At 49.8% G+C, this 69210-nt stretch overlaps 3 protein-coding genes and 1 non-coding gene across 10 annotated transcripts in view; 1 reads left to right on the top strand and 3 right to left on the bottom strand.

Moving 5' to 3' along the window:
• The window catches only part of OPRD1 (opioid receptor delta 1), a 7431-nt gene extending 779 nt beyond the window's left edge, over positions 1-6652 (top strand). For 2 of the 3 annotated variants that reach the window (XM_058819922.1, XM_058819924.1), the window contains exons 2-3: positions 5045-5394; positions 6120-6652. In XM_058819922.1, the coding sequence (XP_058675905.1) occupies positions 5045-5394; positions 6120-6652 (883 nt within the window). Of the gene's footprint in view, positions 1-5044; positions 5401-6119 lie in introns of all 3 variants that reach the window. The other variant, XM_058819923.1, reaches the window with a different exon arrangement.
• A 3463-nt stretch (positions 6653-10115) lies between these two features.
• Positions 10116-18848, bottom strand: RCC1 (regulator of chromosome condensation 1). Of its 2 annotated transcripts, XM_058819920.1 has the most exons (13): positions 18595-18848; positions 18143-18184; positions 17771-17819; positions 15723-15800; positions 15462-15539; positions 15172-15359; positions 14185-14364; positions 14007-14103; positions 13014-13136; positions 12665-12820; positions 12246-12365; positions 11681-11833; positions 10116-11307 (listed from the first exon to the last, which is right to left on the bottom strand). In XM_058819920.1, exons 4-13 carry the CDS (start codon positions 15790-15792, stop codon positions 11132-11134), a joined length of 1341 nt encoding a protein of 446 aa, XP_058675903.1. In that variant the 5' UTR covers positions 15793-15800; positions 17771-17819; positions 18143-18184; positions 18595-18848; the 3' UTR covers positions 10116-11131. The 2 variants fall into 2 exon arrangements, with proteins under 2 accessions (XP_058675903.1, XP_058675904.1); XM_058819921.1 differs by lacking the exons at positions 17771-17819; positions 18143-18184; positions 18595-18848 and adding an exon at positions 16109-16244.
• LOC131568119 (small nucleolar RNA SNORA73 family) lies at positions 18291-18495 on the bottom strand. The gene has a single exon (XR_009275699.1). It is a non-coding gene; the product is annotated as a small nucleolar RNA SNORA73 family (small nucleolar RNA).
• A 517-nt stretch (positions 18849-19365) lies between the features above and the next one.
• On the bottom strand, positions 19366-68926 carry PHACTR4 (phosphatase and actin regulator 4). Of its 4 annotated transcripts, XM_058819906.1 has the most exons (14): positions 68884-68926; positions 51431-51477; positions 32388-32564; positions 31891-31971; positions 29789-29953; positions 29293-29652; positions 25864-26446; positions 25052-25275; positions 24459-24609; positions 23847-23902; positions 22874-22935; positions 21980-22117; positions 21039-21115; positions 19366-20467 (listed from the first exon to the last, which is right to left on the bottom strand). In XM_058819906.1, exons 2-14 carry the CDS (start codon positions 51444-51446, stop codon positions 20452-20454), a joined length of 2106 nt encoding a protein of 701 aa, XP_058675889.1. In that variant the 5' UTR covers positions 51447-51477; positions 68884-68926; the 3' UTR covers positions 19366-20451. The 4 variants fall into 4 exon arrangements, with proteins under 4 accessions (XP_058675889.1, XP_058675890.1, XP_058675891.1 ...); XM_058819907.1 differs by lacking the exons at positions 51431-51477; positions 68884-68926 and adding an exon at positions 51144-51301; XM_058819908.1 differs by lacking the exons at positions 51431-51477; positions 68884-68926 and adding an exon at positions 42718-42736.
• Between the last annotated feature and the right edge of the window lie 284 nt (positions 68927-69210).

Raw genomic sequence — 69210 nt, 5'->3', positions numbered from 1 at the left:
ATGGGGGGGCGGGGGGCATGGGCGACACAGCCCGACCCCAATGGGTGCCTCTTGTCCTTTGTGAGGAAGCGAAGCCGCCGGGCTGGTGCCGCTGCGGGCTGGGAGCTGCCCTGTTTGCAGGGTGGGTCCAGACCCCCCCCCGCCCCAGCCAGGGGCTGGCGGGTTCCCGCTGCTGCCACCTCACTCCATCAGTGGGAATTACCCACCCAACCCATCCCCAGCTCCTTCTTGTGCCAGCTCCTCCTGCAGCTGCCTGACTTCTGTTTTTCCCTAACAAAGAGCAGACACTGCACGGCCCAGCCCCATCTCCCACAGCGGCTGAGCTGTCCTCTGCTCCCCCCGGTGTGGGGTACCAGCTCCAGTAGCCGAGAGACCTACTTCAGCTGCATCCAAGACCTCGGCACCTGTGGTGAGGCTTTCCCTGGGCAGAGGCAGGGTCTGCAGGGTCTCTGCACCCCAGAGCAGGCAACATGACCCAAATGCCCCCCACTTTAAAGATGGGGCATGGCAAGATACTGCTGTATCCCGCCAGACACTTGTGCTAAGGTACAAAACCTCATCAGTCCCTTTGTCCGAGACGCTGGGTGGTCCTGCCTGGTTAAGACGGGTTGACATAGAAATTGGGACCACAAAGCCAAGTCTTACCAGACCACAGGACCAGTGCCAGCAGCAAGGGCTGACAGAGCTCCTCCACAGCTCTGCCAGCAGCAAAGGATGGGGCTGTGCTCGCAGTCACACTCTGTGAGGGCACAGACCTCAACACCTCCAGCCTGGCAGGAGGGAGCAGAAGAGTCTCACTAGGTGCCTGGGCTTCACAGCCACCCCCTTTGCACTGAAGGGGGCTTGGTCCTGTCGGTCCAGAATCTGTGGGGTGATTCCAATTTCCACTGCCTCAGGTGATGCTGTAACCCCAGCTTGGCCAAAACACTAAAGCCAAACCAGAGCTGGTGGCTGGATTTAAACAAACCCTCCAAAATCACATTTTTTACCATTTCCCCATCCCTTTCAGTCCATAGCTATTGTTACCAGAGGTCAGCACAGCCTGGCACTGCATGCGCGCAAATAAATGTGGTGACTCACCGGAGGGAAGGAAACCATCCTGAAACGTGTCCATGAGCCACCCTGGAGTGCCCATTGCCCTGGTATCAGGCTCTGCTGCCCCTGCTCCCCACTCTTTGTGGAGCTCTGCTGTGTGTTTTTATCCATCCAAGAGTGCCGACAATGGGGAGTGGCATGGGGGAATAACTCGCTGACCTGACCTGACCCTTAATGGGATTTTTCATCCACTCAAAAGGGGCATCAAAAATGAGCCATGGTCTGAAAAAGCAAATTGAGGTAATTGCAGCAGAGACAGATGCCATGAATAATGTCAGGGTGAGGGATGAGTGTTATTAGACCCCCTCCAGCTGGTTCTGCTCAGAGAGGAGAGGGAAAGCATTTTAAAAAGAGTGATTTCATGTGCAAACATCCTCCCTATTTTACTGAGTAGCTCCATGTAACCCAGGCTTTAGCAAGCCTGATGGCCACAGATCCCTTCACCACACCTTCTAGCCCCACATTTTCCAACTGATGCTGGAATTAAACACAGAACCACGGAGTGACTTGGGTTGGAAATGACCTTATAGGCCACCTTGTTTCACTACCCAGCCATAGGCAGGGTTGCCTTCCACTAGACCAGGTGGCTCCAAGCCCTGTCCAAGCTGGCCTTGAACACGTCCGGGGAAGGAGAATATCTCCCATGAAATGAGCAAGTTCATCCTCCAAGCCCCTGGGACAGGAGGGGCTGCAGGGACATGTGCCTTCGCCCGTCCATGGCCAAAGCCATCTGGAGTTTCCCAGGGCCCTTGTCAGAGTTGCTCCATGTTGACACGGTTTAGGCCAGGACGAGGGGAGACCTGTGTCCATGGAAGAAAGGGCTATGAGGTGGGATCAGCTTGGATTTGGACCTCACTGCCAGGGAGATTTTGGGTGTTTGCTTTGTGCTCTTCTCCTAATGCCACCTCTAAGTGCCCTTGGGGGTCCAGGCAATCTGGAAGCAGGGCTGGAGCACATCCTGGGGGTCAGGGACCTCTGGGACTACACTGAGTTTGCCACAAAGTCCACGAGTGCTAGGAGCTGGCAGATGCAGACACAGGACCCTGGTGTATAGCTCTGTGAATGGACACACCATGAGCCAAGCACAGCCAAATTCCAAATAAATCCCTCTCCAGAGCAGCCAAGCCCATCACACACCTGGAGGGAGCCCAGCACACCCAGCACCCTCCCCACCACAGCTCTGACCAGCACTGCCATGCCCACTGTATTGTCAGATGCTTTTAAAAATACTCCTGGAAGCAATTGGCAGCTGTGAGCTCAGGGCTGCAAGTGCCTCATCCCCACTAAGCGCATCAGCCCCCCACCAGCTCCCACACAGGCTGCAGGGACAGCTGGGTGCACGCTTTGTCAAGCCAGGCTCTTTCAGGCAGCGGCTTTTAGCAGCTCCAGGAGTTTTTCTTTCACTTATTTATTTTCCAAGAGGTTTAGAGAGGGCATCCCCACTTGGGAGTCGAGACTGGAATGTGGAGCTGCCCTGTGCTTGCCCCATCCCCTCCCATCTCTTCTCTCCATCAACACTACCCAGATTGTTCCGTTCAAGTGCATAACTTCCCAATCAAGGCACTCACTTAATTGTAATGGGTTTGGCAGCCTGGGGAGGTCCATCAGCAGCAGTGGATGATTTGCTCTAATGTGGGCAATAAACCTCTTTCCTGGAGCAGCAGTTTCATTTGCAGCTCAGGATGGTCATCAGGATGGACGCCTCACCCTGTGCAGGAGGTTGAAACCTCAGCCCAAACCTGGAAGGGGCTGAATCTTCCCTCAAAACCCCAGTACTGGAAGCTAAATTGCCATTCTTATTATCCCAGTCATCCCTATCATCATCGCAAGTTATTCCCGTCAACCCCATCATCCCAGTTATGTCCTTCATCATCCCAGTTATCCCCAGCCTCATCCCAGTTATCCCTGTTATTCCAGTCAAATGCATTGGCAGAGTCAATCCATCATCTTAGACATTCCCATTATCATCCCAGTCATCCCTGTCACTGCTTTGCCCTCACCAGCCCCATCCTGCCTGGGGATGGGTGACAGCTCTGGCCCTCCAGTCCCCCACCTCGGCACATCTGGCAGGGGGTTGGGAAGTGCTCACCCAGCACAGCTAAGCACATCTGGCAGATCATGGAATGAATAACAGATTTTTTTACCACTTTACTCAAAAAACAGAGACCAAAGATGTGTGAATCTACCTGAACTGACTGTTCACATAGGAGAGGCAAAACCTGACAATACCACAAATTCTCAGCTTTTTGTTTAACCTGGAAGGAAACTTTTCTGCAAAAGCACTTGGAAAATAACACTAAAGAGAACAGAAAAGGACTTTTCAAGGACAAGACATTTTTAATGCCATATTTAAATTTAAAAAAAAAAAAAGCTCAGCTTGAATATTTCCGCCCTTGGGCAACAGGCTGCCATTTGCAGCCATGGTGAAGGAGACAGGAATGCTCTTGGCGCTGGGAGTTGGGTTAAGCTGCTGTTTTCTTTTTTCTCACAGAGAGAAATTAGTTTTTCAGCTCCAGTTCCCAGTTCTATTGACAATGCAACTTGGTGGGTCTCTGTCCCCACAAATACACTCTCCTGATCCTTCTGAGATGGGGAAAGGATAAGGGGAAGGGATTGGATACCACCATCAATCCCAAGAGCCTCTTTCCCACATCAACCTGCTGTCCTGGGCTCCAGCCATGGCAGGACCACCTGAGATGGGAACCACTCAATCCCCCTACCTTAACTCATTTCATGTACCCCCAACATGCAATGAGCTGTACTAATTATCACAGAATCCTAGAATGCTTTAGATTGGAAGTGACCTTAAAGCCCATCTCATTCCACTCCCTGCCATGGGCAGGGCACCTTCCACTATCCCAGGCTGCTCCAAGCCCTGTCCAACCTGGCCTGGAACACTTCCAGGGATGGGGCAGCCACAGATTCTCTGGGTGCCCTGTGCCAGGTTATTACCACCCTCATATCTGCTTCAAACCTGCCCTCTGTCAGTTTAAAACTGTCTTACCCCTGTCACACATGTGAAAAGTCACTTTCTGTCTATTTTATAAGTACACCAAGGAAAGCAACCTTTTCATCTCAGCAACAACGGGGTCATTTCCCCCCTCTATGCCTTTCCCTACTGCTGCTACAGGCAGGTTTAGGCATGCAGAGATGGTTTTGGGCAAACTGACCCTGATGTTAATTAATGAGGGTACATCTAAAAAAGCTTGAGGCTGGGGAGGATGCTCTCTGAGCAATGGGGATTTGCTGGAAGGGAGCACAGGAAGAGCTGGAGCTGCTGGTGCAGCCCTGCAAAGAGCAGGGTCTTCACAGAGCCACTCCTGCCCCACATGTGTTGCTCTTTGGGGGTGCCCAGCAGATCCCTCAGTATCTATTTCCAAGCCACCACACCATTCAAAGCATCCCTTTGATCAACACTTGCAGGATTGGATGCTCCTGGGAGACACACACACATCCCTGCTTCTCTGGCATCTGCCATAACTTTGCCTCATCCCTTCAGGAAAGGTTTGGACATGAGGGACCACACATTTCTCTTGCCATGGTGTGACAAGAACCAGAAGCGGAGCCAGCCCTTCCCAAATGCTCTGGGGGATACAGCCAGGCTCCCCCAAAGGCTCTGGAGCTCCAGGCTGGCTAATTGGGCTGCTTCCAGATGGCCTGTTTCCGGGGGTAATCGATCCAATTTCTGCAAGCAACCTTGACAGGGAAGCAGGCTGGATAATCACAATTTACTAGGTGGAAAATCAGATGAAGGAGGGTTGAGGGGATAAAGGACATTGTGCAACTGGTTCAGGGAAATGCTGAGCACATTGGTGCTGCAGAAAGGCACATCACAACACTTTTGCTCACCAAGGCCGGTGTCACCTTGTGAGCAGACAAACTGTGCCCCCTCCTCATCACATCAAGTGCCCTGACCATCTGTAACATGCCCTTTCTCTGCCACCCCCAGGTACACCAAGATGAAGACAGCCACCAACATCTACATCTTCAACCTGGCACTGGCTGATGCACTGGCCACCAGCACACTGCCCTTCCAGAGCGCCAAGTACCTCATGGAGACCTGGCCCTTTGGGGAGCTGCTCTGCAAGGTCGTGCTCTCTATTGACTACTACAACATGTTCACCAGCATCTTCACCCTCACCATGATGAGTGTGGACCGCTACATCGCCGTGTGCCACCCGGTCAAGGCCTTGGACTTCCGCACGCCGGCCAAAGCCAAGATCATCAATGTCTGCATCTGGGTGCTCTCCTCCCTCATCGGGGTGCCCATCATGGTCATGGCAGTCACCAAGTCAAAAGGCAAGTGTCTTGGGGTGCGTGTCCCCTCCTGTCCCATCAGTTCATCCCAGGGGTGATCTGGCAAACTTGAGCTCTGGTCCTGTAGCAGATTAGTGGTCAGTAGTGGGCACCTGTCTGTGACACCATAAATGTGCCCTGTCTTGGAAAAAGCATCATGGTGTTATTTCCCATATTTGAAACTGTCCCAGAAATTGTCCTCCCTTCCCCTTAAGGGTAGGGATCCCACACCTTTCCCCATCTCCAGTCCAGCCAGTGTCTCTCCCCACCTCCTGGTATGGAAAGCAGGGGGCCTAAAAAAAAACCCAGTGATGCTGCAAAGTCTCCAAGTGGCTCACACTAAGATCTGCAGCTCCTGTGTGGGGTCACTGGTCCTTAGCTGCTAGGAAAGCTCTGGGCATCTTGAGGAAGTGGACAGATTTCAGTGAAGGGTGATATGGGGATGTGACATGGGGATGTCCATCGTGGGGGTTGAGAGAAGGCAGGATTGGCGTTGAGTGGCCCAGGAGGCCCTGCAGGGAAAAGGTTCCAGAGTCATTGCATCCACTGCCTCTCCTCAGTGTCTTCTGGACAGGGGTCTGATGGCACAGAGCTCTTGGGGAACCTCTGCCAAGAGCAGGCAGGTAGGAATGCATCTCCCTAGGGTTTTAACAAGCCATTACTGAGCAGAAGGCAGAATATTCTCAGCAGACACTGAGGTTCCTCTTTGACCTTCCTCTCTGCTGCAGATGGTATGGTCCTGTGCACTCTCCAGTTTCCTGACCCTCCCATCTACTGGGACACTGTGACCAAGATATGTGTCTTCATCTTTGCCTTCTTGGTCCCCATTTTGGTCATCACCATCTGCTACGGGCTGATGATCCTTCGCCTGAAGAGCGTCCGGCTCCTCTCAGGCTCTAAGGAGAAGGATCGCAACCTGCGGCGCATCACACGCATGGTGCTGGTGGTGGTGGCAGCCTTCATCATCTGCTGGACACCCATCCACATCTTTGTCATCGTCTGGACGCTGGTGGACATAGACAAGAAGAACCCCTATGTGGTGGCCAGCCTGCACTTCTGCATCGCTCTGGGCTACACCAACAGCAGCCTCAACCCTGTCCTTTATGCTTTCCTGGATGAAAACTTCAAGAGGTGCTTCCGAGAGTTCTGCCTGCCTTTCCGAGCTCGTGTGGAACAGAACAGCTTCTCCCGCGCCAGGAACACCACGCGGGAGCACGTCTCCACCTGCACCGCTTCTGAAGCCCGCAACAAGCTGGCATGACTAGACGTGGGCAGCCCCCAGCGGGGCTGCCAGGGACACAGAGGAGATGAGCTGCGCTCAGAAGTCACCCAGGTCACCACCACAGAGTTGTAGCACAATGGTGGGCTGGGCGCTGCTCACTAACACTGCTGGGTTTGCATACAGACTGACTGCAAAAACTTTTTACATCCTGAGAACGAAAAATGGGAGAATCGGGACTCACCAAATGATGTAGGGCTCTCCTACAGAGAGAACAAGAGGCAAGTTGGGCAAATATGCTCCACTGATGCCATCTCCTCAACCAACAACACCACCCAGCAGAGGCTGTCACCCTCCAACATGTGGCTCTTGGCAGAGCCCAGAGCACCAGAACTGCAATTTCCACATGCTTATCCTCCTGCACAGACCAGGATGACACCACAGCCCATAGCAAGAGGGGAAACACTCACATGGCAGAAAGGAACTGTGCCAGGAGGTGATCATAGCATCACAGAATCATTGAGGTTGGAAAAGTCCTCCAAGATCATCAAGTTCAACTGTTCTTCTACCACTACAAAGGCCACCACTAGCCTATGACCCAAGTCCCACATCCACACAGTGATGGTTAAATGTCTTTGGTGATCGTTAACTCCACCAGTGCCCTGGGCAGCTGTGCCAGGGCTGGACAACCCTTTCAAGAAAGAAACATTCCCTAATATCCAGCCTAATCCTCCCCTGGAATGACTTGAGGCCATTTTCTCTGCCACGTCATGGGACCTCATTCCATCCCACTCTGCGCTATGTCCAAAGGACAACTGGAGATGGGAAGAAAAACTTATGCCACTTCAGAGACAGTTTTCAAAAAGCTCCAGATCCATTGTAAAAATTCTCCTGGAGTTCCTCAAACTGGGATTGTTCCCAGTGAAAGCTTTCTACTGTTCATGTCATTGTTAGGTTAGTGTTATTTAGAGACCTCTGACTGCAGCTAAGGCTGCCCTGGACATGGATGTGATGCTGGGCTGGAAAACTGGGGGCAAATCCTAGTGCAAGCGAGCAGCACTGGGAGAGCCTGCCCTGCTTTGGGCCGTGCTTTAGCCAGCGGGCTCGGAGGGAACTCTTTGTGTACTTTTATAAATATATATGTATGTCTGTCTCTAGCTGTATGAAACTAAAGCGACCCCAAGGCCTCCCATCACACCTCCCACTACAGCAGCTGCTACGTGTGTGGTGGAGCTGAATATGCCGGATCCCTAGCATCTCACAAAGTACTTCAGACACTATCTCCAGCTCCAACCCTTGGGATATTTGCCTTACTGTGGCATTTCTGTACAGGAACCCTGCTTTCTAAAAGTTCAAGTAAAATAAAATCGAAGATAGGAAGCAGTTTCCAGCTCTCTTGTGACTCACGGGCATCAAAAATGAGCAAGGTCTGGCTCAGGGGGTGGTCTGGGGAGTGATGAAACTGCCTCTAAATTTACCCTTTCCTGTGAGAGTGGGGATAACCTGGCAGAGGTTGCTCAGGGAAGCAGTGTCCAAGGCCAGGTTGGATGAGGCTCGGGGCAGCCTGGGACAGCTGACGGTGTCCCTGCACATGTCAGGGCATGAAACTGGATGGGCTTTAAGGTCCCTTCCAACTCAGGCCATTTGATGATTCTGAATTCAAGTTTTAAATACATACCTGGACTTAGAAAAACTCACCTTTGTGAACACCCAAAGCCCTTTAGAGCTGAGATTGTTTGCAAGCCCTAGTCACCAAAAACCTCTTCTGCCAACAGTCATCAAGATATAATTTTATTTCAAAAGACAAGCAGCCCAAATGCTGGCCCAAATTACATTTGTAATTTAAATACAAATGAGGATTCAGCGGAAAAGCAACAGAAACGGGTGAAGCCTGTAACTTTGCTCTGGCTTAATGAGACTTTGGACTTTAGGGTACTGATCACTTCTGCAGTGTAGGTTTCTTAGTTCCCAAAGAAGGAGAACCATAAAGAGTGCAGAGTGGATGTGAAAACCACTCGAGGACCTCTGTCCATTACCCAGCACCCTGGGAAAGCTGAGCCAGGAACCATTTCTGGAGATTTCACAGTCCGGTTAAACTAGCAGCCAGCCCAGATTAATTATACAGCAACCCATGCTGGCACACACCAACAGGCTATTTCCAGGGACATTTGCAGGCCAAAAAACATGTGCTATTGCAGGAAACATCCTTTCCCCATTTTTTTTTTTCTTTAATTAATTCACCAAATAATGAACCCTGATGTATTGAGCTTGTGATTAATTATGATGATGCCAGTTTCTTTGTCTGCAGGTTTAGGCTCACTTTGGAATTGCATTAATATGCAGATGGAAATGAAGGGATCTGGCTTTCCTGGGAAGGACAGGAACAATAACTCCCACCTTCCTGACCCTGGAACAGCCTGGGGTGGACCCAGGCTCTCAGCTCAACAGAGATGCTTGTCTTGCAATTCATCATTTAATAGGGAAAGGGGGATAGGGAGGAACTGGGGCACTGGGATGTGGGATCTCCCCCAGTAGCTGAGGCTGGTTTTGGGTAAATATTGTTGCTGGGAATCAAGCCTAAGTGAAGAGCAGCTTCTGCATCAGGTATCCAGCAGGTCACATTTCATTGAACGGTATCAAATGGTGATGGTCCCCAGGGAGCAAAATTAGCCACAGGATTAGAGAGCACTTGCCCATGGCTCAGCCCGCAGTGACAGCAAAATATGGGCTTGATCCCTCACAATACAACATTCCCTGTGGGCCCACATCCTAATCTTTTGCTTAGAGGTAAAAATAAAAGTCCTTTGCAAGCCCAGGACTGCAACCACCAGAACAAACCCACCTGATGGGATGCGAGTGCCCCCAGCACCCCAGAGCTGGACCCACTGAGGCCATCCCTGATTGTAAATCCAAGTTCATCCCACGTGGGAGCAGCAGAGCTGCTCTCAGTGCCCAGGCTCACTAAGGAACCTGCTCCTGCCCAAATGAATTAAGTGTAAACAGCGACCTGGGGCTCCAGTCACACCAGGAGGTGGGAATTTGCCCCGTGGCTTCCAGTCTCCACACGCACATCTGGCTCAGCTCCAGCTGGCAGCAGCCTGCACGGACATGCCCGGATCCTTCCAGGTGTTCCTGGAGACCCAAAGATACGTGGGGTGACCCGTCAGCCAGGGTGGGAGCCCAAGGGGGGTGACAGAGATGAGGGGGACCACGCCCTCTCTCCGCCCCGCGGCTGCCACAGCTGGGACCGGGACAGCGCCCGAAAGGAGACACCTGTCCCGACTGTCCCCACCGGAGAACTGCCCAGCCCTCCAAAGCGCAGGAAAAGCCTGGGTTTATCAAAACTCCGTTTATTCCAAATTTAAAAGATTTTTTTTTTGTCCTTTCTGCCTTGATTAATCAACCAAAATAAATTTTCTTTTTTAAAAAAATCCAACCCCTTTGGAACCATTGTATAACCCCAGACACCCCTCCCCAGCCACAACCCCCCCTCCTATTGCTACAATTTGTAGAGTCCTCCTCACTCCAGGTACCTCGAAGGTACCTCCTATAAGGAGAGGATGGAGCAGGCTGGGCACAGGAATCAAGACCAGTTGGATCAGGGAGGCAACGGGGAGGAGGAGTGCTGTTGTTTCCAGTAACTCTATGCATAGCTGCAGTCTGGGTGTCTGCTCATCCAGGCCCTAACAGCAAATGAACCTCCTTCCTCAGCAAGTGAAAGAGAAAAAATTAAAGTAACAGTGTTCCCACCTGTGGGATGGATTTGGTTGGGTTTCCAAAGGCAATGGCAAAGAGGGAGTGGCCAGGACTGTGAAAAGCAGCATGAGGCAGCTGCTCCAGGCCACGGGGAGTGGGGAATCTGCTCCTGGCCTGACTGCCAGGCAGGGGCTCAGCTTGAGGGGATGGGAGGCAGGAGCCTCCAGCGGTCACACTGTGCTAGGCATCATCCAGCAGCATTCTCCCTCACCAGGCAGAATTTCCCCACAGCAGTCACAAGCTCTGGATTAGAGGATAGAGCTTCCTGGGCACATTCCTGCTGGACTCAGATCTACCTGGAACAGGCTCAGAGGGGTTTGGGGGGGTGGCAGCAGACAAATCCAGAGGTGATTTAGGTGAAGGGGGTGGAAGAGCATCCAGATGTGGGGAACATGGGGACCTCAGGGAGACTATTACCCAAACCTGATTGCAGAGTAAAGAATAAAACCCTCAGCTTTGCTGGGCCAGGAAATGTTTAAAAAAAAAAAGATGAGAAGAAGTGGAAATCCATCCAGGCACAGAACTGGGATCAGTTTAGGACCAAGCTGACCTGGGAGCTGACAGAGCACTGGGCACCACAGGAAAACAGACAAACGCTTGCAGAGAGAACCCATGGGCACCCTGTTCCAGCCACACAGGCGCTGCTGGGCCGAGCCCCATGAGCCGCCTGCCCTCCCCAAGTAATCGGCTCCCCAACCCAGGCAGAAGTTGTGGGGGGTCTGGGGGTGCTGTGATTCCACTGGGTCCGGCTGCGGTGTCGCTTCATCAGCTCTGCTCCTTGTCACTGACCAGCAGCACCGTGTGCTGCCCACCGCTGGACACGGCCAGCACCCGCCGGTTCTCCAGCTGCTTCCCCGTCATCTCCACGGGGCTCCAGACATCATCCTCCTCTCCGGTGCCCAGCTGGTAGTTAGTGCCCATTCCCCACGCAAACGCTCGTCCTGCAACAGAGGTGAAGCAAACTTTGAGCTCCCGGTTGTTGCAAAATGGGAAGGTGACCTTGCACCCAGACAGTGCATCTCTATGAGTGCAAAACACAAGCAGGAGGAAGAGAACAAGCACTTGCAACTCAACAGGTGTTCCATCACAGGCCCAAGGAACTTTCATCCCTTTGCGGGAGAAAAATAAACCCGCAGCCCACAAACAGGCCCACAAACAGATCTGAGCAGCCACTGTGCAGCTGCCCCCAGGAGATGGGCAGCAGGACCCGGCTCCAGAGCCAACCCAGCTGGCAGTGTGTGGTGACGGTGTGCAGGGCTGGATGGAGGAATGAAGGAAGTGCAGAAGGCAGGGTTCCCAAGCCCTGGCACTCACCATCACTGCTGACTGCATAACCAACTGATGCTCCACAGGCCACCGAGACGATACTGGGGAGCTCTGGGATAACGGTGGGTGCACTCTTCTCCTCTGCTCCTGTCCCAAGGCCCAGTCGGCCATACTCTGCCCTGCCCAGGCTGTAGGCTTTACCTGGAGCACAGTGGACACACAAGACAGGAGATCTGAGCTGGGCAGAAGTTGCAGCAAGGCCAAAGCAGACCAGGACCTCTTCCCAAGCCTGACTCCTGAAGGAGCATCGCTCCTCCACACCACACCCTGAGACCCATCCAGAAGGGGCAGGGTGGGATAGAGACCCTTCAGCTCCCCAAAATCAGTAAGCTGGAGAGGTGCAAGAGCAGAGCTCCCAACTGAGTCCAGGTCTCTGTTGTTGTCAGCTTCTCTTTGCTGCAATCTCACACCAACATTGTTTCCTCAAACACTGAGAGCTTGGAGGGCTCCAGCACATCACCCTCATCCCAACAGCTCCTTGGCCAGGTTGAGGGCCATGGGATTCCCCCCACCCTGCTGTGTGACTCCCAGCCCACCTATCAGAGTCACTCACCCTCAGAATCGACGCAGACCGTGTGGTGCTGCCCACCAGAGAACCCAACCCAAGACTTGGTGGAGTTCTTGAAGGACGTGAGGTTCTGCGGGGAGAAGCACGGCTCGGTGTCCTGGGTCCCTGCAGGGTGGGACGCACAAACCCGGGTGGATCAGGTCCATGGGCATGGACAGCTCTGGCACTAAGCCATCCACCCTGGGGCTCACGCTACCAGAGACCAAAACAGCTACCCAGGCCCAAAATCTGATTTCTGCTCAAACCCAGTGGGCACGAGGGCTGGGACCTAAACCCAGAGCGAGCCCCGCACCCATTTCCAGCTCTGGTGCATCCAGTGTTTAGATTCTGGGGCACCCAGCAGCTTCCCCCACCAGGCCAGGGCAGCAGTGGACTGGAAGGAGATCTGGAGGGACATAGCTCACCCAGCTGGTGATAGTTGGAGAGGCCAAATCCATAGATGTGTCCCTCACGCGTGACGGCGAAGGTGAAATACGCCCCGCAGAAAGCATCCTGGAAGCGCATTTTGCTTCTTCTCCCTCTGCCTCTGACAGGGACAAGCTGGGGGACCAGCATCCGTTCTGGGGTAGGAGACAAAGCGTTATGCAAGGACTAAGGATTTACACCCTCGCTGCATCTAAGGATCTGGCTCACTGCACGTACGTCACTGATTACACATAAGCCCTTGAACATCAGGGACTGGGGCCCTTTGTTCCTCTGCAAAGGGCAGAGCCAAAGCCAAAGGATGCACCTCTGAGAACTAAATCCACTCACCCAGTCCTCGCCGTCCTCCTCGGGTGGCAAAGAGTGCTGGCACTCTGCCCAGCTGACCCTGTTCACCACAGCCACATGTGAACAGGTCGCCATCCACTGTCAGCATCACCAAGTGGTCATTTCCTGGGACAGGAAGGAAAAAGAAGTTATGGAGAAGTCTTCAACAAGTCCTCAGGATTGAGATCCCACAGGTAAACCCCAGTTGTTCCAGCTTATGGGGCTTACTGCACTTGATACCTCAACACCAATTGTGCCACCACCTAAACCTCCAGGATCTCCATCTTCCCAATCCCAGGAATTCAAAGCAGTTTTTCTGGGAAGGCAGTAAGGACACAGGTGTGCCCCAACCTCCCCTGGGCCCAGACAAGCACCCTGGCTGCTGTGCTCAGCTTCCCCAGGCCTCATTAGAGAGCAAGTCCTCTGGCCCCACTTGGAAGGCATTCTACATCAGACTGGTCAAATATTAACTCAATATGTGAATCTGTTGGGGCTAAGAGGTTTGTTCTCTGAAAGAGTCAGAGATCAGCAAGTACACCCTTGTATCAGGCTTGGAACAAGCCAACAGGGAGGAAAAGTTCATGGACGTTCCTCAAGGGTTGTGACAACCTTGTGTACCTGCCTGACCCTGCACGCCCCAGAGCCCTGCTTGTGGAAGGGGCTCACAGCTGGTCTGTGAGTCAGAAAGAGTTAGATGAAGAAGAGAAGCTGCTAAGAGTCGCCTTTGCCCCTGAAAGGAGTCCTACTGATGCTGTCAGCGTGGAAAAGGAGAAGAAAAGATAAACAAGGGGTCCTGCAGCTAGATCTTGACAGAAAACAGTGGTGTTGACCGCCTTGCAACAATGAACATTATGTTGATTTATTGTGCCCAATGAATAGGTATAAACTTTGTGAGAGCATATAAAGACAGCATGCTGCTAAAATAAAAAAGAGAAGCTTTCTTAAATACACGGTGTTCTTCTGTTTGTTAGGACCATCTCAACAACACCTACTCACCTGAAACTATTTTAACAACAGGGGTATTGAGCTGGAGCAGCAGAGGACTGGAGCTTGTCTTCATGGGCTCCAGCAAGCCGATCACTCCATTGTTATCCTGAGGGAAGAGAGACACAGGGATCAGCCACAGAAGCAGCAGCCACCAGTGGAGCTTCCAGTATCTGAGGACTCAGCGTACCCGGAAGGAGCCCCAGACAAAGACCCTGCCATCCTCAGTCAGCGCGGCCGTGTGGCTGTCCCCCGCCGACACCTGCACCACCTTCTCCTGCAGCTCCACCAGCCCTGGAGAGCTCTCAGACCCTTCAGCCGAGGTGTCGCGTCCCAGGGCACCTTCATCATTGCAGCCAAAGGTGTAGATCTGCAGATTGGGTGCAAATGGTCAGGATGGAGCACAGAGGGGCAACGGGCTGAGTATGAAGTCAGAGGACAGAGAGTCACGAAGCTGAATTATTACAGAATCACGGAATGGTCTGGGATGGAAGGAACCCTAAAGCTCACTTCAGTCCACTCCCTGCCATGGGCAAGAATACCTTCCGCTAGATCAGGTTGCTTTAAATCCTGTCCAATCTGGCCTGGAATACTTCCAGGGATGAGGTGCTGTCATTTTATTATGAAGCTCTCATATCTTCTCAGTGATTTCTCAAGGGAAGCTCCTTGCAGCACTGACTCCTTCTTCCTCATAGCACAGCCAACAAACTCCAAGTCTCTCCTCACCCAGCTAACCCACTCTTACAGCACTCATCCATATTGGACACAGCTGTGGCCTGTTCCTAATCTTTGGTAATTAGTCCAGCTGCAACTCCTCAGGGGTGAGATTACCTTCTGCACTATCTTTATTTTCTTACATTCTGTCCCCCCACAATGAGGCAGCCACAGCTTCTCTGTACCAGAGCCTCACCACCTTCACAGGGAAGAACTTCCCAATATTGCATCTAAAATAGCAGTGTCACCCATCTACTCTCTGTCAGTGTAAAGCCATTTGCCCTTATCCTAAGTCCCTCTCCAATTCTCTCGTAGGCCCCTTTCAGGTCCTCCTTTTGAGCCCCTAAAATTTTGTGGTCCACGAGACCATGCTCACCCCTAGAGCTGGAACAAGATGTGGGCAGAGCAGTGGCTGATTCCTACCCCCTGCTTCAGAACACATCCCAGAACCCACTGCACTTACCTTTCCAGTCTGGCTGAGGCACACCGTGTGCATCCCTCCAGCTTCCACCTGCACCACCATCTCTGGCAGCGTGACCAGAGCTGGCTTCTTCCTCTCCATGATGTCTTCACCCAGACCCAGCTGTCCAACATTACCCTGGCCCAGTGTCAGCACCAGCCCAGGCTGTGAGCGATGTGATGGGTGGCTGACTGCGGGATGTGAGGGGGAGAAAGAACATGTCAGGGTACAAGTTTCCTGGTAAAAATCACCCCTGGGAAAGGGGAAGGAAAATTCCAAGGGATTTTTCTTACCTTTAACCTTTTTTGTCTCAGTAGATTCTTCTTCTGGCACCAGGATCTTCATTCTGCGTTTTGCTGGTGCCTTGGAATCTATATGCCAAAAAGAGCCAATGTTACCCTGGCCCAGCGTCAGCACCATCCCAGGTTGCGAGCGATGTGATGGGTGGCTGACTGCGGGGAGGGAAGGGGAGAGAGAACGTGTAGGAGTACAAGTTTCCTGGTGAAAATCATCCCTGAGAAAGTGGAAGGAAAATTCTAAAGGATTTTACTAACCTTTAACCTTTTTCATCTCAGAAGACACTTCTTCTGGGACCAGGATCTGCACTCTGCGTTTTCCCGGCATCGTGGAATCTAAATGCCAAAAAGAGCCTGTAAGGAGTCACCCACCTGGTGAACCAGGCCTGTTCACTCTCTGGGGTGCCCCCTCACACCTTAAAAAACCACCTGAGGGACTGGTGACTGAGCTGGGATTTGAACACTGATCCCCTCTCCTACTCTGGGAAAATAGAAAGTTTTCCCTTGTATGTTTTATCCATACTCTATTTTATGTGAACGTCTCCAGATTTCAGGTTCAGGCAGGCGAGGAGAGAGGGAAGGGGAAAAGAAAGGAGAATGAAAACGGGAAAGGGGAAAAGGGAAGAATCGGAGCCAAGCCGTACCTGAGTCCTCACCCCCCGCCCGGTTCCGCTTGGCCCGAGCACGGCCCCCGCCCCTTCCCGCCGTTCGAATTCCCCGCGGCGTCGCCCCACGTGGGGCCGCGGAGGCCACGGCCCGGGCCGGCGGCTCCTCCCGCCGCCTGCAGCTTCTCTCGCTGTCCGGTGGGCTGCGCCGAGGACGGCCCCGGGCCCGCCGGGACCCCCGCGATCGCCCCCGTGTCCCCATGCCCGCCCGCCGCTGCCTCCCGCCGCTCTCCCGGCTCGACCCCGCCGCGCTCCTGACCGCTCGCCGGCGCCGCCGCGCTCCGCTCTGCGCATGCGCGCGCCGGCTCCTCGCGGCGCTGCGCCCCCTGGCGGTCGGCGGCCCCGGCACTGCCCCCACAGGACAGGGGACAGAAGGACAGGCGGACTGAAGGACGGAACGAGGACAGGCGGACAGAAAGACACACAAGGGCAGGCAGCACAAGGCGGCTGGCAATACACTGCCCCCCCTGACAATAAATCCGTGTCACTAACTCATCCTGCGTCTAAACTCCGGAGATGCCTCCTAGGCCTCAGCCAGCCCTGATGGAACAGAGCTGCTGCAAAAAATGGTAATTAAACATGCTGAACAATGATAATGGAGTATGGAAATCCAGCAAGTCTGCACCAATGCCTTCTCCAGCAACCTACTGCGGCAAAGTGGAAAACCTTTTTACTCTTTAAACAGGAACTAGACCAAACTTCTTCAGTTAATTGGAGGACAGCAAACTAGAGTTTCCCCTTCATCCAATGAGATTACCCTTATTCCAGGGATTAATTCAGCTGTTCCAGTCTGTAGGCCTGCACTTGGCCATACCAGCTTTTATTTACTAATAAAATCATGTTCCAAATTAACATCTTGGCTGGTACAGCGGCCCTTATCTGCTTATCTACAGACCGTGATAGCCAGGGATTATCACCCACAGCCCACCCACATGAGATTGGAAAACCTTGGAGAAGCATCACCTTTATTTATCCCAGGCTTATGCTGGGATTTGACAGACACTCCCTGATGTTCTCTCGGGCCACGTCATGGCCGTGGACAGCACATGTGGGAAACTGCCGATGCCCATTTCAGCAAACCCACAGCAGCACCTCCCCTAACCGCCCCCATCAGCTGCACTGCTCTTGGAAAGGGCAAGGGAAAGCCGTGTGATCCCCTCGCTGCTTCCCCCCGCCCCGGGGTCACAGACCCCCTCAACCCTTCTCGACTTAGCTCTTGATATGAAGGTTTCGTGCCCAAACCCGGATCTGTTTCTAATCCAGCCCTAATAGAATGCCACACAGCACTTCTACACACTTTTTCGAGATGTTTCAGCAGCAATCATACTTCTACACAGGAGAGGCACCACCCAGAGCACAAAGTTTCCCTTAATATTCAGATAATTCACCAAAACCACACAACAAGCCATAGTCAAGTTCAGTTTATTGAGTTGTCTACTGTAAATAGGTACACATTTGGACGTCCAAGGAACCAGGGCCACCGGTTATTTTTTGCATTCAAAGCACGTGCTTTAAAAGACCACTAAATTCACGCACTCCTGCTTCCATCGCGTTGATTTCTGCGGCTACATTGTTATTACACAGTGTGCTAACAGGAACTGGGTAACCACCTAACTTGGGCAAACTCTTTAAAATACTCACCCTTTCCCACTGAAGGCGGATTTTCTTTGTCACTTTGCCCCAGCAGATTCTGCAATATTAAAAAAAAAAATTTTTCCTGCTTTTTCTTGTGGTAAACAATACACCAGTTACAAATTTACAAATACAAATTTATCTGCAGTGGTTTTTTTTCCGTCTGCTAAGACTTATGGCCTTTTTTTTCCCCTTAAGACTCAGGAATTTTTTTTCCCCGTCTATCCAAAATCCAACACAATCGTCAAAGCTAGGAGTCTCTAAACTGGACTTACTGGACACTACCCGTGTCGTCCGGAATTAAATTTTATCACTAAACCGACCCATTGTTCTAGTAATGTCTTTGCAATATGCAGAATATTACATTTTAAACGCAATTACCTTTAAAAATCGTGTTTCACTCCAACTTTATCAATTTCGGTTCTGAAAATGAAGAAAAAAAAGGTAATTTAAGGATTTGCTCAGGAGGATGTGTTTTAATGTCTCCCCCTCCCAGCTCGGCACGTGTTCCCCGTCCCACCCGGCGTGTCAGTGTTTCCTGCATGGTTTGTCTCCTCTGTCACGGCCCAAGGGCTCAGAGAAGCAGTAGGAATATGCAGGCTGCAGGCTCGGGGCCCGGCTTGCTCTCCAACGTCGTGGAAAGGGACTATACGTCACGGGCCCGAGGGCCTGCGCTCCCACGCGCCACACGGACAGAGCCGAGAGAGAGCGACTTCTCCGGATATCCACGTTGGACGTTTGCTTTAAACATTTATAACCACCTTGCCTGCCCCAGGCCCCCGCGCATCCCAGCTCCGCCGACCACGCGGCGGGGCCACGTGAAAGATACTCACGCTAGAGCGAACTGGGCAAACCAAGCTTAAACAGGCTTTGGTGCAACCTGTAGGAAAAGGAAATGGCTCTGAGCGGCGGCTGAGGCGGTGCGGGGTGACTCCGCAGCACCCACCGCCACGTGCAACTCACAGCGTAGTTTAGCGGTAAAACGGGGATAGAGCGGGCATCCGCTGACACCGCAGCGCGGCCAGCACGACCACGCGCCACAGCAAGAAAAAGGGTTTAAAGGGTAAAAACTGGTAAAAGGGTAAAAGTGAAGAGAACTGTACCTGCATGCGACCTCGCTCCTCACGGTGAAAGAGGCCGAGCGAAAGCGCGCGGCGATTTTTATAGTGCAGGGAGGCGGGGTTGAAATGCGCGCATGCGTCTCGTGCGAGGGGCGGGGACAGACCGTATATGGGCATGGGGGCCGGGGCCAACACCCACCGGAAAGGGCGGGGCCTGCCGCGCCTGCGCAATGGCTGGAAGGGCGGTTGACACATGCGCAGTCGGAAGGGCGCGAAAAGCGGCGGCTTCAGGGAAGGCGCCGCCATGGCTGACCCCCTCAGGAGCCGCCGGTCAGGCTCCTGCTGAGAGCAGGGGAAAAGACACGACCACACAAGCAGGGCTTAAGAAAAAAAAATTCTAAAATACTTTTATTTAATAATTAAAATCTGTTGTTGCGGAGACTGATATACAATGTAATGGCGGCTGTACATGGGGATGCTGTGAGAGAAGAGACCCCAGCAGATGCTGGGGCGTGTGGTCTGTGAACAAGACAAAGTTCTTCTCCCCCTCCCCACCCCAAACCCCCGCACAAGTGGCATCTCACAGATAGTTTAGTTTTGTGCATAATACAGCAGTGGCCCTACCAGATTTTTTTTTAAACCTGCATCGAGGAAGAATTTTTCTCTCAGAAAAGAAATACCATCTTTTTAAGGTCACTTTTAAAACCTATTCTTCCCCTCCTTTTGACCCACACAGTGAAACAATCAAGTTTCCAGTAGGTTTAGCTGTAAAAATGAGAAAAAGGCAAGCTTCACCCCTGATTTGGGAGAGTAAAAAACATTTGAGAGAAAGCCACAATAAAAAGGACTGACTACTCTCACAGTTTCCCCAAATTAAAAAGTTTTAAAAAGGCAACAGTCATTTTTCCTGGTTCTGTAATTTGTTAAACAAGCCTAAAGATCTCAAGATCTGTTATTAAGATCACAGCAAGTGTGAGAGAGTGCAGAGCATTTATACATATGTAGGGGTGGGGTTTTTTTTCCTTTTTTTTTTTTTTTAACAAAAAGACGCAGCATATGTTAATATCTACACAATTCCCTTCCAGGACAACAAACTGTTGGTCAGTAGTGATTCAGGGCATTAAGGACATGACAAAAAAGCAAAAGCCCCAAAACATAGCGAGTGCCACGTCAGTTGTCTGCCAGGGTTCTCTGTACACAGCTAATATACACACATTTGCTTCTGAGCACATGCTCTCCTCAGCTTCCCAACATCAGAGCTGCCTTTGTTTTTAATCTCCCTTCCTGAAGGAAAGGAGAAGGAAATGAGGAATTGCACTCCCCAAGACAAGTCTGTGCAGCTTGGGGAGGAAGGGGTCGCTCCCCTGGGCACGGTCTCCTGGCAGAGTCGTATTGCTGAGCCACACGAGGTATAGTGTCACTTCCAGCCTGATGGCATGAGAGATGTGTTTGTTCCAGTGAAATGCTACATTCAGACAGGATTCCCCTTCCCTGGCCGAAAGCCCTTTTCCGGATGTGTTTGGAAGGCAAATCTTGGAAGAGCTGAGGTTCCACCCTCACTGTATTGCCTGGGAGAGGGACGCAGAAAACTTCCAGCCCTCGCGGGTTTCTTGCTCCCTCCTTGGAATATTATGGTCGATGGTATCTGAAAGCCAAGTGAAAAATCTGAGTGCTATCCTTGGAACTCAGGCTAAATGGTTACTTGGGGCACTACAGATGGCCAAAGAGAGTAAATTGAACTATTATCTCGGAACCTTCAGCCTTCAGGGAAGCCGTGAACATCAAATAATTTCACTTCCTGTGCTCTGCACTCAACTTTGCCACACAGAGCTGGAAGGAAAGGCATCACTTGGGCCACGATCCAGACCTGACTACACAGATTACATCCAAGGTCACTCATTAGCAAGTTGTTTTGTGGCTATGGCTGCATATCTCTAGCCCCAGAAAAGCTCACTCCAGTTGCAGCTTCACACTAGTTTCAGATGGTCACTGAGCCTCCAGGATGGAAGCCCCAGTTTAAGGAAAACCAACCCACTTTGTGTCTGCTGCTGCTCCAGTCACCCGCCAGGACTCAGACAGAAAAGGACATTCCATCTCCAACTGCTGCACAAATAATTCTTCTAAGGTTTTAGCGTTTTGCCACTGAGTACTGTCCTTGCAGCACAGCTCTGACAGCTCTAAAAAGGTGGAAAACTCTTATGTTAACACATTCTCACCTTGTGAACTGCTTGCTCTCCTCGTGCACTTCCATTTCACAGCTCTTAAACTCATTCAGCTCCTTCCTGATGGCTGCCTGCACAGAGAGGGAGATATTTTGGAAAGGGCTCAGAGAAAGATTGGAGCAGCCACCCCAGTTTTCACAGTCCATTAATGCCAAGCTGAATTTAATCTGCCCTCCCCGATGGGGACTGGGCAGTGCCCAGAGGTGGCCTGGGAGGACAAGGACAGGTAGTTCCCTGCCAGTTTCTTGAGCCTGCAGGGAACTGCACTGCCATGACCAATACTCAGCATTCTTGCTGGGGCTGGGGAAGGGTCCGGGGCACCAGGAGCAGCTGCGCGGGGTGGGGAAGATGAGCCTGGAGAAAAGAAGGCTCAGGGGGATCTTCTCACTCTCTACAACTCCCTGACAGGGGGTCAAGAGAGCTGGGGGTTGGTCACTTCTCCAGGTAACAAGTGACAGAACAAGGGGAAACTGCCTCAGGCTGAGGCACAGGAAGTTTAGATGAGATACAAGGAAAAATTTCTTCATAGAAAGGGCTGTAGTGGAATCACCATCCCAGGAACTGTTCAAAAATGTGCAGATGGGGCACCTGGGGACATGGTTTACTGGTGAAAATGGTGGTGCTGAGTAAACAGTTGGACTCAATCTTCAAGGGCTCTTCCAACCTTAACGATTCCATGATTTTATCATTCTTACATCACTCAGAAACTGAGGCAGAAGCCATGCAAGGCTTTCAGACTGCACCCACCTGGGCTCCACCTTGCCATGAGGCAGCAGGAAGCAGAGATGGGGCAGCACATGCAAGTGAAGGCACAGAGGGAAAGGTGAAGAGGTGAAGCCAGAGGAACAGAGCAGATCATCTTGGCTCACACCCGTTTGTGTGGGCCACCTTGGCTGGCTCCTCTTCCCACGTGGGGACAGGAGACTCTCTGTTACCTTGTCAGCTGGAGTCAGCTTTGTCCATGGCTTATCTGCTCGCCGGTCATAGTCTTGAGCATCTGTTACTTCCACATATTCATTAAACCTCAGGATCTTCCTGGCCTGCAGCTCTGCCACTGTAGGCCTTTGGCTAAGCTGAACACCAGGAAAAACAAAGGAGGTTAGTCTGAGCCTTGTCCACACAGCAGATCCAGGACTAAGCACCCCAAGCAAAACTAAAACTAGTTCCCTCACTGTGCCTTAAGCACAGACACTACCAGATCCTGCCTGCAAGGGAATAGGTAAACCTCTAACAGACTGGATACTCGCACTGGGATCACAAAGCCAGGCTAGGGCAGAACCTGGGCCGCACGGTCATGGAGGAGGACACTGAGGGTTGTGGGGACAGCCGCTACAAGGGCGAGCCCTGCATAACAGCCCTAAACGCAGCTTCAGCAATGGCAGCACTCACACTTCACACCCACAGGCCTTGGGGGAGCTTTTCCCAGCCATGAGCAACAATCACAAGTAACTTGGATGTAACAGCTAAAAGCAGCTGTTACTTTAGAAATGGATTTCAGGGAGCCTGGTGTGAAGTGGTGGCTGCTGAAGCACTGTGTTAAAGCAGCCAGGCCAGCAAACCTTTGAAGTATCAGGTGCCAAATTTAGTTCTCATCTCACTTGTTACGCTCACTGCCAGCTCAGATCCGTCACTGACAAAAACACGGCCCTGGTGCCAATGGCTCACCGTGGGTGACAGTCCACATTCCAAAGTCAGTGCAGTGCGAGGGCACTGGGGACACTTGCACAAGAGCCCCGCTCTTGGCCCACAGCACGGCACCTGCAGCGTGCTCAGGGCCCCCGTGCCCGGCAGCCCGGCCAGGTGGCTGTCACCACAGGAGCCAGCAGTACCTTTCTGGTGAGCCGGCGCTTGATCTCCCGCTTCTCAGCTTGACGGTCAGCTTCATTTTTCGCTGCCAAGGCGGAAAAAAAAAACATTTTTCATGTAAGCATCAGGCTTTGAAAAGTGCTTTCTAGGCTTGAACAAAGGACAGTATTGAGCTGGATCACATTATCTACAGATCTAAAGATTTAGGACAGGCAGAGAGTGCAGTACAACTCGATACCCTGTGTCACCTCCTGAACTGGCGGGGCAAATATGCCCCTTACACAGCACCAATTAGTGATTCACCTCAACGATTTAGGGCCATATCGCCAAAATACATCCAAGCCACTGTGCAGTCTGCTCCTTCACAAAGCTATTACAGTTTAAAAGAAAATAACAGCACAGATAAATATTTTAAACGGAAACTTCCTGAACTGACATTCACATTTCCTCAAGATGTTTATTTATAACTTTTGCAGAACAAGATATGGCCAAGAGAAACAGTCCTGACTTTATGATGCACTGCTGCTTTAGAGATCATGCAAGGCAATGCTGTAATGTCTGGAACACAGAAGTCCAGCCCAAACAAAAATACCTTTCACAGTCCTTGCTGTGTAACAGCAGAGTCTGAACCAGCCCACACACTCTTCTCTGAGGTGGCAGGCATGAGACAGCTATTCCATCCACAATCACATGATCACAGAATGGGTTTGGTTGGAAGGGACCCAGTCCCACCCCCTGCCATGGGCAGGGCACCTTCCACTCTCCCAGGTCACTCCAAGTCCTGTCCAACCTGGCCTTGGACACTTCCAGGGATGGGGCAGCCACAGCTGCTCTGGGCAACCTGTGCCAAGGGCCTCACGACCCTCACAGGGCAGAATTTGTTCCTAACATCTACTCTAAATCTCTTTCAATTTAAAACCACCCCCACCCGATACATAAAGATGTTAAAGGCAAACTTATGGTATTTCTCAGGACCACCAGAGAAATGCTACTCACGCTGAAGAATGTTCCTCTGTTCCAGTTCTTCTGCAGTTGGCCTCTGACTCAGTCGCCTGAATAGAAGTGTGACAAGTACAGCATGTTGTATCTGGTCACTCATCAATAGCAGATGAAGGATGAAACTGCCTGGTTTCAGTGCCCTAGACAGCCTTCTCCACACTCCTCACTCACCACTGAGGATCACTGCTGCCCTGTTTCACACTATGCTCTTGTCAAACAGCTGCTCAGCCACTGGCACAGCTTTGGGAAGGGCTGTGGGCTCCCCAGCTCAGAAGCAGCTTTGCAAGGAGCTCAGACAGCAGAACCTGGACTGCCACCAGCACCCACCCTGCATCCATCCACACCTGTGTTTTACATGTCTGTAATCCTTGAGATTTTCCCCTCTCAGTCCATTTAACCTCTGGAAACAGGGGCCTGTCAGGGGGATATTGTTAACTCCAGGAAGAACTCCCAACTTTTCCAATGAAGGAGGAACAGCAACACAACCTCCCAGCCCTACTCCAGCTGCCATGCCCAACCACCACCCTATTCCAGCACAAGCTGCTTGGACAAGGCACCAACTTTGTGCAATCCCACTCCACACACACTGATCATCATCATCATCTGTACCTGATCAGGGTTGTCCCAATCTGGTGACGGATTTCGTTCCACTCCTCCTTGCTCTTCCGAGGGAAGATGCTCTTCTCCTCCTGTGGTGCAGTGGTGTTCCCCAGCTTTATAGCAAGCGTATCTTTCCTTTTCACTTTGTTGGCCAGCGTGCCTGTGGAGAGGGAGAGCAACAGGATGCAGCTCAAGGCTACCGAGCCTGCCACAGCAGTCCCAGCCCTGTGCCCCTCCCTGAGCGAGAGCAGTCCTCTCTCCTTGCTCTTCCCAAGCTCTGCACTCACTGCACAGCAGCAGCAGACAGCATTTTTTGTGTGACACCACATGCTCACATAATGCTGTCCCACCTGAGCGGCTGGGACAGCACAGGCTGTCACAGGAGCCATCAGGAACTGAAGGAGTGCACTCAGCAGGTGATTGCACAGGTTTGGCGGCAGAGGCTTGGAAAAAGCAAGGCAGAGGACATGTGCTACATCATGCAACCAAGAACCAGCTGCTTTGAGGCGCTGTGGGACCAGTGCTTTGATCCAGATCTCAATGCAGCCAGGAACGAGTTCAGCACAGCAATAAAAATGACACCTGCAATGTCAAAGCCTTACTGTTATGGCTTTCATCTTCTTCCTCATCCTCATCATCTTTATACAGGATGGGCCCCTCCGAGTCAGAGTCGCTCATCCCTTCGTCTCCTTCCTGCTCCTCCGGGAGGACCTGGGGTACCAGTGTGGGGATGACTGTGACAGATGGCACATCTCCAATATACACACGAGGACCTGAATTCTGTTCCTCTTCCTGGTCATCATCTTCCTCTTCCTCATCGTCTGGACTAACAAAAAGCACGCTATTACACCTCTGAACACTTGGCACAGGGCCTGCAGAATATCCCTAGAATCAATATGCCCTTAGCTCTCCCCTCAGGGAAGCCCAGAAACCAGAGGTGCAAGAGCCACTGCACCGTCCCCTCTCTTCAAAGCACAGGGAGCTCTGGCCAAGGAAATGACAGAGGCAGGTTCTGCAGAACCAAACTGCCGTCTGACCCCACGGCTTTGTGACTTGGAGATTCAGCTCTGCTACAACACAAGACAGTTCTTTTCCCACTTATGTTTAGCAAAATGAAAGGCTAAGGAAGGCCACAGATGGATGGAATCCGGGACCTTGTTTGATCTCGGTGCAGTTACAGATGGTCCAGGCCCGGATTCCTGGCATCAGCCTGTGTTTGTAGTCTGGAACCCATTTCCCTTTGTGAGCAATAAAATCCCACAGCCAGGAGTAATTTCATGGGGAAGATGCTCTGGTTCTTAAGAGCCTGAAACACAGATTTGGACAACAGGGAAAATGGTTTCAGCAGAGACCTAAGCCCTGTCCAGCACTGCAAGAGCTGGGAGAGCCGGCACACAAACAAGGAAGTACTCACACTTTGAGCATCTCAATGGTGACAGGCAGGGATCTTGTCCTGCCCAGGGTGCCACTGTCTTCTCCAAAACCATCGTTCTCAAAGAGCAACGAGTGAGCCCTGTGGGACCCCTCGGGAGGTGGGGTGACAGGCAGAGGGCTGGCCAGAGCCTGCTGGATACGAATGTGCAGTGGGATTTGGGGCAGGCGAGGCAGCACGTGGGGTTCACCAAAGCCTTGTTCTGCTGTCCTCTTTGACGCCTCCACGGACCTGAAGTCTTCAGGAAGAGGAGGAGGAGGAATCTCCTTGGGCAGGTCCAGGGAGCACGGTGGGTCCAGGACAGGGGTGGAGGTGGGCACGGCCAGGCGTGGAGGTTCAGGGGGCACGTGGGTGGGCAGCGGCGGCGAGGGCGAAGGTGGTGGATAAGCTGAGGTCACGTGCACTGGGGTTGGTGCAGGGCAGCTCCCTGGCACTGTCCTGTCATTTGGGGGCTTAGAGGTGACAGCCTCTGACGTGTTGTTAGGCAGGAGGCCTCTCTTTGGGGGGAGAGGAGGGGAAGGCTTGGACAAGGCTGTACCACCGGTCATTACTTGGGAAAGTTCAGCTGAAAATAAAAACCACAAAAGCCACAATGTTTAACGGTGTATTTTCCAGATAACCTTCACCAGTGTGGAAAAAGCACGGCAATGCACTCAGACTAAGCGTTCTCTGCTACCTTTTATTGGAGTATCATACCAGAAATAGCCAGGTTACAAGGCCCTAGTTTGTCCTTCTAGCAGCAAAGGTAAGACTTGGGAGAACAGCCAAAACCAAGCAGGCTGAGACAGGTTTGTGCATCCTGCTGCTTCAGAGAGAGAGAGAAATGGCACCAGCCTTTCAAAGACAGCACAGGAGCCTGCCCAGGAATGCACTTATGTGGGCACTTTACAGCTCTATTTACAGCATAAAAGGAATCCAAGACATCCAGGACCCCCCAGATTTCAGTTGTGTTAATGGCTCCCCTGCACATTAAAGAACTTCTTGGGAAGACTCAAAAAGTCTTAAAGTCTTATTTTTTGCTCTGAGGCAAAAATCAGCACAGCTGCAGGCAGCAATGTGCGTCCCCCTCTGTGTTCATCCATCAGACCCAGCCCAAGAACACCCCGCTGCCAGCAATCCTCAGGATGAGGTTCTGCTTCACTCCCTCTGATCTCTGTTCCTTAAGCCCCATATAAACTCATCTGTCACTAACAGAAAAACTTCAAAAGATACCTAAAGCCTTTAGTCTTAAATATTTGCCGATTGATGGAGAAGAAAGAAAGAGAGACATGAAAAATGCCTCCAGTGAGCACTCACAGGATCCTCAAACGCCCCTCTGTTCCTAGGGAAATTGCAGCAGTAAAGACTGCTGTTGCTTTAGGAGTTTGCAGTTTTTAACACCCATGTACCCATGGCTTCTGGGGCTTGTAGAGGCTTTGCCTCAAGTGCCCGAGACTCGCTACACATTTCCCTGGAGCGGGTGACAGCAACACCTGGATGCCCTCAGAATAGAGCTGGGGGAATCTGAGGTGCAGACACCACGAGAGGGTGCTGCAAGTGGGAGAGTTTCCCAAGATAAGGCCACATAACTGGAGAGAGGTGGGCACATTTGTGAGATGTTTAGCATTTTTAGACTTTCTCCTTGTAGATTAAGGGCCAGATTGTGCAAAACAGGGTGTCCTCAGCTCCTGCCCAAGGGACTCCAGTGTCTCCTGAGCAGTGCTTCAAGCCTGGCAGGACCTCTGGGTGAGAGCAAAATTTGAAAGGGACCAAGGAGCTAGCAGAAAGAAGCGCTGCTTGAGACACCAGAACTGCTCAGGGAATGAGCATCTTGAGGACAAACAAAGGGGCGACCTGCACAGTAACTCCCTCCCAGTCCTCAGGCTGTGAGAGTGGCACAGAAGGACACCCCTGGAGTCAGAGCAGGCACCAAAGAGCCCTGGAGAGCTCACAAAGCCAATCCCACTCCTGCTGTTCAACAACAGTGACAACACAAGGCTCACACAGCAACACCACAGCTCCAGCTCCCCTGTGCCAGACAAGAGGGCTGTGGAGCCTCCTCTACATATGTGTTCATACCCAGGGAACCAAAGAGAACTGCTGGTTCTCTCCTCCCCTGCCCACCCCAGCCCATGCTGCTGGGATGAGGCAGGATGGCTCCAAACACCTTGGATACACTGCTGTTTCCAGCCACGTTTTTTATTCCACAAGTACCTCCTCCAATTAGAGCTGGGGCATTTCAAATGCCATCTGCAGCGTGTGCAAGCAGCTTAAAGAAAACAAGAAGGTATTTCATGGAGTGCTCAAGCATGGTCAGGCTAATCAAGCTAGTCTGGCACATGGGGGTTGTTAATACCATACCAAGGTCACTTGCAAAACCTGCCAGAGCAAGGTGAGCCCCAAGCAGAGCACAGCAATCTGTCCACACTGAAAGCAGTGGCCCAGGCTATTTCAGACGGCAACTTGCACATCCAGCACTGCCTGTCAAACCACACCTGAGTAACACCTCCAGTTTCTGTGATAACAGTGCAAACCTGTCAGATTGATCTTCCCAGGAGCCTCCCTCCCGATCTGTGCTAACCTCTGCTAACCCTGCCCAAAGATTAGAAGATGTCTGTGAAAGAACTACTTGAAATGCCAACAGGCCATTGCTGCATGGAAGTCATACCAACTCTCAAAATTGCATCTTTAAGATCCCCAGAACTCCCACAGAGAACAGAGATTAAATGAGCTTTAAGAAACTCTCACCAAATCTTCTGCTTAGAAAAAATTACAAAGATAAAAACATTTAATTCTCTAAATGGGAAGATTCAGTTCAAATTACAGTTGAGCTGATTTATCCATGGGACAAGACATAGGGACAAGACTGGTATGTCAATAGCCCAGCCACAGACCTTAGAGGAGGTGCCTGAGTATAACCAGGGAAGTCTGAATTATCCCTACCAGCTCCTGCCCTAAGTGGAAACCACATGGCCTGGTAGTGACAGCCACACCAGACATTGTTTGGTGGGATGTGGATTCTTTGGATTTGTTTCTTGGTTTGGGTTTTTTTTTTCCAAAAGCAGCTGAAAGAAGGAATTGTCACTAACCACAAAACCTCATCCACCATTCCCAGCCTCCAGCGAAGCATCAACATTCAGACACTGTCTCTTAGAAGTGACAGAGAAGAGGCAGGCAGGGATTCCTTCCTGCAGGTAGCTGTTGGGAACAGGGATAGCTCATGGCAGAAGACTCCAGTAATTACACTGTTCCCAGAACACGTGTGTCCTGGCTAAACACTGGCAGATTTGAGTCCAAACTGGACTGTGTTCAGGAAAAATGGTCAGACATTTGGATGCAAATAAAAATCTTCCCTTATGAAGGGAAGAGAGTCTTGGAGCAGCGGCTCCAGAACATCTCAGTGTACAAAAACCAGTTTATGGGGTCACTTACCTATGAGTGAGTTGCTGTTTCTGTTGGCAGGTTTGGGAGGAGGAACGGGAGGCTGTTTGGCAGCAGCTGTGCTGGTTGTACTGGTGGGAGCAGAAGTGTTGGCACTGGCAGGAGCAGGGAGCAGAGTCCTGGGGGCTGGGCAAGGGGCAGCTGTGGAATTGACTGTCTTTGCTGCCGTGGGGGCTGTGCTGAAGGGGGCAGTTTTTGCAGTGCTGCTGGCAGGTATTGGATCCCTTGCCTGTACTTCGTTTGCCTCCTGGGAAATGGAGGGAGGTCTTTTTGGAGGAAGAAGAGGTTGTCTGGGAACATGTGGCTCCTGAGGTGGTTCCAGTTCAGGCCCAGGGTGGCTGCTGGAGGAGCCTGCAAAGGGAGGCAGCTCAGTTTAAGGCACCAGAGGGTCCACTGAGGGTGGGGAGGATCAGATGAGAATTTAGAACTGGTTACAGGAGAACTGGTTACAGGAAAGCCCTGAGTTTGCACATGTCTGGTTTCTTACCCTGCCTCTTCTTTGGCTCCTCCACTGGAACAGGCTTCCTAAGGCTGGGTGGCTTTGTGGCCTCTTCCTCCTGGTTGGGCAGGTTACAGACCCCAGGGCCCCCAATAGGGACAGTGTGGCCATTCTTCAGCGCAGGTGGGTTCAGCTTCTCTGGCTCTTCACCATCTGCAAGGGGACAGGAGGACACAGAAGCAAAGAAAACACTTAAAGGCAGGGGAGAGGAGAGGTGGCTGGGCTGACTCAGCCATCATGGCACCACACCAACTTCCTTCTGGCTTCTGAAGGACTTCAGCCACCTCTGCACAGGACAGCACAGCAACCCAGCCAGCTGGAGCTGAGAGCCCTTGATTTCATTATCAATGACTAAATCACACAGCACTGTAGCTATCAAGGGCTTTTCTTCTCCCTGTCCTGCCCTTGCTCTTTTGTTACAGATTAGTGTGCCCAGTGCTGTGCTGCAGCACAAGGAAGCTTTAACTGAAGCCATAAATCTCCAGCAGCTTCTGTATCCACCCTCCATCACGGAGCAGTCACCAACTCCCTGCTGCAATGCAGATTCCAGCACGAGCCGACTCATCTACTGCACATGCAATAATGGACTTTTGTAAAGTCTTCAGATTAGCGGAAGCGCCTCTGTTTTCCTCATTTCTACCCTGAATTTGGCACAAAAATTGCTGCTCAATCCAAAACATCAGCAAGGCAGACTTCCTCACTTTACCTTTGTTTCCGTAAGATGTAATGACACAGCTCTAGAATTTTATGTAGCTCACTTTAAATACTTCTGCTTTTACAAATTCTAGCATGGAGGTTCCCAGTGTTAAAGCAAGACCTCTTTTTGGAAAAAAACCCATCCAATCCAACCCATGCTTTTGAGGGTCCTGAAACTCCTAATCCCCATGAGGAAATACTCCACCATTCTCAGTAACTGCCCTGACAGGACAAATTTTTGACAGTATTACTCTCAAAAAAAGACTCAGCATCCACCTCTGAGGGGAAATTGCCTATTTGGACTGAATTTCAACTCAAGAAAACTTAAATAAATACATCATCCATTTGATTAAATATCTTTTTCAATTCATCTGCCATCTCTGAAGGAATTGGAGTGTGTGGCATCCATGCTCTCCAGGTGCTAGACTCCAGCACTCTGCTGTTCTGATTTTTGATAATCTATTCCACTGCCCTCCTCACCTTTCCTCTCCCTCCCAAGTGCTACCTCCCCTTCCCTAACCTGGTGTTATTCAGAAGCTTCCCAGGATTTCTTTTCCACAAGAAGCAGCCTCAGTTCCTGTGAGGAGCTGGTAGACAGCGCTGCCTCGCTCACTCACTGCCCTTCCCTAAAATGCAGCAGGCACAAACAGCAACAAGAGGGAGTTTCCTCCCCAGCCAGGGCTGAAACTCAAGGGATGAGACAGAGATTTTTATGGCAGCAACGGCCTCTGGTTATCCAAAGTTTTAGCAAGGGAGATGGGAGCAGTATGATCCAGCTTTCCTCACCACTTTTCCACATCACACAAATCCCAGCCAGGTGAGCGGATGGTGATCTGACAACGTATTTTGGCAGCATGATCTCAACTTGGAGACATCAAAGATGAAAGAAAAGGGGATAAGACTTCCTAGACAGCGGTACAAACTTTAATAAGCCTAGTGGTGACTATGATACCATACCATGAAGCATCTCTTGGAAGATATGCCCCTACCCAAGCAGCTCAGAATTCACCCGTTTATGATTGCTCTCCCAGCCTGAGCCCCAGGGGCAGAACCTCTCCCATTTGGAACAGCAGGAGATGGTGAGGGACAGTGTGACAGCAGAGGCTGGCAGGACAGCACAGAGGAGGACAGGATGGGAAGCGACCACAACACAGCCCTCCCTCCCTGCAGGAAGATGCTCCAGACAGGCACTGCGCTTCCTCAGCAGCATCTTCCTCCCTGAGCAGGCTGCCTTCCTCCCAGGTGGGAAAACAGACAAGAGAGAGCATTGAGAAGGGTAAGGCAGGCAGGAATCACCTCAGCAGAAAGCCCTTAGATTTGTCTCCCAAGGGTGAGGTTTGGCCAGAGGAAGATCAGCAACACAGACACAGACAGAAGTTTGTTTGCAGACTCACCCTGCTCAGGCTCTTCCAACAGAACCCCTCTTTTTACCAGCTCCTCTCTTGGCTTTCGCATAGAAATCTTTCGTTCTAAAACTGATATTAAATTGAAAAAAAGCACTCAGAAAACAGGGCAAGCTTGAAGTTCAAGAAGGTTGGTTTTTTTCTTTTAAAGAGCTTCTCTAGAGGAAATACAACGGCTTCAAATTTCATTGGTTTTGCATGAATTAAGAGGAGAGAGAAGGAACTGCATGTTCAGACCTGCATTTCACACTGCACTGCTGATTGTGGAGCAAACCCTCCCTCCCCATAGCTGCTTGGGGAACTTCCTTGAAAGAAAGGAATTAATCTGTCTGAAACTACAGCTCCATGGCAAGGTGTTTCTGGAGAGATTGCAGGTGCCAGCCCATCACTAAAGTCCCATTTTGGTTCTTGCACGTGTCAGCACTCCAGTTTATGACAGCAAGCCCTTCTCAGATGGATGGAGGCAGGGACACCCACTGTCACTTTACCTTCTGAAGTCTCCTTGAATTTGTCACTGCTTTTCTTTTTCCTCCACTTCCAGGGTTTGAAAATCTTGCCAAAGCTTGAGAACTTGCTTTTCCTCTTTGTAGGAGGTGTGGTGTCACCTGACTCCAAAACATCTACCCCCATGCTGGCATCACTTGGGGCGTGATCCCCGTCTTCAGCTGCACAGAAAAGAAGGAAAAGAATAAAGAATTACTTGTGTGCTGCAAGTAACAGCTCCCATCTCCCACCAACCCACCCCACACTGGGAATGGTGGCACACACTCATGCAGAAAAGGGAACAAGACTCTGTCTGTGGCTCCACTGAGCCCTCACATCAGCTTGGCAAGACACAAGTGGGCTTCTCAACATAAACAGGGCAAAGGGAAGCTGGTAAAGGCCTTCCTGATGAGACAAAGATTACAGAACCCCAGAATCATTAAGGCTGGAAAAGACCTCCATGATTGTTGAATCCAATCTGTGAACAACCTCCACCTTGTCACCAGCCCAGAGCACTGAGTGCTATGTCCATTTGTTCTTTGGACACCCTTCAGGGCAAGGGGCAGACTGTGCCAAGGACTGATAACTCTTTAAAAGAATAAATTCCTCCTGATGGCCAACCTGAACCTCCCTGGCACAACTTGATGCTGTTTCCTCCTGTTCTGCTCCTTGTTCTCCAGGGGCAGAGCCTGACCCCGACCTGTCTGCACCTGCCTGTCAGGGAGGTGAAGGGAGTGAGAAGGTCCCCCTGAGCCTCCTTTTCTCCAGGCTGAGTCCCCCCAGTTCTCTCAGCCACATATTAATTTAATTTTGCAGTGTCACAGCTTCGCCCATGAACACAAACCACTTCCCTTCATTTTCTCATCTTCATTTGGAAGCAGCTGGTGCTGGACACAAGTTCATGACCACAAACACCTTCCTGCCCACTGACCTGGCATTCACAACTCTCCGCACCCCGAAATCACCAGACCCATTCCAGCAGCTGGATGCGCTAGATTTTCCCCTCTCTGATTTTCCTTCTATAAATAAGGGCAGCAAAGCTGGCCAAGAGCAACAACTCCACAGGAAAGCGACACAATACAGGCCTGTGCTCCACCTACTGCAGGAGTCTCGGGAGAGAAGCACAAGGAGGACATGGAGGCGGGAAGGGACATGTGAAAAAACCAAGCAAAAAAAACCCCATCCCCAACTCAAAAAAACCCACTTCTGAAGCAGAACCAGAGCAGAAAACACTAATTTGGAGACTATTGATCCTGCCTTGCCTGATGTTGCTGTTTTAGGGTATTTGATGGAACACAGAGAAGCACTTACAATGAGCAGAATCTAGCACTGCCTAAAAAAAAAAAAAAAATAAAAAAAAAAAAATCAGTGTGCACAAGCTAAAAGTGAAGCCATCTGGTGCCCACTCCATGGCAGGATTTCCAGAGCCAGAATCCCTCAGCTTCAGCACTAGAGACAGGAGCACTGCAGCCCTGGAGTGGTACATGCAATTTTAACAAGCAGTATTCAGTGTGCTCAATAGAGCATTCCCAAACTTCACCAGGCAGGCACGAGCGCTTGCCAAGCACAGGCTGTAGGTGGAATCTGAAGCCCAAGTGTCATCAAAGGCATTTCCCTCACCTTTCCAAGGAGAACAGTGCTGAAGGCAGCAGTCCCAAGCTTGCCTTATATCTACCCCTTCCCTGGTTGCACTGAGGAATGTCACTTATGTGCTGCCTACCACCCAAGATGGCAGAATGCTGCACTAAGCGAAGTAAGTTATTAAAAGAAAACTCAACCATCAGTTCCGGGGATTAATGAAGAGCCCTCAGCAGCCTGGAATGTCTCCATTTCCAGTTAGAAGGAGAATGACCAGCATTCCCCTGCCACAGTCCCCTTGTAACAGCCAGGGAGGAGCACAGGACACGAAAGGACCAGCCAGAACTGCAGGAGACACACAGTACCTCCAAAGGAGGAGCAGCTAAGAGCAGAGAGGGTGGGGAGAACCCACATGTGACTACTCCTGCCAGACCTCTTCCAGCAGCTCCTGCAGCCCAGGTCCAGCTGTCAAAGCAAATACCTTCCCAGGGTGGAGTTTCACCGCCAGAGCTGCAACCACGCAGGTGAACACAGGAGGTTTCACAAGACCTTCACATCAAGAGCAAATCACCCGGTCCTGCTTCTCTGCCTCACTGCTCCCTCGGCCGTGGTACAGCTGCTCACAGGCTCCTGCTGAGAGTCAGGTGTTGTCCAACGTGGAAACACTTGGTTTTGTTCATTTATAATCACTTCCATGCACAAAAGCAGCCAGGCAAGAGGGGGAGACATGCACACTAGAACACAACACTGTCCACATAATTTCCACCACCCTTTTGCTCTGTGTAGACTAAATCTTGACACGTTACTAAACATTCTGAGACCATTCCAGCCCACTGCTCACACTGAAGCCAGGAAAGCAACTCCTTCCCTGATCCTCACTGGGATTCGTTCTGTCCTCTTGTGCAGATGACAGGAGAGCCTGTCCTACCCTTCCACAGCACTCTTCCTTTTCCCATCCCCAATTACCAGAGGGACATAGACATCTAAAGCAGTCTGTTGTGAGGCAATTATGACACTGAGGACTAATGAGCGGGTGGATCAGCAGCTGGAGGTGAGATTCACAGATCTGCATTCAAATAACTTTATTGTTCAGTGATTGTTCACTTTAGATAGTGCTCACACTCCCTCCAAAACGGACCTTCCCTTGCATTCACAGCCCATTTTCTGCTGAAATTTCCATGAAATGGTGCAGAGAATCCACCTTGCTGAGGCTGTGCCTCCTCCTGCTCTGCTCTACAAGGAGGGTCCTTAAGCTGCTTTGCAATGCAAGGGGGAAACCCTTCCTTATCCAAGTTATGCACTGGAAAACCGGGAAGGAACCACAATGCCATGCTAGGGGAACAAAATAGGGCAATACAAAAGGACCCAGACTTGGAGGGAAAGGTGGGAAGCACCAGGAATCTGATGCCTTCACCCGACCTGGCCCAGCAGCAAGGCTGTGTCCAAGAGATCAGCCTCACCCTCACCGTGGTGCCAGGCTGGAAAACCCATTTTAAATACATGGAAAATGTTAAATGATGTCACACAGCCCTGGGTGAAGCCAGCAGAGTCCTCATGAGAAGGTCAAGAGATTCCCAGCTGGCAGGTCCCTAAAGTGACCCCACGCCAAAGCAGGACCTTGTTCAAGCTTTCTGGAAGCAGTAGTCCACGTTTTGGAAAAACGACCCACAGAGCCCACCATGACAGCTGGATGATGTTGAGGAAAAATCAGGAATAAAATACGCAGTGCAACTTCAGCACACTGCCTGATGCTCCCAGAGGAGATGGCCTGGAACCCTTGGAGCTCAGAACCCAGCTGGTCCAGGGAGTGCGTGATGCCCCAGCTGCTTCCCAGCCAGAGCCTCCTGCCATTTCAGATCCCCTCTCCCAAACACTTAAGCTGTTCTGATCTCATTCTATCCAAACAAGCAGGTGAATTTGAGCTGTTTAAAACAGCAGATTTATGTTAACTCAAAATGTTTAGACTGAAATAATCTAGGGAAACGTCATAAAACTGGCACAGCCCGAACACACAAGAAGGCAGGAAGCTCCAGCAATGCCAAGCAACTTGGAATGCAATTCCCTATTGCTTTGCCTGGCCACCTGGTCCTTCCAACTCTCCCCTGCAGACATGTTTTTGCTTAAATCTTGCAGTTAAATTTCATGCAGAAAAAAGCTCCTTTTCCACTGCATCTCATGGTGTTGAGTGACCCCAGTCTTTTTTGTTTTTCCCAAAACAGAGAAACCATTTCAGTGGAAGCAGCTAGAGACCCACAGTTGGTCTCTCCCATCCTCAGCAAGTGGCTGCGGTGAGGTGTCACCTGCTCCAACACTTGGAGCTTGGGCCAGATTCCTTCCATCCACAAACCAGAGTTCACCCAGAACCTGATCCATCTCTTCTTGTAGCAGCTACTACAGGATCCCAACAAATGCCAGGAGCTGCTGTTTATTAGGAGCTTGCTGGGCATTTCTGACTTTGGGCAAACGAGGTACTTCAGCACAGCAACTCTTCTTAATCACCTCTATTTCCTTCCCTAAGGAACACATATGCCTGAAGCTCTCCACTGAGCAGCCCGCAAGGTGCAGGGGAAGTTCTGCAGGGAACGTGGATGCTCCTCACACCCCTCAGGTACCTGGAACACACCAGAACCTGGGGCTCCAGCAGGACCCCACAGCTCCCAGCCCGCGCCACGGCACCTGCCACGAGCCTTCCTGTTGCCACCACGCTGTGGATGCACAGGCTGGAGAGGACCCAGCTCCCTCCCTTCCCACGTGTCCAGCAGGGCCGTCAAGAATCTGAGAAGCTTCCAAGCAAACAGCAACAACTCAAAAAGCAAACACTCTTTGAGTATCCAAAAAAGCACTTGGGGTAAATGTTTCTAAACTTCCCTAAAACAGCTTTAAAAACTTGTGTGCGTTTTCCTGAATGGTCCAGGGAAGAAGTGAATCCTGACCTTAAAGGAATGAAAGGTTGTGGTCACAAAGCAGCCTCAAACAGTCCCAGCCCTCAGCTTCCCTGTGTTTTGTATGTTTCTAATCACCATAATCTTCACAGGACTCTCCTTAACAGCATCCTGACACAGTTAATGCAAGAACCATCTCTTCAAGTTCCAGACTGAATCAGTAGGAACCCTGAGAGCTGTGCCATGAAAAAAGACTTCAGGGAGCAAATGAACAGTTGAGGAAACACCAGGTCTGCTGGCCCCAATCTCCAGAAAGCACAATATCATTACACCAAGCTCACTTCCCTGGAAATTACCATTGTTCTTGGCATTTGATGAGAGAAAGAGCCTAAGACTGACCAGGTCAGCTTCTAACAGTAAGTAAATCCAAGCAGAAGATGCTGTTAATCTCCACAGTACAAAGACAACTGAAGTTTTACTTCCCTTCCACTCTATCACATTATTTTTAGCAACTCTTGAGCCAGACTAGCTGGAGTGAACCGGTGGTGGGGAAGAGAATCACTGGTTTCATCTGAACCCTAGAAATGCTTGATAGGGTCAAAGTTACAGACGTGAAAAATAACGAAGATAATAGTCTGTATCTTGAGGGTGATCTTTGTCTGCCAATGTCCATTTCTTCTCTGAAAATCAGAAAATTCCACTTTACAGATGAGGGTGAACAATTGAGCCCAGCCAGCTAACAGCAAGTGGGAATGAGAGAAAGGCAGCAGCGCGACGTGGAAAGTCTCCTCACAGCCAGTGCTGGGAACAGCACCCACGACAGACCTGGAGCAACACCGACCCCGCACAGGGCTCGGGAAGCGGGGCTGCTCCTAGAGCTTACGCAGCTGTGTTTTCTCCAGCCTGTTACTGAGATACTTCACAATGGAGAGGGAAAACAAGCAGGGAGATGACTGCCAAGCCCTTCTGCCCCTGAAACTGCTGCAGCTGCCCCAAAAGATGGGTGACATCAATCACAGGGAGGCAATTCTTGGTGGCTTTGGTCCCAGCTCACTCTCAGGGCTGACTCCTGCCCCATGCAGGTGAACATTCCCACTGTCCAAGTGCTTTGTAAAGGTAGTATCCCTGAATCCATACCAGCCAGAGGCTGTCCCTCAGAACAGCAGCTTGGAGCCTGTCTGAAGACCAGAAGACGTGTTGCACAGTGATTGCACGTGAAATCAGTAAGAGAATGGAAGGAAATGGAGTTATTTCTCTAGTTTCTCTCCCCAGCTGGGCGCAGGTTACACAAGTTCCACATTCCACTCCTCCCAACTGCTCCTCCAGTTTCACCTGCAGTGCTGGCCTGCTGCAGCCCCACAGCTCCCTGGCCTCCCCTGCCCTGCATTACTCACCAAAAGCACCTGGATTTACCGGTCTCGAGAAGTGCGGCTGCCCCATGGGATCCTGCTCAGAGCGCTCTCCGGGAAGAGGTGGGAGGAGAACAGAGGAAAAGTCTACACGGAGAACACTTCACCCTTTAAAGGGTAAATCCACACTCCGGATGAGGAAGGAGGCTGGCCAGGGAGGCACTCCCAGCTCTCAGGCCACGGTGTCCGATGGTCCGGCACAGGTCCGGCTCGCCCTGTGCCCCATGGCTGGGCACTTGATTCTCATAAATAAGTGTCCGTGCCAGCTCCCTTCACGCAGGAATGCCTGTCATTCCAGAGCCGAGCTGGCTAGGGCGAAGCTCAGGAAGGGGAGGAGACAGGCAGCCAGGATCCAGCCACTGAGCTGCACAATCCAAATTATCAACACCCCTCGCTCCTTCCTCGCATCCCGTTCAGCAAGAGGAGAGGAAAGCTGGGAGCGAGGAGAAGGAGAGCAGTGTTCTTCTCAGGGATGGGCTTGGAGAACCCATGCACAGCAACACACCAAGGGGGTTTCACCTCCCAAAATGGGATGATGGAATTTCCAGCCTACCTGTGCCAGCTAAACACAAACTAAGGCAGTCAGGGATGAGACAGCGTTCGTTCTCTAAGTGCTGTGGGAGCTGCATTACCCCCGAGCAAAGGGAATTTCAAAGACAGCCTGAGCTGATATGCATCTAGCCAAATGTAAAAATACAATTTCATGCAATTCCCCTCTCCACTAAAGTTACCAGGTAGCATGTCTTCTCTTGTAATTTAAATTTAACAATGGAAAATTTAAATTTAACAAGGAAAGTAAAAGTTTAGTTTCTATTCATGTGTCACAACTTGATGGTTAAGGTAACAAACATCCCCCTCAGCCATCTGCCTCACAATAAAAGATCTCCAAAGTTTAAATACTTCCATTTGGATTCCTTCACTTATCACTATAATTTGGGCAAGGACTTCTGTGAACCTACAGCTCATTTACCCTATACACCCTACAACAGAGAAGCAGGAAAATCTTTATTTATTCATTTAAAGTAGGGCTGTGGTGCCCCAGGAGCAAAGAGATACAAATCTGTTTTTCAAATTGCAGCTGGCTCTGGCCTTAAGCATCATTCAGGAGTACCAGCCACTCTCTGGTCTTTTAGGGGAGAAAGCAAAACCCCACCAGAAAACAGCTGACAACATGCGCAAAGCACCACAAATCCAAAAGTAACACCAGCATCATTATTTCCAAGGGAACTCAAGGCCAGAAAAACCCATCAGTCCACCCTTCAGCTCCACATCTGAAAGGAAAGGTGCAAATTCTGTCCCAGAAAACAAAACACCAAAAAATGTTCCCGCCTCAGCTGCAGCCTGAGGTCAGAGCATGAGGGCAGCTCCTAAGAAACCCTCTGCTTTCAGAGGGCTTTGTTTCACCCCTGGGGAAAAACACAGCACAAAGCAACCTGCCCTTGTCCCACTGGACATCCAGGATAAAGGAAAACCAACACTTCAAGCAAGAAAGAGTAATAAAAGGCAAAAATTCCCATAATAATGAGAAAGACCATCTGACTTTGCTGCACAGCAACCAGAAGAAACCAGAGCAACTGTTTTACTCCTCAGGGACAGGTGATGACTTTCTTAAGATGAAAAAGTTGGAATAGCAAAAAGCTTTCTAAAGGAGAGCAAAATGGGAAACAGCCGATTGTCCCTTCAGCGTTTTCTTTTAAAATACAGTAATGAAGAAACACCGGTTACATGAAAATTTTATGTGATTTAAGGAGAGGCAGATGGCTGAAAGAAAAAAAACCAGGCAGCAAACACTCAAACATGGGGTACATGGCCTTCTTCTGAAGTTTCATTTTCTCTCCATCCAGCCCAGCATCCCATTAAACCCCTGGCATTTCCATGTTAATAATCTGTTTATATACATTGTAAAAGGAACTCTTCTGTATTGTTTCATTTTGAAATCTAATGAAAGCCATGAGCCCAATATTAGCTCCTCTAATAAAGGCAGTGCTGTTCACATTTCGGTTCACACCGACGTGAAATGCTACATTCACCCAGGGTGACTCAGACATTTGTGTTCCATGATTCAGCCACAGGAACATTAAGAAGGACTCCAGCATTATCCCGTCCCTGCCGATGGAGCTGTTTAAACCAGTGATACTGGGCGTTTTCCTCAGAGCTCATCAGCAGAGAGCCAGCAGGAGCTACAGGGCCTGTAGGGCTCTTTCACTGGGGGAGATGCACCCACTAAAACCCTCATGCAGGGACCACCTCACCAGGAGGGCTGGCAGGGAGGAGACAAAGGGCAGCACCATGACTCTGCATGTGTTTTATGGAATTATGGAATGGTTTGGGTTGGAAGGCACCTTAAAGTTTATCTCACTTCACCCTTGCCATGAGCAGAGACGCCTTCCACTATCCCAGGTTACTCCAAGCCCTGTCCAACCTGGCCTGGAACACTTCCAGGGGGAGGCAGCCACAGCTTCTCTGGGAAATCAATTCCACTCCCTCACCACTCTCACAGGGGAGAATGTCTCCCATCTAACCCTACTCCCTGCCAGTTTGAAGCCATCCCCCCTTGTCCTGTCACTCCTTGTGAATGGCCTCTCTCCACCTTTCCTGCAGGCTCCTTTCAGTACTGAAAAGCCACAATTAGGTCACCCCAGAGCTTCTCTCCTCCAGGCCGAGCAACCCCAGCTCCCTCAGCCTTTCCTCTCAGGAGTGGTGCTTCAGCCCTCTAATCAGTTTGGTTTCACCACAGTTTTTGTTTTCAGCTTTGGAAGAAGAAAATGAAAAAATCTTACACGATCACATAACAGCTGTGTCTGCCCAGAGAGATGAACCCTTCTGAGCAGGGCAGCAGGCAGGAGTCACTCTGAACAAATGAGCACAACGTGACGCTCTTCCTTTCCCCTCACATGGAATGAAAGGCCAGTGTGGAAGTGGAAAATGGGTTATTTATAAGGCAGCTGGCATCACATTGTTTGCGTCCTGCAGACTTTGATGGTTCTGATGAGACAAATGGGAGCTGGACTGCTCCTACACCACATGACTTCCTTCATGCTTCCTGCGACATTTCCAAGAGGGAAACTCCTATTTCGCAGAGCATTCCAGTTAGTCAGCATGGAGCTCCACCTCAGACAGCGAAGGGCAGCAGGTCCAGCATGCCAGGGGCTCGGGGCCACCACCCCTGTGCTGGGCAGGTGAGCATGCCATGTCCCACAGCAGTCCAGGTGCTGGCCACGACAGCACAGCTGGAGCAAGAGGCTGCTGTGCCGAGGAGCTGGGTGACAGCACTTGCAGCCCCACCTTTGGGAAGGTGAGGCCGTGCTCCTGGAGAGCCCTGTGGTCACAGCTGGAGCACAAGGAATGGGCTCAAAAGTTGTAACTAAACTGGGCTGTGAGCCCAGAGGAGCTTAAGGCAAAAATACCCCCCAGCCTCGTTTTCCAGGGGAAACACAACTTCCATTGGAAGTAAGCTTTACCCAGTACTGGAAAAGCCTCACCGTCTCCTCACCACTCCCTGCAATTACAACACAGACCAGGTATTTTCTTGTTTACTAGTGAGGGAATGCTGAGGAATGTCATCTTGACAAAATTAAAGATTCAGTCACATCTTGGCTAACTTGACTAACCCTAATTTGATCACTATGGTGATTCATGGCTTTGCCATCTCAAGGCAAGGGAAACTCCAAAGCTGATGAACAACTTTTTGGAGCACCTTGAAGCAGCATTAAAAGAAAGTCTGGTCAGAAGCCAAAGGAAGCACACATATAGGATGCATTCCAGCAAAGCATCAGCATGTTCCCAACAGGGAAGCATTAAGAGGCAGGATACCCATCTGCCACTTCCAGCTACATTATTAGGAACGCATTAGGCAAAAACACGAAGAAGAAAATTACATTAATTATTGCATTGTTTACAGAAGAAACAGGAATGGCATTTAGCTTAACTCTTGTTTAACCCTCTCCTGCAGCAAAAACTCAAGATACTCAGAGAAAAATGTATAAACTGACATCACCTGAGGCCCCCCATTTCAAAACATGGGGATGAAGAAAATCAAAATATATTCCCCTCCTTCCAAAGCATTGCCCAGCACGAGTTTTTAGAGTTGGCCCAGCACAGCACACAGTGCTCTTCCCAAGAGAGCGGCTGCTGCACAGTCACATCCATCACAAACAGCCTTACAGGACAAACCCAACTCTTAAAGACTTTACAGCTCTGTGCAGACATTATCCAACATAAACAACTCCTCCAGCAGAGTAAGTACATCTATGCCACTTATAAAACCCATGGGACAAACTCTGTTTTGCACAACACTGCTAGTTAACAACAAAAGCTAACAGCAAAAATATCAGTAAATATCAAACTTCTAAATTCAGATTAAATTGCAATTAACCCTAAGAGGTAGGAGTATATTTAACTCTAAGTCAGTCTTCAGCGTATTGGTCAAGGTCCATAGACTCATGATCCCAAATTCCTCTTCCTACCTCTAATCCTTCAAGATGTCAAACTTCAGCTGCAAGTCTCTCTGCTCACACAGTAACTGGAAAGAAAAGCAGCAAGATTCCTCTGTAAAAGTTGTTTCCTCTTTTAAACGTTCCACAAAAATCTCAGTAGATGGATTTGCTCTTCATACCCAAAGCTGAAACTGCAGCAAACACCTTTGCTCTGCCAACCCAATGGGCTTGCAGCAGCCCCACCGCACCAATAATCCAAATTATCCTTCAACACCTCCAGCTCTCCAGTCTGAAGTTACATTTTTTCCAAATTACTGCACAAGCCAGGCAGTGCCAGGGCATCCTACCACCCCTCACTCGCCTGGCTCTGCTCAGGGAAGCTTACAAAAGCGCCTTGGTTCAGTTTTTGGGGAACACCCAATTTTCTGCACCTGCTCTGCTTTAATTATTGACTAGGCGAGGAGCTCCTGATTAAAATGCAAGGCAAGTCTGGCACACAACCTCAGCTTCTGATCATCGCCCGCAGATACAGTTGGAACAGAAACCCAAATTCCCTGCCACAGCTCAGGAATTAAAAGAAAGGGTGGATCAGTTTCACTTGGGGCACTTAAATTCAGCAAGGAAAATACTTTTTGTACCCTTGCAACTGAAAACTCCCACAACATTTGAAATTTTAAACCGCAGCTTTAGGTTCGCACATAGAGAGAAGGTTTAAAAGCTTAATTTCAATTGTACTGTGTTTTTACAAGCCATTTCTGCCAGAGTAAACCTAACAGGTAATTACAGGTCTGACCTCCTATTGCACAAATATGCCTTTGGAAACAACGCGGATAAATATTTGCCCAATACAAGAAGACAACTCCAAGAGGAACCATTCCAGTTTATCAACTCTGTGATTCATGTTGATACAAGCTTTATTCTCTATTTAAGGAACAAGATAACGCTTAGGAAGTGCATCTGCCCAAATTATGTTTCATAGATCTGCCATGGGCCACCCTAAACAGTGGCACAGCCAGACCTCAGGTCACACCCAGACAAGAGCCATCAGCAAGACAGGGAGTGAACTTCCACTCCAGATATCGACCCTTGCTCAACCACCAGGGTATCTCTGAGCAGCAGCCAGGCTGAAGACACAAACACGAGTAAAACACTGCTGCTAATGTGAATAAACAGTGCTGGGGTTGTGCTGTGTAACATCCCGTTCCTCCCCTTTGGAACTGGGGAGATAATTATGGAGGCCCAAAGAAGCTGAAAACAAAACGAGAGCACTCCACCTGCCCCCTCAGCCTGATCCTGAAACCCCAATCCCAGATGCTCCTATTTTCTGCCAGTACCAAGGGAACTTGGGAAAACAAGGTGGTGGCAGCCACAGCCACCAAAAGCCATCCAGGAAGAAGGCACAAAAATCAGACAGGATGATTGTGTCCCAAACTATGCAGACCTTGAGCTCCCCCAAACCCAACGCTGTTTATGCATCACACTGACTCACAGGAGTACAGGACAATGCCATGGGAATTGTTTACAGTGTCAAGGTCCTTGCATAGAATTAAAGGAAACGTCAAGAGATGAGATAACACCAACAGTTCTGAAGGTACAGAATCCTAACCTTGTAGGAAGCTATTTCTCCCTGAGTTGCTCCCCTCTCTTGCAGGAACAACCCTTCACACATTCCCAGATTCCTCATTTCACCTCATTCCCTTCATCCTGTGTCTGTAGAGAACCAGCAGCAGTGTGGTACACAAAAATTATGGTGTATAAACAGATATTAAACTGTTTCTCTCTGCACTTCGGGTTTGAAATCAGGGATTTTCTCTTGTGCTGAATTCCCATCTCAAAAAGCTTGTGGAAGGTGCTGACTCCTTCGCAGTGAGAATTATCCCCTGAGGTCCCTGGAATTACAGGCTACTGCAATGCCATCTAAATCTGTCACCTTATCAACAGCAGGGCTGGCTGGCCTCTGGGCACTTAAACTGGTCCAAAATCCCAGGTGGCCCCACGTCCTCTGGGTGCCTTCTTTGAGACAGCCCAGACACTTTGTCATTAGCAACCCTGAGGGCTGTTTCTGCAGTAAATGAGCTCCTTGGATCTTCCAAAACAATTCTCACCTTCCTCAAGGGAACAGAAAAGAATAAAAATAAAACCTCACCAAAAAATCTGCAGCTCTTAACAAGACCAGCCCTTAAAAAACAAAAAAAGAGAGAGAATCAAAGCTTGGAAACGAAAAGCTGACTTATCCTTTAATAACAGAACTTTCCTGTATTTATGGAGATTTCTGGTTTGGCACAAAAACATCTGCTCATTTAGTGGATGTTATAAGTATCACTTCTATATTCTGGTGATGCTGAAACCAAGAGGCCGGTTTAGTGGTAAATGAGCAGAGAAAAACGTTTTCCATGACTTTGAAACCCAAATTCTAGTTCTCACTGGGGCGCAGGGCTTCACCTCTCCACTGCCCGCGGTCACCTGCAGCCCGTGTGCTCTGTGCTGCTGGAGCCTGCCCTGGCAGTGGCAGCACCAGCACCATCCCAGCTCGCTCCAACCCCGCACAGAAGGCAGGCCAGCACAGCCTGCAGGTCCGTGCCCAGCAAGAAAAACGACCTGGCTGGAATGGCCACAGCCAGCGCCTCAACTACAGCTCTTCTGTCCTCCTTCCAGGGTCATTTTGGTTCCTGGTTTTACCTTGCAATTTATCCCACTGCTTAAAACCAAGCTACAGATAATCCCTTTTAAGCACCCCACCCCACTTGTGTTTAGAACAATCACCACAGGCTATCACAGGTGCAAAATGTGATTTTCAAGCCAGAACTAATTATTCTCTGCAAATATGATGGCCCAGAGTAGTCTCCATCACAGAATGACATCGTCTCACTCAATGGCAGATCCTTGATGCCAGGAAGGCGTGACACAGGGAGGTCTCCTTTTAAACTTGTCCTTGTTCTTCAGTTCTTTTCCTAAATATCTGTTTAGGGATGGGCTTAAGGGATCCTTGCTGTGGAGGAGTGAATGGTTTCAGGAGGCGACAGGCTGTTCATTGTCAAACTCAAAAAATAACCCAGCACTGCTGCAACACGCTGCCCCAGACACCACCTCCCAACATTAACTCTAGGAAGCCTGATCAATACTTTATCCTGAGAAGGAACATAAGAAAAAGCTCTGAACAGGGCAAGGGTGCCAGACTGACACACATAATCCCATTAGAGTTATCCAGAGCACACAGTTTGCTCAGTATCTGAGAGATAACAGGATTAACTCCATGTTCAACATAATTTCAGCGTAATAATTGCGGAATCACTCCTACAGCCCTAATGTCATTGATTCAGCAGGGGATTCCCATCACCCTCCCACGAATTCCAGCCTTGAAAGCCCCTTCATTAGCGTCAGCATCTTAAGTTAATTACTTGGAGAGATTTTCCTTTCCTCTCCCAAAGCTAAATGTAACTTAACCCCTGCAACCTTCAATGCTTGGGCAGAACAAACCCCTGTCTTCCCTGCAAGAAGGGACCCTGTTTATTTTCCTAATCACCACTTCAGTTTCCAAGAGTTAATGTTAAGACTAAAGAGCTGGAGGGGAGAAGGGCAGGTTTTTTCATCATTTTGGTTGAATTTCAACAAAAAACGTGACAAAGGCTGGTTACAGTCCTCTCAAGGATCAAGGTCCAGCCCCAGATCCCTGCCTAACTCTGCCTTCCTGGGGAGAGGGGGGTGATCAGCCAGCCAGGATCACCACAGAGCCTCCAGGAGCATTTTCCTTGCCAAGCCATGACTTGCTGCTCACCTTGGAAACGACTCCCTTAGAACAGTGGGGCTGGGGAAGGAAAGGGAAAGCACACAAAGCAAACATCACATAGAGCTGCTTCCAACCGCGCGGGGGAACAGAGCACAGGAACCAGGACGTGTTTTTATAGGGGATTTTCTCATGGAGGGCAGAACACTATTAAATTCTACCTTTCAAGTGCAGTGGGAGGCTGTGCTATACCAATTAGGCCAGTGTTGCTACGCTGGCACTGAGCCTAACATGATGCCGAATCAGACCCCACTGCACTGCCTATGAAAGCCAGTGTCCACAGCCACTGCTTGGCTGCACTGCCATGGTTTGTCTCTTCTACCCCCCAAAAAAGGAGAAGGAGGGGGGAAATCTCCTACAGAAATTCAGTTCTCAGAATTCTAGAATGGTTTGAGTTGAAAGTGACCTTCAAACTCATCTCGTTCCATTCCCTGCCACAGTCCACTATCCCAGGGTGCTCCAAGCCCTGTTCAACCTGGCCCTGAACACTTGCAGGGATGGGGCAGCCACAGCTTCTCTGGACAACCTGTGCCAGGGCCTCCCCTCCCTCACAGGGATGGGTTCCTCCCCAGCACCGCACCCAAGCCTGGCCCTGGCAGCGGGAAGCCGTTCCCCTGTGCTGTCCCCGCTGTCCCCCTTGCCCCCTGTCCCCAGTGTCCCCCTGTCCTGTCCCCCTTGCCCCCTGTCCCCAGTGTCCCCATTGCCCCCTGTCCCCATTGTCCCCCTTGCCCCCGTCCCCATTGCCCCCCTGTCCTGTCCCCATTGTCCCCAGTGCCCCCTGTCCTGTCCCCAGTGCCCCCCTGTCCTGTCCCCAGTGTCCCCAGTGCCCCCTGTCCTGTCCCCAGTGCCCCCCTGTCCTGTCCCCCTTGCCCCCGTCCCCATTGCCCCCCTGTCCTGTCCCCATTGTCCCCAGTGCCCCCTGTCCTGTCCCCCTTGCCCCCTGTCCTGTCCCCATTGCCCCCAGTGCCCCCCTGTCCTGTCCCCAGTGTTCCCATTGCCCCCCTGTTCTGTCCCCAGTGTCCCCCTGTCCCCAGTGTCCCCAGTGTCCCCCAGCCCCTCTCGCGCCCCTCCCGGCCCTGCCTGCTTTGGCCCTCTGGCGCCCTCTGGCGGCCACAGCGCAGCTCTGCGGCCCTCGGAGCCTGCGGGGCACATTTATCGGACAAATTTATCACAACCCAGACAGCGAATCCTTTTGAAATCTCAAAATCTCTGCTTCACAAAGCGAGACAAACTCAGGCTGGGTTGAAGAGCCATGTTCTCCCTAAGCAAGTCATGGTTATCCACTCCTTCCACACAGCTGGATGGGCCCAACCTGTAAAAAAGCCACCTGGTATCTCTGGTTTCTTGTTTGTTTCAGGAAACAAAAGACACCTTCAGCAGCCAGAGCCAGGGCTCCTTTCCAAGACAAAGGAGAGCCAGGCAGATAAAGCGGTGATGTCAGCAGTGACAGCATCCAAACGTTCACACTGGGACTGCACCTCGGGACCAGCCTGAGGGCCTGGGAGTAGCTTTGTCCAGCCAACAGCTCAGCTGACACTGGCAGCCACAGCTCACAAAGACAGCAAGATAATGAGAACAATCGGTGTTTTGTTGTTAAAAGACCAGGTTTACCACTCAACCTGGACACATTGCTCCTGTGTGAAGAAACAGTAATAACAAAAATCACATTTATACTAAACCTGCTTGTCCCTGGTTCCAGGCAGGCTCCTCTTCTACTCCCAAACCCAGTAAAATCAGCTACTAAAATCCCTGGACAGAATTTACAGGCAAGGTGAATTTAAGGTCCAACAAGTTGAAAGGAAAACTAGAAACTCGGGAAACCTACTGCCCTGCTCCATGCCCTACTTACTGAGCCACAGGAACTCCACACTCACTGTTTCACAGCAAATCACCCTGAATTGCCCAGAGGATCGACTGCATATCCTACAAGGTCTTATCTCTTCACACAAGGAATGAGATTGTTCAATTCTGTCATCAAGCATTGCAGCAAAGACATTTCTCACTCAACATCAACCTTTGCCACTACCTTGCTCCAACCAGCCTGGAGGCCGAGGCATCTCCATCCCAGCACATCCACAGCTGAGCCAGGAAAGCACAAACCCAGCAGAATTAACCTCTGCTTTCCCCCAGCCAGAGATATGGGTACAAATACAAGACCACCTTCAAAAGTCACTCAAAATGGGGTGTCACAGCATTACGAGGTCTCTGGCAGGTCAGCAAATAATGTCTGCAAAACATTTGGCTTGTAGCTCAGGAGGGAAAGGCACAAGAGTTCAGAAACCTCCTCAACTTGCTCAGGGAGGAATTATTGGGTATTAATTTTCAGAAATGCCACGCTAACTAGATGGATGGCTGAGCTGAACCACTTGCAAATACAGCAGGCAGAAAAACAGCACCAACATGCCACTGAGTGCCCCAAGCACCCTGACAGCACTCAGTACATTAATTACACTAAGAACTAGAACAAATTTAAGAACAAAAGGCTGTCAGGACAATGTCTCAAAGTATTTTGCTAACCTGTCAAGTGCACTCGACTTATTTCCAGTAATGCTTTCAGGTAGGTAAGGAAATGCTCTGTGCTGCACCTTGTTTAAAAGACAAATGCTTTCCACTGAGATCAGTTCCAGACTCTGGTAACTTGCCTAAGGAACAGCAGGAATTTGCCTTTCTACCTGCTTGCAAGTTAGTGCACATCAAGGCAGGGTCGTGAGCAAATTTTAAGCTGCGTACCTGTTCTAGAATACCATGTATGGACAGCTCTGAAACTTCACTGCAGCTGCCCGGAGACCTGGCTTCCACTCGTCCTCAGGGATGAGCATGAATTAAAATCTGAAGACAACAGCAAATTTCATTTTTAATTAGCCAGGGCAGTGAGCCAAGGAAGGCTCCCCCACCCACCCATGGCTGGCGGAGGCTGACAGCTCAAAAGGATTTACGCTTCCCTGTGCATTCCCAGTGGCCATTCCAAGCACACCAGCTCAAACAAGCACCAGCCATGCAGCACTGTGAGTGCAGTTAATATCCAACCAGGGAAGGACAGCAATGCACACAAAGCACCAGGCTTGAAGGGAACAAAGGGCACCGACTTGGACTTCAGCTCAGCTCCATCTTACCTCAGCTCTGGGATCAACCCAGTAGTCCCGAGCTTAGCACTTGGAGAACAAATAGCCATAAATGCAGAAGGAATTTCAAGGAGATTATAATAAAAGATCCATCTTTTTATTCTGTGTTTAATACAGGGCTCTTGGCTTCCAGCACTAAGGAGGTAAAGCTTCGTGACCAGCCATGGGGATTGTCTGTGCATGCAAAGATCTAGGACGGATCCTCCATCCTGAACTGGCACTGCTCAAGTTGCTCAGAGGGAATGGGGAAGTAACTTCAGTAAAGTTGGCAAAATTCAAACAGAACATACAGCTTTTCACATCCCAGCACTCATCAAAACACGCACTCTCAGAAACCTCAAAAGGCTCCAGCTCTGTGTCTCACTGATCTAGCCAAAAAATGGGGTTCAACTGCCCGTGAAAAGGGACACAAAGCTTTGTGATGGGAACAGAGGTGGCTGGTGACAGTCCCAGCCCTGGTGACTGAGGAGAGCTCACTGACCACAGAATGGCTGGGGATGGGAGGGACCTTGGATATCTCTTGAATATCTTGCTCCAGCCCCTGCTGCGGCAGGGACACCTTCCATTAGACCAGGTTGCTGAGAACCTCATCCAACCTGGCCTTGATGTTGCTCAAAGCCATCCCAGCAATTGAAGCTCTAGAGACTGAGAAATGGCCCTGCTGTGCTGTGTCCCAGGGCTGAGCAGGAGCTGCCACCTCCACAGGCACTGCTCCAGCCTCAGCTGCCAGTGCCACACTCGCTTCACCTGCCGCCCCCTCCACAAGTCATCTTTTGGAATTAGCTTGCCACGAGCAAATCAGAAGGGAAAGCAATCACCACAGATCAAACGTGCACCTTACAGCCTGACAAAGAGGGGGCACAGCAGTTCTTGCCACCAGGACTACAAGCACATTTATGCAGGAGCTCTTGGCTCGCAGATGATCTAACCAGGCCACTGGGCCCCAAAAACCGGCCTTGATCTGCCTCACCAAGCATACTGCCCTGCTGACAAGTAGAACCATTCCCAAAGCTTTCAGGATGGCATCACTGACTGCACAGAATAACCTAGAAATATTATTTATGAGTTAGAATCACCACCTGCAGTGTCACAGTCCAGAAGATGTGGGGCCAACATGCTGTGTGGATACTGGTTTCCCATGGTGCAGGCAAGAGCTTTCATGCAAACCTCGTGTCAATAGCAGGGAAAAAAATGGGCATTTAACTCCTTTCTTGTAGCCATTTTAGGCAAACAGATGGAAGAGCTCTTCAAGGCAATCTCTAAGCAAAAACCTGTGAGTTTTAGTCCCAACCATATCCTTGCATCAGTTAAACCTACCAGCAATGAATTTGATTGCTTCAGGGCAAGCACTACACACTGCCTAAAGCAAGCGACTTAAATTTTAATTAAAAAAAAATCCTGTATCTTCTGCAACACAGAGCAGCCTAAAGGAATAAATACAGAACAACAGGAACAACCAGAAGCTGATCCTCCTTTATGCCTTGCCATGTGCCTTGTTCAAACCAGCTCATTGCTTCTGGCCTCTTCCTTATTAAGAAAGGGGATGTTACCTTTTTTCAAGAACTCGGGATAGCCAAGAGACCAGTATTCCAAGTTTCACAGATGGGAGATTCCAAAAAAGATCTTCCATGTGTACAGAGCTTCAGTCAGATCTGGTGCACACCACAGTACAAATGCAGCTGATGCATCTGCCAAACTACATTATTTCCTAAACACCTTCCACACTTGAAATGAAGACACCAAGTTTAAAGTAATCAATCAGGTTCTTTATGATACACAGCCAAGGAGGACAGGTCAGGTCCATAATCTGTGGTGAGATACCTAAGACTGTACTCACCGGCGTTCTCCTCCATTCCTCTTGTACACTAGTGTCCAGAGAAATTCCTACAAAAACAGGAAACAAAGTCAACACACAAATTAAAATTCCAAGTGAGAACAAAGCTCAGATTTAGTTTTATTTCTCTGTCAGCTCTGCTCAGCCTACACAAAACCAGTGCGGAGGGAACCTAGAGCAGAAATCCTGCCCCAAACTAGGAAGAGTGTGACATTGTCACCCCTCATTGAAGGCATAAGAAGCTTCTAATCACACACATGCTGTGATGGAAAGAAAAGAGAAACAAAATTAAGGTGACATAATTACAAGGCAGCAATATTTGTTCCCAGGGAAAACATTCCACACCTGCCTCTTCAGGAAGGGATGTGCCTGCTGTAAAAGAGAACAGCCTACTGCTTATCTAGCAAAGGCAGCACAGCACGTGCACAGGAAGTATTTCAGATGTCACACAGCGTGAAGGCACTTCTGAACATACTGGGGTGGGGGAACACAAAAAAAAGGAACCGGGATTTTAGTAGAAAAGACACTCTTTTTCTGGACCAAGTTCTGAAATGAGATGCCAGGGGAACTAAGTTTGGGGAAATCACAACGTGTCATGATTTTGACAGATTCTGCAGCACAGTAAAAACAGGCTCATTATTTTAGAAAAAGGGAGGTTCTGTCCTCAAAATCTTGCAGTTCAAACTTAGACCACCGCAACTGGACATGTCAGCAGGAACAGCATGGGGCTAGGGAAGAACTACAAGATCAGGTTGTTCCAGTGCTGAGGAGTTGAAGCCAGCCTTTATCCACAGCCCACTTCTGCCTAACCTTCTCCTCATGAAGCCCAGGCCAACTCATCCCCTTTGGCCCCAGCACAAAGCACAGTTTGGTGGCTTTAGTTTAACGTCACATCAGCTCGTCATCTTCATGTGACAACGTGCTGAGTGTGCAGCACGTGCTCAGCTTGTTCAAGAGCATCCCAGGGCTGCAGTGTCAGCGGGGACAACCACAGCACACCATCCACGGAAGCTCTGCCAGTGGGGCTTTTCAGCTTTGCTTTGCTCAGCTGTGTGGGGGAAAATGCTTCTTTGGATCAGGCAACCATGCTCCAGGCTACTTCTCTCTGATGTAGCTCAAATTCCATCATAGCAATCGTTCTCGGAATGGAAGGGGGAAACACCTCAACAGAGCCATTAAACCCTCAAAACACAATTGGGGATCACAGCTTTACACAGCTTAGAAAAAGGAACATGTATCTGTACAGGCAGCAAACAAGAACATCAGAAGGTTTTGATTTCAGAGGCAGACAGCCACAAGTTGCTCAGGAAACACCCTCAATCCCTCCAGTCTAATCCATTAACACTGTTAAAATACAGCTTTCACACACTTTTGGATGCATGGTTTGGTGCATCCACGTATTGCATCAAGGACACCACTTGCAAGAACTGGAATGAATGAACGACAGAACCATTCAAACTGGAAAAGCCCTCTAAGATGATTAAGTCCAACCATGAACCCGTGTCCTCAAGTGCCACACCCCCATGTTTTTGACGCTTCCAGGAATGGTGACTCCAACACTGCTCGGAGCAGCCTGTGCCATGCCTTGACAACCCTTTTGGTGAAGAAGCTTCCCCTGATATCCAACCTAAAACTCCCTGACACAACCTGAGGCTGTTTTCTCTTACTCCCCAGGTGCAGAGCCTGGCCCTCATCTGCTCCAGTCTCCTGCCACGGAATGCTCCCCCACTGAAGGCAGAAGAGCCACCACCATCCCTGCCTGCCCTTTCAAGCACGCCCTTGTGGGAAAGGAAAGCAGAAGGGAAACCGAAACCGCCACCTCAAGGCCTGCTTGAACCTCAGCACAGATGACAGCAGTGCTCCCACTGCTCCCCGGGAGCTGGGCTTGATTTGCCTCTCAAGGGCACTGCTGCACAGGCTGTGCCGAGCTCCGCACTGCAAGGGGCACATTTGTGCCTGGAACACTGGTGCTGGCAGCAGCCGCTGCTGGATGCTCGCTGTGCACACCCCAGACATCTGTCACTGCCCCACGGCACAGCTGGGAGCACCTCAGCCTGTGCTGCAAGCCTCTTTCTGAGCAGAACACTAAATCCACAATATCTGGTTATCAACAGAACCAGCATAAGAGGCACACTGGGGGAAAAAAGCAATGCCGGGTAGAGGAAGAAGGAGCAAAGTCTGCATTCCTGCAGCACTGCTTGCACTAAGGAACAGGAACTTCTACCAGAGAATGGATTAAGCAGTGCAGATCCAGCTGCCAGCATTAACTACGAGTGGCTAACTGGAAAGCTGTATTCTGGAATGATATTTGAGATAACCCACTCCACAGAACAGAAATTTGCTTTTATCCCCTACTGTCACAGGTTTCCCAGATACCTACTTCTGAGAAAACTTGGCTTTTTCATTTTCTCTAGCATGACATGCCACAGCTCTCTGAATATTCATGTCCTCTGAGCGCCCTACATTCCCTGGGCCTGAGAGCTGTGTGAAATTCCTGTTCCTGAGAGCCCCGATGCCGGCACAGCTCAGGACTCTCCCCTGCCCCTCTGGTACTCAGGCCGCCACAGCAGCAGAACCACGTCTTTGTCTGCCTCGACACTTCAAACACTTTACAGCTTTTTCCCCAGCTCTTTGTACCACTCTAAGAATATATTCCTGTTCCATTGACCCGGCTCTGAACTCCTGCAGAAAGGCGATGGCTTCTTTCCAGCTAGGCAGCTAATCCACACACAATAGAAAAGGACTGTTTCACAGCAATGCTGGAGTGTTTTTACCCTGTTTCTTCAGTCTTAACACACTCCCTGTGCACAGGGAATTTTGTCGTTCCCAGCTCTGTCACATTCTCTCCCAGCAACACAAACCAGCCCAATTCCAGATTGTGGATCTCCTCCCATGCCCTCCTACCCATTCCTTGCACCAGCACCAATGCAGCTGCTCTGGGAACACTCAAAGCTGACCTGATGCACCCCAAGCACATCCAGAGGAGTGGGCTGGGGATGACAGGACCTTGACAGGACCACGAAGCTGCACACCAAGGTGCCACTGTTTGCTCCAGCCTTGGGCAATCCACATCCACGAGCCTTGCTGAAAGCCCTTTTACAGCTTCCCTCCTTCCTCACCATCTCATTTTCAGCAATCCTTACCCAGACCTCTGGAACATTAAGCATGCAGTTTCCTTCAGAATGAAGCTCATTAGCTGGACCCCTCTGTCCTCACTGCTCATCTCCTCCAGTAACATGAACAGCTTCCTTCAAAAGACTACAGCACATTTCCAGAAGTCCAGCTAAAACCTAAGCCAATGTTGGTTGTTTTCCCCAACTAAACTAGAAAACTGACAACTCTTCCAAGCAGAAGTGGCACATTACTTCTCCACAGTGGCTGCCAACAGGCTTGCCTTAGGCATGGAAACGCAGTTTCCATGCTGGCTCAGCTCTAAATCACCATCCCAGAGAGGGACACGACAGCAGCTGGGCAGCTACTACAGGGCTTTTACTGTAATGAGACACAAAACCCAAGGCTCTCTTGGAAAAAAACGCACGTGGGGGAGAGAAAGGATGCTCTTATAACTGTTTGGAACTATATCCACCAGCTGGAGGGAAAGGAAGGGTTAACACATACCCATAGCTTGAGGAACATGCTCCTGCATTAATATAGACCATGACCCATGAAATTAAACAAGCTCACCTGACAACTCCCAGATGATTATTTATTTTGACCCAATATGGTGCTAGTAACAGCCAATAAACAAATATTATATTATTGCCATTTCAGCCCTTTGGTTTACACTCCTTAAAAAACTACATTACTGCAGCAGCACCCAGAAGGCTCCCACTGGGGCAGATGATGAGAGCCCAGCAAAGGGCGGATGCTGCCCACAACAGCTCACCAGCATAACAATACAAAGCAGACACGGGGAATAAGGCCAGCTGGGAGATGGCAGCCAGGCACGGAGCAGCCTCTGCTTCATCACGCAGAGAACGTCCTGACTCTTCCTCCCTGGTCTGCCAAACTCCACCTGAATGGTTGATCCAAGCCATCAGGGCTCTCCCCAGCTGCAAACGTTCCTCAAGGGCCAGACTCACAAACCCTCCCCAACTAGCCCATGGATCTGGCTGCCCATTCCTTTTCATAAATGCAATTTCAAAAATAAAATCAACATTTTATTCTCTCACCAATAATTACTCCTTCCAGGAAGACAGATGAGCGGATTTTTGCAAAGCTGAGATAACTCCACCTAATGCCATGGGTCTGTTGGCAATGAAACTCCATCAGGTCCTCAGGGGGAGGGCTAAAGAAACTCATTTCATCTGCCAGCAGTGAGATTAAGAGCATGGTATGGTAAACAATATTAAAATTCTGTTCTACAAAGCAGAATACCTCAACAGCACCTAAGTATTCTCCCAAAGGAGAGATTATAGCATGGGTGCACAACTGGAGTTTAAGTATTACAAGGGAAATTCTTAAAAAGCCTAAATAGATCAGCCATGCCAAATGCCCTAGTACAGATTACAAGACAAGGTGTAAAGGTATAATTAACGTCTTGTTGGATAGAGTGGTACAAAGGGGAAGAGATGTACAAGCCCCTTTTCAATTCAGTGGATGACAAAAAGCTCATGTATTTTTCTAACTCCATCTAAAACAAACCAGCTCCATCTAAAAGTCTTGGTTTGCTCATATGGTTTGAGCATCATTTCATGGTTTCTGCAAATTGCTGGAACAACAAATGCTGGTTTCAAAATCCTCTGAGCAGCCTCGGCTGACCCAGTTTGTTCTGCACTAATCACACACTGAGCAGTGGAGAGGTCAGTTGGAGGGAAATCAGAATATTCCTCCTCAGTAAAACCACACAGATTAAACCCAGTTGTTCTGCAGCCTAATGTGGCAACATGCCAATTAATGGGGTGTACCACTAATTAGCAGCCCAGCAGTTTCCCTCTCTTTCCAAGGATCCCAACACTATAAGCATTTCTGCACTTGTTGGGAAGCAATGGCTTTGAGCAAGAGCACAGCAGCTGGTTAGCACAAGGAACGGGTTTTGTGGAAGAAGTGGAAAAATCAGACATTAGCATAACAGCTCTATGTGCAATTTAAACAGAAAATTGGAATAACCAGGACTGAAAACCTCAATAGAGTTCATATTACAGTCAATGAAACCGGTGGCTTTTTGTCACAGATTGAACATTTGATAAGTGGCTCCCCATGCAAACAGCAAATGTTTTCCAGCAGCTCAGTAGCTGCCTGTGGGTGGCACAGTAATATAAGGTTACCAGAGAGGAACTGGAAAGGGAAGGGAGCTGCATCCTCTAGGGCAGCGCCACGGGGAAGGTGAGTGGCTTTTTCCAACACCTGGGCAAAAGCAAGCCTTAAAAGTACTCACGGCCATGCTGTGCAGAACACTGGAGTGGGACTCTCGACCCCGCGCCCTTACTGCTCTAGCAAAGAACCTCTGAGGCTGGAAAAGATCTCCAGGATCATCGGGTCCAACCTGTGACCACTCACCACCCTGTCGAGCAGAGCAGAGTGCCACGGGCAGCTGTGCCTCGAGCAGCTCCCGGGACAGCGAGCAAACCTCTCGTCCTGGACCCACCGTTCGGGGAGCAGCTGAGGACTGCGGGCTGCACGCACCAGCTGAGCTGTAATAATCTGTGGCAGTTCTGCAGCACACCCCCAAAAGGCACAAAATAACAGGGTTACTTATTTACCTCTGGCTTATGGGGCAAAATTCAAACCACCTCTGCCTTCATTTTGTGGTTTCTATTTTCATCAAACTTTGAATAAAAACTTAGCAGCAGAGTACTCGCTCGGTGCTGTGGTCATGCCCCTGCAATTATGACTCGATAGACAATTTCATTTGCAACCACCATTTCCTCCCCAGAACGAGGCCACTTTTCCTCTCTGCCACTGCAGAGCCCATTTGGAAAGTGTTTCTTTTTGCCTCTGTTTAAAAAGTGAGAGGAATGAGCTTAACCACCATCAAAGCACTAAAATGAATTTGTTAGAAAGCTCACCTGACCTCCCAAAAATCCTGCAGCAGCAGAGCTGAATTTGCAATCCTGCCATAAGGGTCTTTCCCAAAGCACCCTGAATGCCCAACTGCTTCCTGGGATAAACAGCCCACAGGGTTTGTGCAATCAGATTAAACTCCATGACTTCCCTGCTGCACGTTCCAGCACATAAACCAGGCATCTGTAATCAAATTCCACAAAGGCAATGCAACGTTCCCACTTGAAAAAATACGAGATACAGGAAACCTATGCTGTGTTGTCAACTCACAGAGCAATGCTTTTAACTGGGAACAACTCACCTGTTTGAAATTAAAGCTCTTTCTGAATCAACACTCTGGAATTACATCACTGAATCTATAGGAGCATTACATTTCACCTTTTGAAGCAGATTTTGCCAAGCCGTTCAGGTACTTTGAAATTCAGTTGTAGCATTATTTTTTTCTTTCACAGATTCACTAGCATAATTTCTAATTATTTCTGATTAAGATATCAAATTTCCTTGAAGAAGCCCTCCTCAGGCAATTATTTTCTTGCAAAGCTCCAGCTTTAATAAAAAGGTGCCCATGCTTTAACTAGGACAGTAGAGAAATTAATTCCCACTACTGATCTGGCAGTCTTTATAACATAAGTGTAGGCAGCAAGGCATCCCATTGTGAAAATAAGCTCATAAAGCTTCTGAATGAGAAAAAAAAAAAAATCTTTTGTAGTTCTCATGGTTGTGCACAAAGTTTATGAAGCAGCAACACTGATTGCCTGAGGATGGTGCTTAGTGCAGCCATCTCACCTACTGGGCCAAAGTTGATTTTAATCTCAGGTGGAAGTTGTGCCTTTCCTGCTGCTCTTACAAATGCTTTCAGGCAGGGACACAATCGCGGAATGGTTTGGGTTGGAAGGGTCTTTAAGGATTATCTAATTCCAACCTTCTGCCATAGGCAGAGACATCTTCCACTGGACTATGCTGCTCAGCACATGGTCACTCATCTTTTAGGTTTTGGTCTGATACACTCCTCCAAATAATCGTTAATTAAATCTTAAATGGGATAATCTTAAAGACAGTAATCTCCTGGAACTCCCCCAAGAACAGGAATGTTTCAGCTTTCTTCTCTCATCACCACTCTAACTTTCCATTAGAAATTACATTTTCCAGCCAACACATTTAGCTGCATTAAGAGCTCAACAAAACTATCAGGGCTTCTTTCCAGCCACAAAAGGACCTTCCACAGTAACAATGGTTGAAAAAACACCCAACTGAAGCGACAAATCTCTCCTCGTGCCCTGCAGGCAGGTTAGCTGACCTGGGCCAGGAAGGCAACCAAGAAAAAATGCTCTTCTCCAACTGTGCAAATTTAAGCAAGGGAATCATTATAACACCAAGGAGCAGAGAGGACTTTAAAATTAGAGAAAACGTCAACGTCTCAACATTCTCGAGGCACAGGAGCTGAGGAAATGCTGTGGGATGGGCTGCATTAACAGGAAGGGTGTTGGACGTGGCTCTGCATACGCAGCATGAGGATTCACAAGCAGAGGATGCTCCACAAGACATGCCTTAGGAGCACTCCAGGTACATGCAGGAGCTCCCAGCCCTTCCCTGTACAGGACCCAGAGATCTCACCGAGCAGCTGACCCCAGCCAAAACCAGCCTGGTGCAGAAGCAGCTGGCTTGGACGCAGTTCAGTTCCTCAGTTTGTTTGTCACGTGGGCCACAGCAGTTGCTGGAGAACAAGGGAAGGGAGCGAATGCACAGGAGCTGCTCGGCAGCCACAGCACCTCTGGAAGTTCACACAGCTGCAGTGGGCTAGGGCTGGGCTGGGGGGACATCGAGTCAGCCTTCCCAGCACCAAACAGCCTCGAAAACCCGACGGAATCGCAGATCCTGCCCACTCCTCTGTCCCTTGTCCCACTGCAGACACCCCAGGGAAGGTGCCACCCTTATCTCCCCATGCTGTTTGATCACCAAGCCATGAGAACCCATCCTGCATAATCCCAGAGCGTCTGTGACAAACCAAGATTGTTTACTCATATTTACAAGATTTGAGTTATCTGCTACAAAACTATTCTTAAACTCCTCCAGTACACCTAGAAGCAAAACCCTAAAGCACCAACTGATCCCAAAGCAGCAGGATTTCTCAGCTCTCTGTTTTGAAATAAGCAGGACCTCGCTGATCATAACTCAAGGACAGGCACTACCCAGGAATTCCAGTTTAACCAGTTCCACGCTTTCTACCCCTCATTCCTCCCACTTTCTTGGAACAATGGGCAGCAACAGAACCCTGCCCCAATCTATACCAGAATAAACAGTTCATGGGGATGAAAAGCCACCGGCTCCCCCCACACAGTTAAGAGCATTTCCAAATTCCAGCTCTCTCCCAGCCAGCACAGATGGACACACCAGGCACAGACACCCGCTTTGCTTCCAGCACAGCCTTTGTCCTGCTGAGACACAAAGCCCGATGGCAGAGGCTGCCTCCATCAGAGCTGTTTTGTTAAGGGATCACGACATAAACCAGCAATCCTCCAGCCACAAAAACAGTTCAGACTCGCTCTAGCACACTTAAATTGCAATCTGCTAAAACAGGCACTCTCTGGCTTTTGGGGACCACATCCCTCCACTGGCAGATCACATCCTGAGATCTGACTAATGCATCACCTGCCCCACATGTCCCCAGATGATTAAATTTAACATGGAACAGCTCAGTCATCACCAGAGATTTTCACTTTCTTGCACACCCTACTTATGTCCAGGGCAATTCTGCAGGAAGTAAATCACTTCCTTTGCAAAGGAAGTGATAGCCCCAAGAGCAGGCAATAAAACACTAAAATGGAGCCTGAATTCTGCCTTGCTCCCTCCTGCTGGACCTGCCCTGTAATCCCTCAAGTGTGGTGGCATTTAGGGCGGCCTCAGATTCACAGCAGGAACAGGGCTAGGCAAACAGAGGCCACCAGGGACGGCTGAATACTCCCTCAGACACGGCTGCCTTTGCAAAGACAGAATCAGCACGGAGGCTGCTCTGCAGCGCACACCGAGCTCCAAAAGCAGCAGACACCGACACTGCCTTCCCTGCTCCTGGGCTTGTGGCTCCTGGGCTGCTCAGCAAGTCTGGCCATCTGCAGAACGCTTCCATCAGGGCAGATTCCTGCTGTGCTCAATCACTGTCCCTGCAGAGCCAAGGCAGAGCTGGTGTCCCACAGCCCTGCTCTCCACACTGCACTGCCCTGGCGCCACTCTCTCCCTCTGGCACCCCAAGCACAAGGGAAGAGTTTCTGAGCACACTGATCACGTTGCCCTAGACCAATTTTCCCAGTCCCCTCAAGTGTACAGGGATCTCTAGCCACAAGATTCATTCATCCTATCAGCTCAGGAACTGCTTCTGTCATCTTTTGCCTTTCAATTTATCTTTCTCTGAAGACAAATGCTAATATCCTTTACAAAAAATCCAAATCTGATCCAAAACTAGACACATCACTGGAATGAATCACACAGCGTTATTAATTCTCCCACCCATCAAAACAGAAATGTCTCACCTTGCAAAGCAATTGTAGTGGTTGCCCAGGCTCACAGAAATCTGTCCCATCTGTTAAAAATCTGGGTGCACTAAATGAGACTATTTGACAAACACTCTGCTCCAAGGCAGCAAACATTTCACCCCACAATGGCTACTACAAACCTAGACAGTGATTACAGGTAGTCGAGCTAGGTTCCTATCAGCCAGCACAAACACAGCCTCCCAAGAAAGAATTCCTTTTGAAGACTAAGCTTGTAGGGACACTAAATTCCAGGATCAAGCCTGCAACTGTGAGAAAGATTCACAAAATTAAGCTTGGAAGATCTCGCACTCCAAACTGCTACAATCAAAAGCAGGGAACAAAGTGTTCCTGCCTTCAACACTAGCAGAAATGGCAAATAAACCAGGACCTCCATTTCACCTGCACACAGCGTGCCTAACAGGCAAAGCCTCTCCAATTTCCAGCTCCAAGGGACACCCACAATAAAACAGGAGCCGTTCACAATGAAGGAGGAGGCAGGAATTGCACTCCCAGAGCTGAGCAGTGCTGGCATCCACCACCCCAGCTCCCCATGCACTACACTCCCAAGCGCTTTAGTGCTGCATTTTGGACAGCAGGTCAACCCCACACATTCACTTGGGCAAAAGTCAGCCTGCTGCTGCTGATCCCCACGCACGGCAAGTTCAACACAACAATTTTCAGCATTTCAGCATCTCCGACAGACTCCCGGCAAAGAACACGGTCCCCTCCTGTTTAATGGAGATACAAATCCATTCCCAACACACTCCTGTTTCAACTGAAATAGTTGTCACAAGCAAGTGACATGCCACATCAGAATGGGGATTTTTGATGAGGAAGCTTTATTTGCTTCTAAAGTGCTCACGCTCAAAAGAGGGCAAGGATGAAGAGGGTATGATCAACGCAGGCAAATGTTAAACTGTCACACTTCCCCAAAAGCAACCTCAACACCAGCTCCAAATGAAGTTTTGTTGAAGCCAAACTCATCAGCAGCACTGTCAGCCATCCCAGAGAACTCTCATCCCACTGAGGGACCCAACAGGGCCCTTCTCCAGATCAACATTCTGATCCAAGTTCAAGAACACAACGTATTTTGTAGGACACCAGAGTAACACAACACGTGGCTCTAAATCCACACAAAACTACTACCCACATTATCTTGAGGATGCAAATCAAGCCCCTTGCTGCTGGCATTAAGAATGAAAACTGCTTCCTGCACCAAAGCCACCTTGGAAACAACGAAGAATTAAAGAATTTGAGCTTTCAGTACAACAGGACCAAACCACAGTCACATTATGAGACAACAGGTAATATCAAACCCTGAGGGATGCATTTGTGGAGAACACAGGAAGACTAAAGTCTACAATCACAGGTTCAATTATCTTAAATGATAATCAAAAGGTAGTAAGATAAACATTCACATCAGCATAAGGAATCCTACTCTGCATTTACTCAGCAGTGCAGCCACACATGACAGGACAAAGCAATGCTCACAATATAATATTAAAAATAGTGATAGTATTAAAATGAAAGAGCTGTTTCGGTACTCATTACATGCACCAGAAACACAGAATTGCCTTCAATGTTATCCCCTATGAAATGACTCTGCTCAGCAAGAACACAAGAATGAATCGGCCACGACATTCACGTGAACCCGCAATGGACTAAGAGCAAACTCCACCTGCTTGTTAAAGATTTCACTGCTATAGAAACTATGATTAAATACACAGAGCCATGAATCAGCCACCTGAAACGAAGGTACACCTCAGCAGGCACAGCAGCACCCAGCACACTGACAGTTCAGTCACCACCAGTCCCTCAAAACTGTGACATTATGCAGAAAAACAGCTTTATCCAGACATTTCAGCTCCCACAAACATTTCATCTTTCTTACCTTTGGGGCTGGTTGTTTTAGGGGCTCTCTTGGTTTTGGCAGCACTTAAAGCTGCACATGCCCCTTACAGGAACAGCAAACAGGCTCCAAATCCATTTTGCCACAACTGGATAAAGCAGCTAAAACGAAAGCCCGGCTGCCTGTGGACCAGCTGTGTCCCTGCACTGCAATTCCAATCAAGCCCAGAGAAACGCGGGAGGAAGATGGCAGGGCTTACCAGCAGTTCCTCTCTCTAGTCCCTGAACAAAGTGGATTTAAAAGAGGTTTAATTTTCCCAGAGGCTAATGCTCTCAAATCTAAATAAATCCTCCAAAAGAAGAGATTATCCATAAATTTACTAGTTAGAAATGTTAATGTATCCAGTGCTTATGCAAGGACTGCTGCTCTCCATGCAACAGTATCACCTATACAACTCCATATTAAAGGAGAAATGAATTTCTGGTAGTTTCTCCCCCACCTCCCTTTCCATGCTGAAATGCAGCCCAGCAGCTTTATAAATCCCACTTCCCAAGAGCAGCGGGAATTTACTGTAGAATCAAGGCAAACTTTTTTTTTTTCCTATTTCACTGAAAAAGCTCTCAAACATCTTCCCTTGCAAAAGCACTTAATACAAAAAGCAAGATCCACAGACAGGAAAGCCCAGTGTGAACCCTGAATATGCATTTAAATAAAAACATTGCAGAGTTAAAACATTAAATTACACATTCACAAAATACAGGACAAGGTGAAAATCAAGAAACAATTCCTTGAACACAGCTGATGCTGGACTTACCCAACATACCCAAACACTTCCTCCTGTTATTCATACTCTATTTACTAAAGGGCCCACCTACACACCATATGACACAGAACAGGATGGGACTAGACCAGTAGAACCTGGCTGCTAATTATGGCCCTTAAGGCTGAGATGAATTAATTTGTCCCTCTAGCTATAAACAGGAGGATGACAATCCTCACTAACCACAGGTAATTTTGGAGAGGATAGACAGAAGGATGAAACAAGGAAAAAGTGACTTGCCTGACATCAAACACCACAACAGCAACATAGCTGGGAGCTAAACCAGGCCTCCTGTCCACCTGAGCATCCTTATTTTCCCTGGACTCACAGTTGATAAGTAGAGAGAACACAGTCATTAAAATACAGATTGAAGGCTTCATTTGGAAGCTAGAAGCAGATGTGGAATAATACTGGTTAGTGTAATCACTAGTGTCACATTGATTTTGGGGATCCAGCAGCCTCATAACAATCCTTCATCCCACAATTATTTGTTCTCCTCTGGCATCACACAAATACCCTTTACAAGGGAACAAATCTAGCAGGAGCTGGACTCCATGACCCTGATGGGTTCCCTTCCTACTCAGCATATTTCATGATTCTGTAACAGCTCTTCTCCTGCTTCTCCTGTTTCACCTGGTTTGCAACAGACGCTAAACTTAATATTGCCAAAAATAAAAGCCAAAATTTACTAGCACAAATCTGACATCACTATTTCAGTAATGATCCTCCTCCTTAGTCCCAGCTGATAAAGATAACCTCATCAGCACAAGGTCATCCATCCAGGAACACAGAGCAGATATTCTGTGGATCCATCCAGATTTCCACTGTCAGCATTGCAGCAGAGCAGCTTTAAAAATGCATTCCCACAGAACCTGATGCAGCCAGCAAAGACCAGCTCAAATCCTCCTGACCTTGCCCCCATCCCTGCTCAAACCCACTTAAGCCTCCCCTGCACTGGGATCCAAAGGCTGGCGGGTGTTAGCTGTACCTGCAAACCTGCTTCCCGTGGATCTTGGCACTGCAGCAAACCAGCAAAAACTTTTAGGCAGCTCTGGAGAGGAGAGGGATGGATAACACACCAGCAGCAGCACTTCTGGGCGTCTGCAGGGGAGCTCTTGCCAACACAGCAACAGCAGTGCCCAAAGCCCCTTTCCAGCAGGCACAGTGAGAACGGCTGAGCCCCCGACCTACAGCAGCGAGCTCAGCTGGTGACACACATCCCAGACCTGATTTTGAGTGGGACAGAAGGATTAGTCAAGAGAACGCAACCTTCAAAGGCATGTGACTACAGCCAGAGCCCCCTGAACACTGGCACAGTGACATGCTTTGTTCAAAGCTCAAATCCTCCAAAGACAACAATCTTTGGCTTTATCCCCCGTCCACAAACACCTCTGGAAGCTTCACCTCCATGAGCACAGCCTGAGACACAGCTTGTGATCCCAACCTCAAGGCCACATCCAGTAATAATCTCTTTTTTTGCTAAGTCATCCTCTGCAACACAGTGTTTACACAGCGAGAGGTCTGAGCGTGGCCCACCATGAAACACTGCGCAGACACCAAACGAGTCAGTGCCTCTCAAACTTTGATCCAAGTTTACAAACCAAGGCTTTCCGGTATGATTAGGGCCAAACTTTTCTTGATTACACCCTTAAAAGCCAAGGGAGAGAAAAGCACATTAAGAGAGGTTCACCCTTCCCAGACAAGTGTGAGGTGATGAAGGAAGCCCATATGGGGCAGCCTACAGTTTAAATCAATGGTGGGGATTAATCTTGATGTATTTTAAACAACTGAGTCTGTGGCAACACAGCTGTAATAAAGGGGTTAACTTTTGGGGTTTGGTTAACTAAAGGAAAACCTTTAGGTACTGGCAGCCAAGAGATTCCTGCTTTTAGCAGCGGCTCTCTGGAGCTGACCGCGAAAAGGTTCAAACCTCTAACGGCAGTAAACTTTACCGAAGTCCAATGATCTTTCCTAAAAGTGTTTCAAAAGGCACCGACTGCACAGAAGTGCCAGGCTTGCACAAATCGACCTCATCAGTATGCACCTTGTTTTGCCCCATGACACTCAGCAGCTGCGGTTAATTAGTCCTTGATAATGAATTGCCCGTCACGACTGCAGGAAGCTGGTAGGTGAGCAATTCCTAGCTGTGCTTTGGAGTCAGTATGCAAAAAGCAGAAACACTAAAGAGTAAAGTTAACAATCTGTTTACCCCTTCCCTCACTCCTCCAAAGCTGCTACCAGCCAAAGGCTCAGGGAAAAGAAATAATAAATCTGTTTCCAGGGCTCAGCAGAGAGAAACCATTTGGACTGCTCTCAATTTTCGTATCTTTGCCACCAGTGCTTTGTGTTATTTCTCTCAACTCGTTCAAGTTAGGAGATGAAGCCTGCTCTTTTGGCTAATAGCATTTAAAGCCTCTCTCTGGAGATGATGAGTCCTCCCTCCCCCATCCCATCCCCAGCAGAAAGAGCAGAGATTCGCCAATAAACAAAGAAATTCAGGCAGTGACAAGCAGGGTACGGCTGAGACCAAAGCTGCCTCTCGCCTCCCTATCTCAGCACAGCTGAGGATCAAAAACAAGTGACACCACAAGCAATAGGATGAACAACACAAGAATTTTCAGATTAAGGGCTTCGTCATTTTGAAATCAGGAAAACAGCAACTCCTCATCTACAAGAAGCAAAATACCAATGTGTAATCACTACATGTTCTGCCTGGTCACCTTCCAAGCCAGACAAACCGTCCTGAGTCATTCAAAATCAGCAGATAAGAGCAATAATTGGGAAAGCTGCAGCCTTTTACCTCTGGTTCCAGGCCTGTCACCCAGCCACTGGACAATCACACCAACCTCCACACCTCAGCTGCTACAGCACGAGATACAGTAAATCCTCTGAGCAGAGGAAAAACCAAGGGCAGTCAGCAACGGGAAAGCACCTCTGCTGAAGGCTGACAAACTTCTGTTCAGCTGTGTGCCAGCTGCTCTCACGGAATCTGCCCTTGGATTGAGGGGCACAGTTTGGAAGGAGTTAAACTCAGCCATGGGGACGAGCAGCCATGCTGGCTGCTGCATTCCTTGCCTAACCATGACCCCACTGTGCAGGGAAGAACTGGGAATAGTTATCACCACAGCACTCACACGTCAGCAACAGCGACTAATTAACTGATAAAAATAGATCTCTGAAAGGGCTTTTTTCCCCTCGACACAAAGCCCAGGCCCAACACTGCTACAGTTGCACATACATTAGTTTTCTACAGGCTCTAAACTTGCCAGCAAAAAAATAAAAGCATTCTCACACTCAGAAAAATAAACCCACCTGGCATTTGTATGCAGAAAATCACTGCTAAAGGGAACTGATTATGAATGACCTGGAGCATCTCCACTCCCACCTTAATGGATGCAGGAGCAAGATGATATCTTTTCCCCCAATAGTCCTACCAGCTTCCCTGTAGCCCAAAGTTCCAGTTTTGCCTGAAAAATGACATGTTTTGAGGTAATCCAAATGATCCCAATGATATTTGCAGCTTTCTTCACTCATAGGATCACTGAGACCAACCAGAAAAGCCCAGTTCTGTTTTAAGCCCCCCTCACATACCCAGACACAGGTTTTGTACAGCTTGTAACTAAATATTCATCACCAGCTAATTAACCTGCAGGAACCACAGCCTCAGCAGTTTTTAATACATAGAATGCTGCAACACATGCCAAACACAATGAAATTTGATCAAAATAGAAGCCATTTGTTTAAATACAAATGATTTGGCTCTCAAAACTGTTATCAAATTGAACTGGAAATGAAATTAACCAGGGACTGAATGAAGTAGAAGGCTGTATAATCACTGATGCAACAGCATGAAAACGAGGATGCAATCACATCCCCTCGTTTGTGGCACTGCCCCACGCTCCCAACAGGACTCCCACTCCATCTCCCAGGGGCCGAGGACACTCTGTGCCTCAGACACAGCTCAGTCCCTGGTAATCCACAAAGAAAATGCTCCTTGCAAAAACACTCTGATACATTATCAGATAATAGAGTATCACCTGGGAAAGGACACACTTTGAAACCACCTTGACTTGGGACAGACCAGCGCAGTCATCCCCAGCACTGCTGGCAAGAACAGGTTTAATAAACCTACTCTAAATGAGAAAGGGATTTTGTTACCATCACTGTCCAGACACTCAGCTTCAGCTGGTGGAACTGTGACAGTCCCTCACAATCGACCTCATTTTGGCTCTATTTTGCCCTTTCCTTCATAAAAAGGAATTTAAACCATGTAAGCTGCCGATTTTAGGTATCATCTACTCTTGAAAGCAGTTTGGATTCATTTAAAAGGTCTGCTTGAAGAGCACCAGGCACTCCTGAGGAAATCACAGCAGGGAGAGGAATCTGGTTACACTCCCTTGCATCTTCTGCAGCACATCAAACTAACTCAGCTGAACATCCTTTACCCACCAAGAGTGGCCTGGGGAAGCTTCATCAATCCCCTCCCTGATCCTGCACCGGACTTGCTTTTGAAAAACACGAGCATCACAAAACTTCAATGTTCAGTTTATTTCAGCCTCAGCTGAGCACCGTCTCGCTTCATTTACTTTTTTTTTGCAGCATTTCAGTGCCAGAGAAGGGCACCAAGCCCTCGCCTACCTCCACCTGGACAAACACAAGCCAATGCAAGGCACAGAGGTAAATAATTCATCTGCGTGCAAACAGAGGGAAAGAACAATTAAGCCAGAAAGCACAACGGGGACGTTTCAAATTTCAGTCAACATTAAGGCAGGAGAGATCAAACAAAGAAATACCAACGGGGCTGCCTCAGAGGGAACTTTGGGGAAGCTGGAAACACTCACGGCAAGGCACGGGAGGGCGGCGGGGACGCAACCCGGGTTTTACCGGAGCGCCAGCCCCAGCCGCTCCGGGTTCCCGAACCGCCCTTCGGAGGACAGCGGCGAACTCCGCTCCTCGCGCTCGGAGCCAGCGAGAGGCTGCGTTTGACCCGCGAGCCGCTGCCCGGACGCCCCCGGCGCGGTGCCCGCACAGCCCCGGCCCTCCCGCGGCATCCCCGGGGCGCCCCCGCTTCCCCTCCGGGACCGGGACCGGGACCGCCCCCGCCCCGCAGCGCTGGCCCCCGGCAGGGAGCGGGGCAGGGCCGAGCGGCGGTTCTCCGGCCCGGGGCTCCCCCGCGGTTCCCCGGCCGTGCCGGCGCTCCCGGGCCCCCGCCCGCCCTCCCTCCCTCCCTCCCTCCCTCCCTCACCCCCTCCCTCACCTGCTGCCGCCGCCGCCGCCGCCGCTGCCGCCGCCGCCGGGACGCGCCGCCGGAAGCCGCGCGCAGGGCATGTCGGGAAATGTAGTGCGGGCGGCGAGGACACTGCCCCGCGACGGGAGGACACGCTCCTCTGGACAGGAGGACACGCCCCCCGGAACGGAGGACACGCCCCCGGAACGGAGGACACGCCCCCCGGAACGGAGGACACGCCCCCGGAACGGAGGACACGCCCCTCGGAACGGAGGACACGCCCCCCGAAACTATGGGGATACGCCTCCGAACCGGAGAACACGCCCCCCGGCCGGGGAACGAACGGGATTTGGGGTC

This window comes from Ammospiza caudacuta, chromosome 25, assembly GCF_027887145.1.
Source record: "Ammospiza caudacuta isolate bAmmCau1 chromosome 25, bAmmCau1.pri, whole genome shotgun sequence".
NCBI lineage: Eukaryota > Metazoa > Chordata > Aves > Passeriformes > Passerellidae > Ammospiza > Ammospiza caudacuta.
The sequence above is the reverse complement of the archived record's forward strand: the minus strand, read 5'-3'. Positions and strand labels throughout refer to the sequence as shown.

What these genes read in the sequence shown, in the direction of transcription:
- RCC1 (XM_058819920.1), bottom strand. Translation starts at nt 15,792, where the DNA reads ATGCCGGGAAAACGCAGAGTGCAGATCCTGGTCCCAGAAGAAGTGTCT. An exon ending in GCCTCAGCCAGACTGGAAAG is followed by an intron (nt 14,365 to 15,171) that starts GTAAGTGCAGTG and finishes CCCAATCTGCAG; the next exon opens with ATCTACACCTTTGGCTGCAA. An exon ending in CTCCAACTATCACCAGCTGG is followed by an intron (nt 12,366 to 12,664) that starts GTGAGCTATGTC and finishes CCCACCCTGCAG; the next exon opens with GGACCCAGGACACCGAGCCG.
- PHACTR4 (XM_058819905.1), bottom strand. Translation starts at nt 34,212, where the DNA reads ATGGAGACATTCCAGGCTGCTGAGGGCTCTTCATTAATCCCCGGAACT. An exon ending in ATTAATCCCCGGAACTGATG is followed by an intron (nt 32,565 to 34,160) that starts GTTGAGTTTTCT and finishes TTTTCTGTGCAG; the next exon opens with CTGAAGACGGGGATCACGCC. An exon ending in ACCATTGAGATGCTCAAAGT is followed by an intron (nt 25,276 to 25,863) that starts GTGAGTACTTCC and finishes GCTTTTTGTTAG; the next exon opens with TCCAGACGATGAGGAAGAGG.